The 72,089-nt window shown below is 37.6% G+C and overlaps 1 long non-coding RNA gene across 1 annotated transcript; it reads right to left on the reverse strand.

The window, feature by feature from the left end:
* Window positions 1-20,149: 20,149 nt before the first annotated feature.
* Window positions 20,150-52,231, reverse strand: LOC116583638. Its single transcript, XR_004282813.1, has 3 exons — window positions 52,069-52,231; window positions 38,842-39,004; window positions 20,150-20,187 (listed from the first exon to the last, which is right to left on the reverse strand). It is a non-coding gene; the product is annotated as an uncharacterized LOC116583638 (long non-coding RNA).
* Window positions 52,232-72,089: the final 19,858 nt, after the last annotated feature.

The raw sequence follows: 72,089 nt of genomic DNA on the forward strand, positions 1-72,089 counted from the left end.
TACCCAACCTGGGTTGAAATTATTATTCCTTCCTGGTGCGTAAGCCACCCATTCCTGGGGGAGCAGTGGTAAGAAGTGGAAAGAGTTCATATCCATCTTCCCAGACAATTTTGGTATAAACGATGCTCACCTGGTTCAGAGGGTATCACTGCTCTGTCAACTACTCTGATTCCATTCTCTTTTGGAATAAGGTACAGTTCTATTCTAGAGAAATTGCTTGAGAAGGATACAAGATCTGTGTTGACTACACCTGGCTCTCTCAAGACAGCAGTGGGCCTATCATATAGAAACTGTTCATTTGTTTGCATTCTAGCCTAAAGGAAAAATCATGAATGTTTCTGCAATCTGTGCAGCAAATCAAATGTTTGTGAAAAGTGAAACATGAAAGTCTTAATATCCTGCAGGTAGATGATCTTCTAGAAGATTAATTTTAGGGAAAGGAGAGAGGAAGATATACATACACCTCAGGAGAAGGCAGCTTTTCTGCATACCCCTCCTGTCACCTCATGTTTTCATGATAAGCAAAGAGGCCTAGAGTTTTGCCTATTTTGAAGTCAGTTTCACAGGTGGCAGTGAAATCAGCAGGACACAGCAAGTAGGCTCAAGTAAGGGCACATGGGAAGGAGGACACAAGGAAACTACTCCCAGCAAGGTCAATAAGCAGATGCTAAAAGTCTCACTCCTAAAGAGCATTTTTCCACTAGATCTCCAAAATTAAAGGACCAAATGGAGATCTGGGCTGAAGTTTGAGCTCATAATAAAGATTATATAAATGTGTGTGTGTGTGTAATTTCTCCAAGTTTATGTCCCTTAGAAAACTTAGAAGTTCATGTTAAGTGGCTGGTCAGAGATTTAGACTCTTGACCAAAAAACAAAACAAAACAAAACAAAAAAACAAAAACTCCATGAGCCTTATAGAAGATTTGTATTTCCTTTATTTCTCCATCTACTGGAAAGTCTTTTCCCCATCCCTGTAAGGGAAACTAATTATGGATTTTTGAGAACACCATTTCTCCATTTTGTCCCTGATTCCTCTTAGAATCCCCTATATAGAGAAACAGAAAAGCCATCAACTATTCTTCATAAACTGGAAAATGTGTGGTAGATCAAATTGTTGTCTAACTATGGCAGCTTAGACCCTCAAATGAGATCTGCCCTCATCTAAAACCTCACTAAAATGCCATTAAAAAAAAAAAAAAAAGTTTAAAAAAAAATAACGAAAGGGTGCCTGGGTGGCTCAGTGGGTTAAAGCCTCTGCCTTCGGCTCAGGTCATGATCCCAGGGTCCTGAGATTGAGCCCTGCAACGGGCTCTCTGCCTGCTTCCCTCCCTCTCTCTTTCTCTCTGTGTGCCTCTCTGACTACTTGTGATCTCTGTCTATCAAATAAATAAATAAAATCTTAAAAAAAAAAACCAAAAGAAAAAATTGAAAATAGAAATGTGTCTAAGTTCATGGTTCTTGGAAGAAAAGACTCTAAGATGGAGATCTTTGTGTGCCAGAGTTTATGAGGGAGTATCCTTGGATTCAAGACTTGTGAGGGGATAAGGATGGGCATAAGGAGAGACTGAACTGTGGTTTTAATTGCAAGTAAAAAAACTCAGTGGAAACATCTGGAACTAAGAAGGCACTATAAATTATCCCTAAGGGAGGCATGAGTAGGCAACCAAATATTTGCCCATGATTGGATGCAGGCTGCCACCAGCAAAAGGTATGAACTTGGTGAGCAGCTCCCCTAGACTGAGGGCAACCCACCTCTGAGCCATCTACATGACAGTTTGATTGTCAGAGGAAGTGAGTGTCTATATCCCACTATTAAATGATGCAGCAGACAAGAGTCATTAAGAATATTTTGTGGAGCACACCTGGGTGGCTCAGTGGGTTAAGCCGCTGCCTTCGGCTCAGGTCATGATCTCAGGGTCCTGGGATCGAGTCCCGCATCGGGCTCTCTGCTCAGCAGGGAGCCTGCTTCCCTATCTCTCTCTCTCTCTCTCTGGCTGCCTCTCCGTCTACTTGTGATTTCTCTCTGTCAAATTAATAAATAAAATCTTTAAAAAAAAAAAAAAGAATATTTTGTGGAGCACCTGGGTGGCTCAGTGGGTTAAAGCCTTTGCCTTTGGCTCAGGTTATGATCCCAGGGTCCTGGGATGGAGCCCCTCATCGGACTCTCTACGCAGTGAGGAGCCTGCTTCCTCCTCTCTCTCTCTACCTGCCTCTCTGCCTACTTGTGATCTCTGTCTGTCAAATGAATAAATAAAATCTTAAAAAAATAATATTTTGTAAAAAGAAAAGCTGATAGATACATCATAGCTGACTTTGAAGAGCAGAAAGGGCAATACCAACCCTTAACTGCCTATTGACCTAAGTACAACAGGTAAAATGAAGGACAGAACAAGTCAAGAAGCTAAAAATAAGGGAATTTTCTAAAAAGGCTTTACAATAAATAATAAGACCACGCTGCCAATTTGACCCATGTGAAAGGGGGAGGAGAGAAAATAGGTTTGGGTATGAAGAGCTTTCAGCCACAATGCAGATCTGACAAAGTCTAAGCAGACACAGTATGGAACTCCCCCAAAAGATTGCCCGTGAGAAGTCTGCCACACTGGGGAGAAAGAGTCAAGCCCTGATTTCATCCTGCTTGCTCACTAGCTGGAGCTCAAGTTCCTTCTGTCCCAAAGATCAAAGATGTACATCTCCATGATCACCACACATCAGAAGCTTGCATACAGTGGGGAAACTCCTTAATAATTCTTTCAGAAAGGTGGTTACAAACCAACATTCCATCCTCTAAATGTCAATCAAGAATGAGCACAAAAATAAAGGGGAGCCTGGATGGCAGAGTTGGTTAAGCCTCCCACTCTTGGTTTCCGCTCAGGTTGTGATCTCAGGGTTGAGAAATCGAACCCCATTTTGGGCTCTGCCCTCAACGAGGAGTCTGCTTAAAATTCCCTCTGTCCCTCTCCCTCTGCACATCCCCTCCCATTATCTCTCTCTAAAATCTCTCTCTCTGGAATAAATATATTTTTTCAAACAAGAATGCTCATAAAAATAAAGAAATTCTCAGATCTCTGATATATTTTCTAAAAAATAATAATTTTTCCCCCTACAACTGTGGAAGGTGATGTGAGAATAAAATCTCCCAAATAGGGGCATGAACCAAGAAAGAGAAATTCTAGTGATTCAGGAAATGAGGCATTTGACATAAAAACTACTGAAAGAAATTCACATTTAAACAGATGTACAGTAGAACTGAAGAGAAATTACTGCAAACTGAGAAAAACAGATGTATCCCTCCAAAACAAAAAGAGAAAGAACGTAGAAGAAAGCTTCACCTTGTTTGTCCCTATTTTAAAAAGTTCAAATTTCTGTTAGATCTTTGTAGGAACAATAGTTATGGATGAATACATAGAAAACCAAACCTCCAAAATCAAGGCAATTAATAAGTAACACACAAGGAAGCAAATGATTCATCATAATACAGAACTGTGTATAGCAAGGCTTAGCTTTGAATAATATTTATGTAGTCATAATTTTTCTATGTCACAAAATTACTTAATATGTAATTGATTTTTTTAAGATTTATTTATTTTAGAGAGGGGGCGGAGAAGAGGGAAAAGGAGAGAGTCCTTTTTCTTTATTTTATTTTCTCAGTGTTCTAAGACTCACTGTTCATGTATCACACACAGTATTTCATGCAATACGTGCCCTCCTTAATACCCATCAGCAGGCTCACCCAACTCCCCACCCCCTTAAGCAGACTCCACACTGAGTGTGGAGCTTTACCCTGAGATCATCACCTAAGTTGAAACCAAAAGTCAGATACTAAACCAACTGTACTACCCAGGTGCCCAAATAGATCATTGTTAAATAACTACTTTGGGTACATAGGGTGGCAAAATGTAAATGGAAAATGATGGGCGAAGGGAGCTAATGTTGTATATTTCATAACAAATCAATAAATAATGTCTCAAAGTAAAAAGAAACAGTCTAGATACATGACTTAGAGATACTAGAGGAATAATTATAATAATTGGAAGCAGTTGCCTTTGAGGAATGGGAGTTGGCAAGGCGGGTGTTTTAAGACTCTTATTGCTACATGACTCTTTCAAATTAAGTGGTATATTAACTTTGATAAGAATGCAATTTAGCAAAACAATACAGGCAGAAAACTGTGAAGACCAGACCACTAACTACACCATTTTCTTTGGAGGGACCAGAGCTGAGTTCTCTCAAATAAGTTCAGTGTGGTTTTAACAATAATACCACCTTACCGTGGAAACCACGACTGATGGCAGAGCCCTTGCATCCATGTCATGAAGTGCATGCTTCTCCGCATATACCTCTCCTCTGGGCAGCTTCTTGACTGATTGCTCTCCACCCTATACAATGTCCTTCAACTCTTCTTTCCCTGGCAAACTCCTATTCATTTCTCAAGATGATGCTAAAAAGTCATTCTTTCTGTAAAGTCTTCTCTCGTACTCCTCCCTCCCACCACAGAATTAATCATTCCCTCATTTAAGTCTCCGATAACATATAGCCTGTACCTTTATCATGGCATCCCCACCCTCTGGCTCCATTAGTTACTTACTTGTTTATCTTTCCTGATAGACTATGAGCTACTACTCTTAGAATAGAAACATGTTTTATTCATGTTCATGCTCTTGCTTCCTTTTACTGAATTGGGCACCAACAAAACAGAGCCTTGATTCATATCATCTAAATTAATTAGTTGGAGCATCACAGCATATCGGAGAAGAAGGTAGGGCAGCAATCATCAGCTTCCTTTGGCAGGTGAAGAAATTGAGTCTCAGAGTGACTGAGTACCCTGACCAAGGTCACAGTTAGCAGCTGTGAGGTACTTTTGGTCTTTGACAAAACATACACACATAATTCAGAAGAAAGTTACTACTTATTACAAAGATAATCATGATCTTTCTTCCAAGTCCTTTGGTATACCTATTATGCACAGAGGCAAGGTTTGGTTAAGAAATGCGACTGGACCTGGGTGTCTTTGGTCTGTTCTTGGTGATGAAGCAGCATAAAACCCCAATGGAGAAGTGGCCCTTGAGGAGCCTTGGGGCACCTCAGAGTTAGTGACTCTTACTTTCCTACTCCCAGGTCCCACTGGGCTCATAGCCTAACATAAGCTCTGCCTACTTTCGGAGGCCCCAGGCACAAGACTAACAAGTGAATGGTAATGTGATTCTCTGGCACTGAGTTCTCTGGAGAGGAAAACCACAAGAGCACAGAGTGGGGAATGTTAAGGAAAAAAAAATCACAGGTGTTAATATGGAACACATTATACATTATTATGTAGCAATAAGGACTCTACTCACAGATGATCTGGGTTTTGCATGTTCTCTTTTTAAGTGCATAAAGCTTATTTATAAAATGCAGTGCTTTAAATAGAGCAAATACTTTTAAAAATAAAGTATTCTAAGAGCAGGTGTGATTGCAGCTGCTCAAGCGCTGGCACTCCATAAATGTTAATGGAATGATTAGATGCTTAATAAGAGCAGCAATAAGAAGATTTTTCCCAATACCCATTTAAGTCTTAAGCTAGGTAAAGTGTGCCAAGTATCTCATGGCAATTAATCCCAAACAGCTTATTTTTATTTTTATCAATACTTTGACCACTCCTCAGAAACAGAAACTCAAGCATGTGTTTTCATAACAATGTTTTCCAAAAAGAGCTTTCTCTTAAGTCATTTCTCTATTGCCTGTCAACCCAACCAGAATGCAAAATTAAGGTTCCATTGATATTGTTATTTCCCTGTCCATTAACAGTGAAAGTGCTCGGTACCTTTTTCTTCATACATTAACCACCCAGAAAATTCCTGGGACAGTTTAATTGGAGAGGAGAATACTGACATAATGAACAATATGCAAAATGCCATACTAGGTTACTTGAAAATAAACTTAATTAAAGGCTTCTGTCCCTAGAGTATTCTGCAAGAGTGTGTGTGTGTGTGTATGTGTGTGTACATTATAATGACAATTTGCCTGTAAATTATTTAACATGTGTATCATATAACAATTACCCACATGTCTTCATGAAGTATATAAAATTTTGGAGCTAAGCAAGAAGTCAAGACCAGAGACATTAATGTAGGAGTCTTCAGCACATAGAGATCTATTAGCTCAGGTCATGATCTCATGGTCAAGAAATTGAGTCCTTCATCAGGCTCTGCAGTAGGGGTGGAGCCTACTTAAGATTCTTTCTCTCCCTCTCCTGCCCTTCCCCCTGCCTCTCTGTCTCTCTATCTAATAAAAAAAAATACTTATCTACATATTAGATTAGCTTTTTAGCATTGACTTGAAAAATTGGGGAAGGGCTTACCTCAGAGAGCAAAGCTCTTCAGACAGGATGAACTATTTTTTTTTAAAGATTTCATTTATTTATTTGACAGAGAAAGACAGATCACAAGTAGGCAGAGAGGTGGGCAGAGAGGGGGTGGGGGAAGCAGGCTCCCTGCTGAGCAGAAAGCCCAATGTGAGGCTTGATCTCAGGCCCCTGAGACCATGACCTGAGCTGAAGGTAGAAGCTTAACCCACTGAGCCACCCAGGCACCCCCAAGATGCACTAATTTATTTTTCTATTAAAAGTTATGTAAGTGGCCATTACCCTTATTTTTGTATCCATTGAATATCATCATTTTTATTTTTTTTATTTTTTTTAAAGATTTTATTATTTATTTGTCAGAGAGGGAGTGTGCACAAGCAGGCAGAGTGGCAGGCAGAGGCAGAGAGAGAAGCAGGCTCCCTGCTGAGCAAGGAGCCCAATGTGGGACTTGTTCCAGGGCTCTGGGATCATGACCTGAGCCGAAGGCAGACACTTAACCAACTGAGCCATGGAGGCATCCCGAATATCATCATTTTTAAATCAAATGAATTATTAATCAAATGATTAATAAAAGAAATTGCTTTTTGATAAAACACATCATTTTCATTAACTTTATTAGTGCCAGCACTTAACATTTGGGGGCGTATTAACCATCTGAATTTTTTTTTAATTTTCCAAACTAAAATTGTTAATACAAGGTATCTATTTTCCTTCATGTACTTTGTAATTGACCAGTTGCTTCCTACTATACCTCCACCCATGTCTAGGAATCTAGTACACTGCTTTCTGTCACTAGAGATTAGTTTACATTTTCTTAGAATTACATAAATAGAACCATACTGTATATTCTCTTTTGTTTTTATTGCTTCATTGACTTAGAGTTACTGAGATTCACCCATGTTGTAGCATATATCAGTAAGCCATTCCTTTTTGTTACTAGTTTTCCCATGTATGGGTACTGAGGGATACCATTCACCTATCATCTGCTAATGGATACTTGGGGTTGTTTCTAGTTCGGGGTTATAATGAAAAAATTGCTAGGACATTCATGTATAAATCTCACTCTTTATGTTTGATCTTTTTAATGTTAACCACTCTATTATGTGTGTGATTGTATCTCCTTGTAAGTTTAATTTGCATTTCCCAATAACTGATGATATTGAACATTTTTTGGATGCTTACTTACTATCTTTTCACTGAAAAAGTAATATGTATAAAGATTTACTTTATTAACATATAATGTATTATTTGCTTCAGGGGTATAGGTCTATGAATCATCAGTCTTACACAATTCACAGCAGTCACCATAGCACATACCTTCCCCAATGTCCATAACCCAACCACCTTATCTCTACTCCCCAGCCCCCCAGCAACACTCACTTTGTTTCCTGAGATTAAGAGTCTCTTATGATTTTTCCCCTCCCTGGTCCCATCTAGTTTCATTTTTTTCCCTCCCTACCCCAAACGACCTCCCACCCTGTCTCTCAAATTCTTCATATCAGAGGGATCATATGATAACTGTCTTTTCATGGATGACTTATTTTGCTTAGCATAATACCCTCTAGTTCCATCCATATGGTTGCAAATGGCAAGATTTGGGGGGTTATTTTTGATGGCTGCATAGTATTCCATTATATATATATACTGCATCTTCTTTATCCAGTCATCTGTTAGTGGACATCTAGGTTCTTTCCATAGTTTGGCTGTTGTGGACATTGCTGCTATAAACATTCAGGTGCATGTGCCCCTTCGGATCACTACATTTGTATCTTTAGGGTAAATACCTAGTAATGCAATTGCTGGGTCATTGGGCAGCTCTCTGAAAGACAGTATGGAGGTTCCTCAAAAAATATGTATAAAGATTCCCCCAGGTTTTTTTTTTAAAGATTTTATTAATTTACTTAATGGAGAGTGAGAGAGCATGAGACAGGGGTGAGGGACAGAGGGGTGAGGGACAATGGATAGAAAGCTAACCACTGAGCAGGAAGCCCAACACAGGACTGGATCCCAGGACTTCAGGATCATGACCTGAGCCCTTTAAGGCAGACGCTTAACCAACTGGGCCACCTGGGTGCCCAGAATCTGCCCAGTTTTAATGGATTGTTTAGTGGGTCATTTACTGAGTTCTAAGAATTATGTATAATTACGAATACTAGTCATTCAAAAGATGTACAGTTAACAAGTATGTTCTCCCAGTGTCTGGCTTGTCTTTCATCCTTTTAGCAATGTCTTTTGAAGTGCAGAATTTCATAATTTTGATTAAATCTAACTTATCAGTTTGTTCTTTTATTGACCATGTTTTTGATGTTGTGACTAAGAGATGGTTACCTATTCCAAAGTCACAACAGTGATCTCCTAAAAGATTAATAGCTCCAGGTTTTGCATTTGGGTATATGATACCTTGTATTTAATTTTTGTATAGAATACAAAGCACACATTGAAATTCAATTTTTATATATGAATATATAACCATTATAACACTATTTGTTGAAACAGTTGTTGAAAAATTCTCTACTGAATTACATTTATCTTTAACAAAAACCAGTAGCCCATGTATGTATGTATGCTTCTACTTCTGAATTCTCTAATATTCCACTAAACACGTACCACATTATCTTGATTGCTGTAACTTTATAATGCAATTTAAAATAGAATAGTATTAGGATTCCAACCTTAGTCTTCTTTTTCAAGGTTGTTTTGATCATTTGAGGGCTTTTGCATTTCCATACACATGTAAGCATTATCTTGTCAATTTGTAAAAAAAAAAAAAAAAAAAAAAAGATAGAAAAAAGTCCACCAAGATGGGCCATGGTTTCATTGAATCTATGCATCAATTTTGGGAGAACTGACATCTTAACAATAATAAATATTTTGACCAGTGAGCATGGTTCTTATTTATCTTTCCAACTATTTAAGTCTTCTTCAGTTTATCTCAGTAGCATCTTATTGTGGAGTGTTCAATAAATATTAATTAGACCAATTTATTTTATCATAATCTTCAAATCTTTGATACACTTACTAATGTGCTAATTTTTCCATCAATAATTGAGAGACAGCATTGATATCTCTGACTATAACAATGGATCTAACTATTTCTCCTTTAATTTTATTACCTTTAGCTTAGGTATTTTATGGTTCTATTATTAGGTAATTAAATATTTAAGATTGCTATCTTCTCCTGTTGAACTGACCCTATTATCATTATGAAATGTGCTTGTTTAAACCGGCATTATTCTTGGCTCTGCAATTCTCTTTCAGAGGAAAGAATATATATATATATATATATATATATATATACATATATATATATATTTATCCTTTGATTTTTAACTTGTCTGTTTCTTTATATTTAAAGTGTAGTTTTGTGGAGAGCATGTAGTTGGACTATCCTCTCTTATCAAAACTGAAATAAATTGAGCTAGTTGAAAAAATTATTTTGCTTAGACTGTTTACACTTAATGTGATTATTTTATCTGGTTAGCTTTAAAGATAATATTTTGGGGCACCTGGATGCCTCAGTCAGTTAAGTGTCTTTGGCTCAGGTTATGATCCCAGGGTCCTGGGATCAAGTTTCACATCAGGCTCCCTGCTCAGCAGTGAGTCTGCTTCTACCTCTGCTCCTTCCCCAAGCTGTGCACTATCTCTTTTTCTCAAAAATCAATAAATAAAGTCTTCAAAAATTATTTTGCTGTCTGTTTTCTGTTTATCCCATATTATCTTTGTTCATTTTGTCCTATTTATCTGTTTATTAATTAAATAATTTTTAGAATTCAATTTATTAGTGTCTTATTAACTGCTATTTTAGTGCTTTATTTAGGTTTGCATCTTTAATTTATTACTCTCTACCTTCAAGTGACATTATATTACTTCATATCTAGTATAAGAGCCTCAGAATAGTACATTTTAGTTCTTCTCAACATTCACCCTTCGTGTCATTACAACTATACAGTTTATTATCACATATGGTATAAACACAATGCTATAAAATTATAGTTATTTGTTTTAAGTGTTTTAAATAAAAACTATGTACTCATCAATGTAGTTATAATTTCCTTTTCTCCTTTTCCTTAATCTACATTATCATTTCCCTTCTTCCTAAAGAACTTCCTTTTCTGTAGGGTGGGTCTGCTGGTAATGAACATTTTTTTAGACATTGTTTATCTTTAAAAAGTTATGTTTATTTTACTCTATTTTAAAAGATATGTTATCAGGGCATAGAATTCTAGATTGTTTTTCTTTCAGAATTTAAAAGATACTGCTCTACTCTTCTGGCTTACACTGTTTGTTTTTTTTTTTTTTTTAATTTTTTATTTTTTATTTATTTATTTATTTTTTTTTATTTCCAGCATAACAGTATTCATTATTTTTGCACCACACCCCGTGCTCCATGCAATCCGTGCCCTCTATAATACCCACCACCTGGTACCCCAACCTCCCACCCCCCGTCCCTTCAAAACCCTCAGATTGTTTTTCAGAGTCCATAGTCTCTCATGGTTCACCTCCCCCTCCAGTTTCCCCCAACTCCCTTCTCCTCTCTAACACCCCTTGTCCTCCATGATATTTGTTATGCTTCACAAATAAGTGAAACCGTATGATAATTGACTCTCTCTGCTTGACTTATTTCACTCAGCATAATCTCGTATCAGTTTTTGATTGATTTTTTTCCTCATTGTAGTTTATATTTTTCATTTGTTTTTATGTTTGATACTTCGAATAGATGTCAGACATTGTGAATTTTACCTTGTTTGGTGTTGAGTATTTTTTGAGTTTCTAGGAAAACACTTGCGCATTGTTGTTGGACACAGTAAAGCTTGACTTAAGAGATTACACAACTTTTCCTTAACATTCTATCTTCTATAAAATAACAATCATTATAATCAATTTCAACTTCCATTATGCATTTTTTAACTAGCAAAAAAAAAAAAAAACTTAAGAAGGCAGAAGATGAAGTTAAAAGACATACATGGGGTCTAGAAAGGAATAACTATCTCTCCATAAATTCCACAAAGCAAATATCTTCATAAAGTACATTATATAGAAGATAGGTGCTCACCTTCCTTTAAGATAGTTAAAAAAATGAAAATCAACTTTTTTAAGTGCTTTCTATTATCCAGGCACTATTTTAAGATATTTGCTTGCCTTATGCTGTTTCATATTTACAATAAATTTATGAAGTGAAATAATATCATTACTATTTTGAAGATGATATCATTGAGACTCAATCTACTGAGAAGATGAGTTATGATTTAAATAAAAATTTGGGGGACTCCAACAAGCATGCACTTACTCAATAGTCAACACAAATTTCAATAATAACAATAGTAACAACAAAAAATATCAAACATCATTATCATGTTGAATGGAAACCAGACATTTTGTGTTTTCTATAAATATTTGATACATACATAATACACATAACATACCAAACATCAGAATATCATCCATGTTTCTCTAGTATACTTTCAGATCAACCTTCAAATTAACGATTTACTATTAAAAATAATTAGACATCCTTCCAGTAAGGAAAACTGTACTCAATAAAATGTTGAACTACGCTCACCTCATGATTTAAAAGACCTCTTTAGAATATTGTTGATAATATTCTTCATAATGGTTTCCCTTCCTTCTTTGTGTCTGACATAAAGAATCATAACTGTAAAAGAGGAGGAGTGGTTTGTACTTTTTTTTTTAAGGATTTTATTTATTTATTTGACAGACAGAGATCACAAGTAGGCAGAGGCAGGCAGAGAGAGGAAGAGAAGCAGGCTCACAGCTGAGCCGAGATCCTGACTCGGGGCTCGATTCTGGGGCCCTGCGATCATGACCTGAGCTGAAGGCAGAGGCTTCTGATCAAATGGAAGAGGACACTAAATATTTTGCAAAATGTAGTCAAAGGAGCCTGCTGTAGACTGTAACAGATTTTTCAACAACTTTGGTAAAATCTAAAACTGAATAACATAAATTACAACGAGGTATACTATTAACTTTGTGATTTTTGCAAAGTGAGTGTCACAATGAGTAGGATGAAATCTAATTCTCATTTTAATTCAGACCATGATTTTATTGGGACGCTAAGCTATTATTGCCAGCCTGGTGCCAGCAATCACAGATCTTTCCTATCAAATAGGTTTTGGCTGTTGCAGCTTTCATTTTCAAGGCATTTAAAGGTGTGATTCCCTTGGGAGCAGAGATTATGCTTTAGTCAATCCAGTGTACCCTGTACCTGGCAGGGTTCTTGGCATAGCGTGAGGACTCAGTGCATGCTTCATGAATAAATGACTGTGTCTGAGCTTGTGTCTCACAATGCACATTATGTAATTGGTCTTCAAGCCACTAATCCAGGCTAAAGAACAAAAATCAGAAGTTAAATGTGAAAGTTATGATGCTAGAAAGTTATGATGCTAGATACTGGAAGCCACCCAAAAATATGAAGGGAATATGGAAAATCTCATTATAAGAAAAGCAATCACAAATATAATAAAAAATAATTCAAGGCACAATACATGTGATTCCATACAAATATTGACTAAATTTCCTTTTCCATCTGTTTTACATTATTTTAACATTTACTGTAACCTCTTTGTGTTTAGAGATAAAAGCAATACATAATTGAGTTCCAGAATTGTATTGTACACAATATGATTCTCAACAAAGCTTAACACTGATGTTCTGAGTTTCTTTAGAAATTCAACAGTTAGTGATTTATGGCCCGGACACTCCATAAATAAAAATGTATTTCATCACAGATCATAACAAGAACCTTAAGAAAAGAGAACATGAAATTCCCAATTATTCTGTTGATACCTTTGGGAGTGGTATTTCTATTCTTTTACAAATCGCAACAGAAATATTATTAGCCCAGCAGTTTAAAACTGAAGATAAAATCCAAGATCTATTTCTATTTGACCATGTGAAATTGTCATAACCACTTTGAGTGTGAGTATCTGCTCCTATGTGTCCATTTCTTAAAAGTCAGTTAACCCCTGGCTTTATCCTAGGCCCATCACTTCCCAGGTCAGGTTGTATAACAGCTTGATCTGAATTATTGGTCTGTTGGCCAAGTGAGAAAGTAGAGGTAAATCCTAAGGGAGACACATGTTGTTCTGTAAATCAGAACACTGCACTCTCTAAGCAGGTAGGGAGGGCTAACCATTAATAGGAAGAAGCAGGTCATTTCTACAGGCCCATAAGGATCAGGAGAAAATTGGGTTTTAAAGTTCTTGAGTGGGTTGACTCAGAGTTCTCAGCTCTGGGTCTCTCTGTCTCTAATCTTGGTAGTGCACTTTCTGGGCTTGACAATTTGATCTTCTCTGGAACTCTGCAATCTTTATAAATCAGTTCCAGGTTGGATGCTCACTGATAGCTACCCTTTAGCTGCAGGAAATGGGTACTTATTAATATGTCACCAATGAGATCTCTCACTTCCACATTTTGTTTCAAGTTGGCTATTAACTCTCCTCAGCCGTCCATTGTCTTTCTGCAGTGCGTTGTTATATTCCACAAGGTACATTAGACCTCATTGTCTTTTAATTTCTCCAGAGCCTCTAGAAGGGATAAGAGTCAGGTGACCAGAGAGATGTGTTCCTTTCCCATTTCTTACAAGGAGAATGAGAACTATGTCACATTCACAAGGGATAAGAAAGAATACACACGTGTGTTCTTGCCCAACTATGTTAATTCTCCTTTGTTATGATAGCCTGAAGGGACCTGAAGAAACTGACATTCTGAAAAAAAAGGCATCATTCTATTAAGTTGGTGACATCATGCTAACTGAACTGGGTGAGTATGTACTTAAGAAGGTAGGGGGTAACCCCAACAAATATTCTGGATACTACCATATCAGTAAAGACAAAAAACAAATTGTTAAATCTTACATCTCTCACTACCATAAGAGACGACCAGTGCCTGAGAAGCTTCTTTGGGTTTCCAAGGCAGCATGTCCACACTTGGGAATGCTGTCCCAAAAACCCTGCCCTGTGACATGGAGGGCTTCCAGCTTTGTGTGGAACTCAGAACAGGAGAGACTCTGCAGGAGGCTCACTTTACAATATAAACAGGCCTGTCACTTGGGCCATATGACCCAGTAGACCCTGTCCTATTAGAGGCAGTTGTGATCAGAAAAGATGCCCTACACAGTTTTCAGCAAACCTCTATGGGAGAATCACAGTGGAGAGCTCTAGGGTTTAAGGCAAAGTTATGCCTTGTCAGAGGACTATCCACTATAGTCCAGCTACTGACATCCTACACACAATACCTGACTACAGAAGAGCAGAGTGACTGGACCAGCTGACATCAGCCAGGCAGTATAAGTCCACTCTTCCAATTCTGAGGGTTGGAATTAAAATGAGGGCACGGATTGCATGGAGCACTGGGTGTGGTGAAAAAATAATAATACTGTTATGCTGAAAATAAATAAATTAAAAAAAAAATCAGGGCACCTGGGTGGCACAGTCAGTTGAGACTCTGTTTCAGTTAAGGTCATGATCTCCGTCACCATGGAGCCTGTTTGAGATTCTCTCTCCCTCTTTCTCTGTGCGTTCCCTCCGCCCTCTTTCTCTAAAATCAATCAATCGATCTTTAAAAAAAAAATATGTATATGTGCATATATATATATAATCAATCTTTTAAAAATTATATATAATTTTGTATGATATATAAATTTTATATATAAAATTATATATATAAATTATATATATATTTGCTAATTTGATCAGCAAAATCATGGTAGCCATTTTTGTTTGGTAATTGAATTTTTTTCAATTTTTATTGATCTTGAAAATATGTATATATCTCTTATATAGCATACATATCTTATATAGGAATACTTGAGTTTCTTCTTTTGGAAACTTATGTTTAATCCTTGTAGTAATTTGTCTGTTTTACTGATTTGATATATTAAGAATGTTAACATAGTATATAATATGTATATAATTATATATTAATATAATTATATAGTTATACATATATTTGTCATAATAATTTATAATTATGTATAAACACATAATAAAATCTTAGTATATAATATACAATTACGTGTTTTATATGTTGAGAATATTTGCTTAATATTTAAAAATGTTTCAATATTAACAAAATTAATATCTATGTTCCCTTTCCCACCTCCAGTTTGCCCTTTGACTTCTACTTTTATTTATAATGAAGCATAGGAAATTGCCCTTGTCAATGTTCAGAAGGTAAATTTATTATTCTTTCCTTTGTGGTTTCTTCCTTTCATGTCAGTGTTTTAAAAAGTCAAGTCATTTAGTAAAATTTTCCATCTTAAGAATAATGCACACTTTTAAAGGTACAAGCTTTCAGTACGAAATAAATAAGTCCTGGGATGAATAGATAGCATGGTGATTATAATTCATTATACTGTATTATATATTTGAAAATTGCTAAAAGAGTAGAACTTAAAAGCTCTCACACAAAAAAAAAATATGTGCAGAGACAGATGTTAATTCGACTTCTTTTGGAGTTCATTTTACAGTATATACAAATGTTGAATCATTATGTTGTACACTTAAATCTAATATCATGTTATATGTCAATTATATCTTCATAAATTATATATATTTAGAAAAAGGAATAATTCTAGTCATTATAATAAATTTGGAAAATACATAATGATAAGGGTAAAAATCCCTTGAAGTCCCAAAGCCTTAGACCTTCACTAGACATGTGTTAGTGTATTTATGTCCCACATTTATACTATGTATATTTTTCTGCATCTGAAATAATACCAAGTGTCCAATTTCCCTTTAACTTTTTTCTTTTAACATTTTCTCATGGCATACTGGCTGTGTACTACCCAACTTGAGATACTTACTCACCATGACTATTCCTTTTATTTTTCCCTATTGTAAATAATGCTACAATAAGCAGTCTTGTATATATTCTGCCCTTCCTATAATCAAAATGGGTTATTTCCATCAGATAGACTCAGACAAAATGGAATTCCAAGTCATAGTACATACTTGGGAACCCATGTATATTGCCAAATTTCTAAGCAGTATTTCTTCCTACCACAATTATGAGTTGTCACATAGTTTCCAATGGAAGTCTTTACTGCTCTTGGTGGTCACAGTTTGCCCTTTGAGCCACACACACACATACATGCACAAACACAATCAACTCTTACCTATGTTTTAAGTGGAAATTATAGTGATGTTTGCCTCCTTTTGGTTATAGTTCAAGGTAAAGAAAAAGTAAATTGTGGCTTATGAGTTATTGATTGGAAGCAGAGTATCATTTGTCAAAGCAGTCATCGGCCTGATATATCAGCAACTGTACAAACACATATGCCCCCATCACAGATTTTCTGGTCATGTTCTGTTATAGAAACACAAAGGCTTATTGATTGCATTCTCAAATTAAAGCTCAGCTCGACGGTTGCAAACATACCATTGCCTATAATACATTTATTTTTGAGACTTGTTTAACTGTAGCAGCTAAGAAAATCAATGTGTGGGGCCCAGCTAGACTGACCTTTAACAAATAAAATAACCTTTTATTTCTTTCTTCCCCCCTCTACTCTTTTCCCAGCCACCCCCCTCCCCCACTCTTCATGTAATTTTAGTCTTTCTCTTCTATGGTCTCATGACCTCATGGTACTTAGAAAATTCTGCAAAAATAGTATTGGATATTTTGCGTGAAGACGACTTTGGCTGAGACAGAGGGAGAAAGGGACCTTTGTACAGACTGTAATTTTTTTTCTTTTTTTTTTCCTTTTTTCTTGAAGAGTTTTATTGAAGTCACTTCATGATAGTAGCAGTGTCATGGGTGTCTGCATTGTGTCCAAACTCACCAAATTGCAGTGCTTGTAATTAATGGCCCAGGGTAGGAAACCTCTATGAGCTGATGCATCTTGATGAATCTCTATTTTTCTTTCTCTCTCTCTCTCTCTCTCTCCTCCCTTTGATGGAGTTAAAAACAGTACCTTAGAAACTAATGTCAGATTAAAAAATGAAAAGGCTCTCAGGTGACATAAAAATGTATGCACATAGAGCTCATCAAAGAAGCTCAGGCTTCTTCAAGAAGAAACACATTCTGTATTGGTGACATAAGCAGCTCTCCAACATGGGATCTATATCTTGCGTGCCTCTGGAAAACATTTTAATCTCAGTAAAACGCTTGCTCCTTGACTGAGTCTCCCTAGTCAAGCCTGTTCAGAACGGAAGCAGATGAAAGAAAAAAGAGGGAGCCTGGAGAAAATGCCATGCTGGAGTTAAGAATACCAGTCTGGTGGGGATAAGGAATATGATGGCTAGAAGGAGCACACTTTGGCCTCATTCATTCATTTTTTTTTTTTAATTTCTGACAGCTTTATTGAATTATAATTGACATGCAAAGGACTGCACATATTTAATGCACACCGTTTGATGAGTTCGGATGTATGCAAACACTTAGGATACATTCACCAGAATCAGGACAATAGAGATATCGAATACCTTCCCTTCCCTGTATCAATTTCTGTGTGTGTGTGTGCATGTGCGTGCATGTGCGTGCATGTGTGTGTGTGTGTGTGTGTGTGTGTTAAGAACACTCAACAAGACATGTACCCTTAGAACAAATTTTTAAGGGCACAGTGCCATACTTTTAACTATAAGAACCATGCTGTACAGCAGATCTAGAACATATTCACTCATTCTCTCTTTAATTTATTTGTTTGCTTGTTTGTTTATTTTCTACATAGATACTGATCACTGATCTCAAGCCTGAGGCTCATTGTCATATGTTCAAAGCCCAGCTACAGCAGCAGACATAGGAATAAGTAGGAACAATCACTGAACCAAGTCTTGGGGTTCAGGGATGCCTATGGTGCTGCTGGAGCCCTTGGAAAAAAAAGTGACCAAGGCTAACAGTGCTAAAAAAGATCTTCTACCAGAAGAGTCAGGACTCACTGAGGTGAATCTTGACAGCTGTGTAGACATTGGATTTGCTGAGAAGATGAAGAAACTAGAGAGGGCAGAGGGAACACCAGTTTGGCAGGGTCTTCTTGGGGGGAGTTCATGGGTGTTGTGTTTGGAGAAAGGGCCACATGGAATGTATGGATGGAATCAGATGGTGGAAAGTCTGTTAGATCAGGGAGGAGTTTGGAACTTTTTGTTTTCCTTCCCTGGAACAGAACAGCATACCCTACATTTTTGCCTTAAGTTTCTTCTCAAATAGCAGCCAATTTGAGTCAGACCACTTGCTTTTGCAAAACCTGTAATGACTTCCATTTTACTCAAAATAAAATCTAACTAAAAATGGCTTCCAGGTCATTGCAAGCCTCCCCTGAATCGTTCTTTTTTCTAATTGGGCTACTCTCTCTTTCATTCTAATTCAGCCACATTTTCAAGCATAGATAGGCGCCTGCCCCAGGTGCCTTTCTCCAATACTTCCTGGCCTGGAAATCTCATTCCCTCAATCAGGGTCACCTGCTCACCCTTCTTTTGCTGAAGCACCTCCCTGCCTCTGTCCTATCATTCTGTTTAATTTTGAAAGGTACCTTTGACCCAGCAGCTCCTTCCTCCTTCCCAGCTTTACTTTTTATCATAGAACTTCATCACTATCAGACATACTACACATTTAATTCATTTATTTGTTAATTTCCTAATCCCCCTGTTTAAAATGTAAGCTCCATAAAAGCAGATGCTTTTGTTGGTTTTGCTTATTCTCATGCTTCTGTCTTCTGGTTATCACTTGATATCTGTGACATGAATAAACATTATTCTTCTCTAAAACTTTGGTGCATAAAAATAAAGGTAAGGCTTCACCGGAAATGCCTTTAGCCATAAAAATTTACCCCATATGTAAATTAAATTAGCCAATTAACTCTCATATAAAACACATTAGAATAGTATAGTTGGTAAGTATCTATAAAAAATGGAATTTGAAATTGTAAGCATCCTCTACCGTGTGGCAGGTTAGTGACTCTCTCAACCTCAGTTTCCGCATCTCTGACCTAAGGGAAGTTAGACTTCTGAATCTCCAGGCTTTCCACAGTTTTTATTTGCTGTGTACTCCCTGTTGTTGAGCAGATCAAGCCTGCTGATTCTTGGAACTCCACCAGTAGGGTGGAGAAAGTATAGGACAAAGATACAATGGAATTCTTGAGGTCAGTGGTGTCCTCAAGGAAAAGATTGACAATTTTGGTACATAAGGTAAAGGGGGGGGAGAGATAGAAATTATAAAAATTGTGAAACATTTATTTCCTTATTGTGGTTCTTATTTGTTACAGTCTTAACTCAATGCAGTTAAGCTACTAATACTTGAAGAAAAAAGAAAAAAACAAATAATGTGTGACAAGGAGGTTGAGACATGAAGTTACCCCTTAGGCATCATTCATTCTAAAATTTGGGCAAGAAAGAACAAAGTAAGAAACAGAGAAAAATGTTTTCAAACTGGCCTCAAATGTGAACCTTGGATATTCTATCCTTAATGACCACACATAGTCTAAAACTTTTCCTAAAAGTGAGAAGCTAACAGAAATAAAAGGTTGCATATTAGATAATAATAAAGAACATTATTAGTCCATGCACTTTAATGAGTTGTGAATTAAACACAAAGGTACAAAGATATCAAGCTCTCTAAGATTTAGGATTTAGAATTTAAGCCAACAATTCACACAATAACATTTGCTTTTATCATCTGGGTAGAGTCTTTATCTATAGGTAATAATAGTAATAACAATATTAATAATTATGGGGATCCCTGGGAGGCTCAATCAGTTAAGCATCGGCTTTCAGCTCAGGTCATGGTCCCAGGATCCTAGTCCCTCATCAGGCTCCCTGCTCGGCAGGGATCCTGCTTCTCCTTCTTCCTCTGGCCTTCCCCATGCTTGTGCTTTCTCTCTCTCTCTCTCTCTGTCAAATAAATAAATAAAATATTTTAAATATGTATATATTAATAATTGTTATTCAAAAGTGAGTACTGTTAATATCCGAGGATAATGGGTATTTTATTTAGTTTAGTGTACATAGTCTTGCTCAAGTGCTGGCAAATATTTTCTATAAAGAGCCAGAGAGTAAATATTTCAGTATTTGCAAGCTACAGGATCAATCTCCTTCACAACTACCCAATTCTGTTGTCATAGCCATAGATGACATGTAAACAAGTGTGCATAGCTGTATTCTAATAAAACTTTATTTACAAAAAAAGCAGTGACTAGATTTGGCCACGGGCTGTATGACCTCTGGTTGAATTCATCTGATAGCTGTAACAAACCAAAGAGGTAAAGGATCTGTACTCGAGGAACTATAGAACACTCATGAAAGAAATTGAAAAAGACACAAAAAGATGGAAGACCATTCCATGCTCTTGGATCGGAAGAATAAACATTGTTAAAATGTCTATACTGCCTAGAGCAATCTATACTCATAATGCCATTCCAATCAAAATTCCACCGGTATTTTTCAAAGAGCTGGAGCAAATAATCCAGAAATTTGTATGGAACCAGAAGAGACCCCAAATCACTAAGGAAATGTTGAAAAACAAAAATAAAACTGGGGTCATCACGTTACCTGATTTCAAGCTTTATTACAAAGCTGTGATCACCAAGACAGCATGGTACTGGCATAAAAACAGACACATAGACCAGTGGAACAGAGTAGAGATCCCAGATATGGACCCTCAACTCTATGGTCAAATAATCTTCGACAAAACAGGAAAAAATACACAGTGGAAAAAAGACAGTCTCTTCAATAAATGGTGCTGGGAAAACTGGACAGCTATATGTAGAAGAATGAAACTCGACCATCCTCTTAACACCGTACACAAAGATAAACTCAAAATGGATAAAAGACCTCAACATGAGACAGGAATCCATCAGAATCCTAGAGGAGAACATAGGCAGTAATCTCTTCAATATCAATCACAGCAACTTCTTTCAAGATATGTCTCTAAAGGTATTATTCTAAACACCAATTTATTGATTGAGAAACTGGGGATCAGTGAGAATCAAAAGTTTACTGGGATGTTGAAGGGCCAGTGTTCTAAAACTTGTCAATTTGATCACAATGTAAATGTTGTTTTCCTTGCATTTCATTTTTCCCTCATCTGTGACAGATGAAAGTGGCTTTCCTGACTTTTTTGGCCCCTTTCACAACAGGAACCACTGGACCTAAAGAAGACATGTTGGTTCCTTTAGTTCCTGTTCAGTTCTGAATTTCAGTAGAGAAAGTGTATGCTGTTTCTGAAGGACAGTTCCTATTCCGGTGCCCAGGGGTATTTGCTGACTCTGCATCTTCACTCCATCTCTATTGTTCTACGTACACTGAAAGCCTGATAGATGAGCCTTATTTTAGTGTCAAACTCAATTTGTCAACACTACCATCTTTCTTTGTGTAGCTCTGAAAAACAAGGGAGTGGGTTTGAAACCAAGGGCACACTCAACTAATCAACCATGGTGACATTCCTTGTTGTTGGGAAGGAAAGAAAAATCATGCTGGAAAGTTGAACTTTGGCCAAGTGTGGCAAAGGAAATAATAGGAAAGGCAATATTTTCTGGAAGGAATAGTGATGGGCCAAGAAGTCAAGATCTGCTGACTGAGTAGCTTTCACCTAAGCTGCATGGGCTTGAATATGCCACTTGAGTGTCATTTTAATTGACTATAAGCAACAAAATTTCAAGGTATGACCTTTTATAGTTCCCAGAGGTCACTTGCTATCTTCTGTACATTTATGGGGATATTATCAGAATCAGGAATCCTGGTGGGTGGACACATTAGAAGGCAACTTCCCAACCTCGCATCTCTTCTTCAACTTTAGCTCCATCCTAACACCTGTCCTTATTGTCCTTTTTCTGGTCATCATGCCAGAAATGTCACCTGATATTATGTCACATGACACAAAAGTCACCCCTACATAGAGCTCTTTGTTAGTTCTGGTTCCCACAATGAGAAACAAAGTTTCCTCCATGGACTGACATCAGGAGTGACTTATCATTCTTAGAAAACTCTGTACCCAACCAAGAGGAAAATAGCATTTTCCCACCTGCAATTTCAGTGGCATCTAACATAGTATTCACAGCATCACATAACAGGAACCAGGTATAAGTTGCAACTGTTCCCTCAAAGAGTATCAAGGTCTCTTGTCAAGTTCTACTTATAAAACAACCTTATGGAAAACTACAAGAAACACTCCCATCAGGTCCTGCCTTAAATAGAAGAGCAATTTTCTAACATTAACTTCAAAGAATCACATTAACATGCAAGCTTCACCTCACTCAATTTTAACATCCTGTTTTCTTTAAAACCAGGCAATCAGAGCACATTCTGAGGTTGGCACTAATACAAAAAAAGCAAATCTACAGTTGCATTGAGATTAATGTGTTTATTTGTACAACTAAAGGTGTGTGGCCAAATGTCACAACCTTCAGCGTGGACTGTCATGATTTTTTATAAAGTAAAATATAAATTTCATTTTTAATGGCAACAGTTTAAAGAAAGCATGCATTTTACCTACCTCCCCACCAAGGACTCTTTTGTAAATTTGGGGAATGAATTGTTCCACTGTCCCTTTCCACATTACTGTTTCAGTTTCCTGGAACTGCTTAGAGCCTGTTTTTCCACTGGCAGTCAAAAATGTTCAGGCTTGGTGCTCCCTTGAGTATGTAAAACTTCCAGCTTTGCAGGAGGCTGAGTGTTGGCTCAGGTAATGTGATGGCATATACAAGAGCTTGCTTTTTAGGGCCAGTTAATGTGAAATGCTTTCTGAAGAATGCTATTATCTGCCACTAATGAATGCCTTTTCCTTCACCAAATGGAGAAACCATCGTCCAAACACTTAGAGATTTTTTTTAAGGGTTCACTTTTTACATTCCTCCTACCCTGTCATCGGGTCCTTCAAATGTAGAGGGAAAAAGAAAGAAACATGAGGTATCCTAATTGAAATTTCAAATTACAAAATAGTGGAAGGTATACTGGGTAGCAGCATGCTCTTTCCAATTACAAAGACTTAATTTATGCTTTTTAATGAGGAACCTGACATTTTTCAGTACATACCATGTGTTCAGTGCTTTACATTTCACATTTGCTAACTTTCACAATCCTCGTAAGACACGTATTGCTACCCACCCCCCCCATTATCCCCTTACATGAGGACAAATCAGAGAAGCTAAGTTAGTTGCTTAGAGTCATATAGGGTTATAACAAGGGAATTGAGGGCAAAAAAATCCATAATTGGAAGACCGGGGTTCAAATTTCACCGCCATCACTTGCTGATAGGATTGAAATTTCAGTCATAGAGGTTTCACAATGGGGTTTATCTTTCCATATTAAACCAAAACAAAGCAAAGCAAACTACTGATATGTTATGGTAAGTGATCATCAAATGAAAACATAGTGCTCAAAATTATTAAAAAATAATTTAACATGTGGTAGAACAGTTTGATGAATAAGTTGCAGAAGAGCTTAAAATCTAGAACAGAAACAAATTTAAAAACAATTAAAATAGAATGCATAATTAGTCAATGGAATAATATAAATAAACAATGAGCATAATTGTTTTTTATCCCATTAGTTACCAATGTGAATTTTAAAAATGCAGTAAGAAGTTATCATGTTATTTTACTATAGTGGTGAAGAATAGTAAATGATATTTAACATTGGAAAACCAGATACTTTCATAAGCAAATGTATTAGAGTAACAGTTTAACTTTCTCATAGGGTAGATTTTCAATATTTTCTTACATATTCATACTAGTAAAACATGGAATATCTAAGTATTTATACTGAAGAAATAACAGTTGTAATGAACTGAATTTTGTCTACCGAAAGTTCATAACTTGAAGTCTTAATCATCAATATAATGGTATTTGGATGTGGAGCTTTTAGAAGATAAGTGTGTTTAGATGAGGTTATGACTTTAAGGAACTCATGGTGGAATTAGTATCTTTACAAAAAAAGGAAGAGACGCCACAGCTCTTCTCTGCCATGTAAGCACACACAAGAAGGTGGCCATCTGCAAGTCAGGAAGAGAGCTCTCTTCAGGAACCAAATCAGCTAGCACTTTGATCTTTGACTTCCAGCCTTCAGAGTTGTAAAAAATAGATGTCTCATGTTTAAACTATCCAGTGTCTGAGATGCCCAAAACAAGTGGCTAAAAATACCAGAATATAAGAATATGGACATTTACAGTACTCGCTTCGGCAGCACATATACTAAGAATATGGACATTTACAAAACATCATTCATACATTTTAAACTCTTAAAAACAATATAAATATATAATACGGAATTAATCAATTGATTTAGGTTAAATCCAAACAATGAACTTATCTTCATTCATGTGAAGATGCAGTTTGTTATTTTGTTTATTGGCTTGACAAATGATCTACATGTTCCTAAGTGGAAAAGAACATTATGAGAGACTGTATCTTGTATTCAGTAGAAAAAGGTATATCACCACCATTGCCAATGAAAGGGAGCCAGAGAGTATGCTGAGTAACATGTTTACATAGTCTTAACTATAAGACTGTAACTTAACTATGAGACTATAATGATAAGTAATCTCTCTCTGTTCGTGGTGTTTTATTATTTCTTATATAGAGATCAGAAAATAAGCATAAAATTTTAAGGGGTTGGCAAAACATTTCTCAATTACTATGTGGCAGAATCTTGATTTGAACCCAGTGCTCTCTGATCTCACAAGAATAATTGAAGTCGCTGGGTACCAACTTATTATAGTTGTAGACCCACCCAATACATATACATGAAAAATATACATATACACAGGTTGAATACAGATTCATAATCATTAGTTAACTCTTACCATGGTTTAAACAATAAACAGAATTCCCTGTTCGGAAATACGGGTAGCAATCATACTTTACTTAGTCTTTTTTAACACTCAAAATTTTCTTCACTTTTTATATAAAATTATATCATGATTTTAAATATGTCTTTCAGCTAAATATGAACTTGTGTTAGAAAGAAGAGAAATGTTACTCCTACCAGTTTCTTTGCTGAACTCTCTAAGACATTTATGCATCATTTGATTATTGGTTTACAGAAACAAGATCATATAAACTGAAAATCTACTGAACTAGACCAGCACAAACTTCCTAGTGTCACAATAAGCAGTATGAACATCAATAAGGAAGGAGACTTTTGCAAACTCTAGTTTTTAAAGTTTTTACTATTTCACTACTATGCCTAGTCTATTAAACTGACATTTAAGTTAGTCAGATCCAAGGGGATTTAATAAATAGAGTCTCCTTTTCTAGTCTGAATCAGGAAGAGAAATAGGACAAAGAAGTAAGACATCTGCTCTACTCCTTATCTTTGTTTCTCTGCATAAAATGTATCTCCACCTTCCCCGGATATTTTAAGATTTCCCTTTATCACTTAGGTTGATTATTGTTTCTTCAAAAATTTTCTTTCTTTTCTCTCTCTATATATTAACTGAATGCCTTACTGTATCACTTAATATTATCCCACAGGTCACAGCTACATATGTGTAATAACATACAATCATATAATTATCCAACTGTCTATACAATTATATACAATTATGTAACTGTCTATATATTTGATTGTGTCTGTACATTTATATATACAGTTGTGTATATATACATATACATATATACATACATACACACATACACATGTTACACATATGGGTGTATGCATATGTGTGTGTTATATATACACAGAGACAGCATGTTTATGTATTAATCAGGGTCTCCAAAAACAATAAAATTTATATCTCTGTATATAAATAGATGGATAAAGGGAAAGAGAGAGATTACTTGTAGGAAACTGGCTTAAATGACTATAGAGCCTAGGAAGTCCCAAGACCTTCTGTGGTTGGCACTCTGGAGACCCAGGAGGGTACATAGTATAACTTCCAGTCTGGACGCTGGCAGGCTTGAGACCCTAGAAGAGCTGATGTTTCAGTTTGCACCCAAAGGCAGGAAAAAACTGATATTCCATTGCAACCAGTCAGGCAAAAGTTGTTCAGGGAGGATTAGTCTTTTTGTTCCGTTCAGGCTTTCAACTGATGAGATGGTGGGGCATTAAAGAGGACAATCTTCTTTACTCAGTCTACTAACTTAGAAGTTAACTCAACCAAACCATCCTCAAAGACACACCCAGAATAGTGGGTGGCCAAGTGTCTGGCACACATAGCCCAGCTATGCTGATACATAAAATTAAAACTATATTACTTCAGAGTCACGACATAAAGCATTTATTTTCTCTGTTTTATTTTAGATTATTTCTATTGCTGTGTCTTTAAATTTGTTGATCTTTTCTTCATGAGCATCCAAATTATTATTAATCCTATTCGGTGTATTTTTTGTTTCAGGTATACGTTTTCACCTCTACAGCCCCCTTGGGTCTTTTTTAATATATTCCATTTTTCAAGTCACTATCATGATTCCCAACATCTATTGAAATACCTGGAGAATATTATAATATCTGTTTTAATATATTTTCCATTAATCTATCATCTCTGTTATTTCAATATCTGTTTCTACTGAAAAAAAAAATTCTCCCTGGGTCACATTTTCCCACTTTCTCATAATCTAGGGATTTTTAATTGAATGCCAGAGTTTGTGAATGCTGTATTCTTGATTGCTAGATTTTATTTTATGACTTTAAAGCGTATTGGGCTTTATCTGGCTAATAGTTTAGTTACTTTTTTGTTAGTTTAATAATTCAAGGATTTCTCAAACTGAGGGTTTTAGAGGGGAGGGGGTAGGGGGATGAGTGAGCCTGGTGGTGGGTATTAAGGAGGGCACGTATTGCATGCAGCACTGGGTATGGTACAAAAACAATGAATCTTGGAACACTGAAAAAATAAAATTAAATTTAAAAAAAAGAAAAAATAATGCAAGGAATTTTTTAAAGCAAAAGGGAATTGACTATTCATTATTTTGCAGAAAGATTCCCAAGTTAAAAAAAAATTACAAGTTTCTTTAAATTATCTGATTCTCTTGTGCTTTTAGAGCAAGATTTGTTTTAGTGTATTTATTCTCTAAAGTAAGATATAATGGTAATTTACTGAAAAATGCTTTACTGCATCCAACCAAAACTATTTTTATCATAGTCCTTGTCAAAGCTTCATAGAAGAATGTAAATGGAGATTTAATCTAATACTTAGTAAACTGGTCTTTTTAAGCAAACAAATTTTTTAAGTTTGCTATACAAATTTGCTATACAATTCCTAGAAAATAAAAATATATATATATATTTTATGCCTATGTCATGGTGGGCAATTCTATGATGAAATAGACATGGAGCACCATAATTAGTCAGAATAAACATTAGCTTTTAAAACCAATAAAGACAGTTTTTTTTTTTTGGGGGGGGTAAATTGAGGATAGCATTTATTATAGAAAAATATATATTTACTTTTACAGCACAGTTCCTCCTTTGTCTTTACTGATTATTCTATGTACTCAACAAGATATCTCCCAGAGAAATCTCTAATAGTGCCCAATTCTGTGTGATCTCAGAATTATTTGGATTATAGTTCTCTAGTAATTTTTTTTCCCCCTGGGGTTACTATCTGCTCCCTATACATGGGCAGGTTGGTATTCAGCTAAAGACTCAAGAAGACCCCAGTAAAGACATCTAGGACTAATATACAGCACCCTTCTCCTGAGCATTCTGCTCCACATATTCGAGGTGCTGTGGTTTTCCTTACTCTTCCTTCTCCTTCTTCCCTTCCACTCAGTGAAACTCCTGGTCTCTGCTTGGCTTCCCCAGACTTCATTTGCTAATTTCCTCCAGACAGAAAGCTGGAATGATCACAGGGTTCCTCGGTTGGTTTTGTTTTGTTTTCAGGCATCAGGTATTTTTTTTTTTTTTTTTGCTAAATGTTGTCCAACATGTTAAAATGTCATTTCCTATATATTGTATTTTTCTTTTTAGTTTATATTGCAGGACAGTAATTCCGCACTTTTTCATTCTATCATGGTAACAAACTGAAGTTAAAGATTCATCCCTATATCCTACTTTCCATCTTGAATAATGTCCAGCCATGTTGGACAGTATATCGCAGTACCACTTCTACAATGAGATTAAATGCCATTAAGACACTCAAAATGCCAACAATATGAAAATGTCCTTAGATTTAATTTAAACTGTGCCTCATAATTTCAGGAAGAAATTGAAGTCCAAAAATTAAAAATTAAATAAACTTACAAAATTAAAGTCCAAAGGAATTAATGCTTAAAATAAAATTCTTCTTTGTGAATTAAAGTTCAAGAAAATTCAAGTATAAAATCCATCCTTTGCACCTTCTTATCTGGCTCAGTTTCAGCAAGATCCTCTTAATGTCTGGTTGGGTCAGGATCCCTTTGGATGAAAACAGCAGCACTTCTGTTTCTCTGTCTCTGTGTTTCTATCTCTCTTTGTCTCTGCCTATCTTTCTCCCTCTCACTTTGTTTCAGTTCCATAGTAAACTGCATCTTTATGTCACCTCTTAGAGTCCAAAACTTCACTCTACCACAGCATTGATGATCAGAGAATGTCACATGAGTTATCACTGTCTTCTCAAAAGGTTTAGGAATGTGCAGTAGTAGTAGCCTCAGTCACCAGGTACTTAGAATAGGCTTGTCTGTCTAGAGTATACTTATAAATATATCTATATCCATATTTATAACTGTGTCTATATCTATCCCTTTTACTTTCCATTTCTCCTTTTATCCTTGAAAACAATTGCCAATGCACAGATTCTTTCCAGCAATATAATGTCCACTCTTTCCTGTTTAGCCCTTTTATGTCCTTTGACTCTGTGCCTGCTCCCACTGCTACTTTCTGTGGAATTTGTCCTAGCAAGGCTTTTACCCTCATGAGGAATTATTTATTCTGGAGCTAACCTGAGACCACCAAAAATGAACCTGTGGACAGGGTCAGATTCAGGTTTGTAAAGTTTACACAATTTGTGGTATTCTCTCACAAACAAAATAATATGGAATTTCAATTACAAAACCAGCTGTGCCCTCTGGTCATGTTCCTGTGTGTAGCACCTATGGTGCATCAACACAGAGTTGAAAGGGACATTCCTGGAATCATGGCCTATGCCATGATGGCTAACAATACTATGGCCCTTCAGGAAAGTGACCATGTTCCACAAACATATATCCTACTCCACTCAAGCTAAGTGTGTCTCCACTTTAATTTTCTTTTACTAGATCCCCAAACTGTCATGGCAACTCCCATCCTACCCATCAGTTGGGGAAGAGAGGTGAAGGGGAAGTTGGAGTTTAAATAACAATGTTCATAAGTGATTGTGGCTAAAATATCTTACTTTTGACAATTTTATAAAACATGTGACCTTATGGAGACATTGCTGGGAAGCCTCAGAGAGCTTTAGGCGGAAACTGTGCACAGGGGGACCTGGAAGCCTACATTTTATTGTCTTCATCATAAAGCCCCTTGGAAGAGGTGTGTTCATGAATCCAGGGCTAGCCCCTGACCCTAAAAGAACTGAATTCGGAGCCCCTAATTTAACACCACGTGACTACTCTGGGCACGAAAAATTTGAAATCGAAGCTGCACTACCTTTGTCTAGTTCATGGATACTCATGTGCCACTTGAAAGCAGAGACTATTGTCCTCTTCTCTAATATCAGAAAGGTCAAGAAGGCTCTTTTTCTTTTGGTAAAATGTGTGCCTTTGCCAACCATGCTCAAGAAGAGCTGCATTTCATAGCCTGAGATCAAGTCACAGAAATTTGGCTTACCCCTCTGCTGAGGTCACTTATAGCTTGACTGATTTGTGACAATGCTCCACAGCCAACCATCCGCTGGGACCATTACTGAGGGCAGTGTATGACTGGGGCTTCCAACAAAACCTACACTGGGTTACGGCCAAAGCTTTTGTAGTATGTGGTCAAGATTTAACAGCTATCCCATGCCTTCTACTATGGAGCCTACAATCCAAAGCTTTACTGATCTCTACCTTTTCTGAGGGTAATGTGTCTCATATTTGCTTACCAGATGTTATGGTATAGTATTGTTGAAGAACCAGAACATCTATTCCATTACTGAGTCCAGTGGCTGTCATTTGACTGGACCCTGTGGCCCACATCTTTGCTGAGGTTCACTTTGCATGAAACAAACAAGGCCTAATCCTCTATTACATAAGAATTTGTGTGTGTGTGTGTGTATACATATATATGTGTATATATATATGTTTTATATAGCATGTTTTACAGAATTGCCACCATATACATATATATATATATATGTATACATATATATATGAAGAGGTCAATTAAAATTCTAATATAAAATTCTAAAATAAGCTAATGGGCTCTAAGGCCTATGCTATGTGCTTGGATGGCAGTGGTTAAAATCCAACTGAAGAAAAGTAAGCTTGTGTCCCAGCATAAGCCTGCATGTATTATGAAACTTAAAATGCCATGTCCATATAATAGACCCAATAACAAGCATGTTGAATACAACAAAAGGTTTCCATATATTATTTTCTAATCTAAGTATCTATTGTAAAGATAAAGCTTAGTATTAAAAATATTTATATTAAAGACATAATATCAGCATTAGAATCCTTGCTCTGCCATTCACTAGGCATGTGACCTTAGGCAATTTGCTTCTTTTCTTTGTGCATCAAGTCCCTCATCATCATTTTTTTTTTTTTTACAGATTCATTTATTTATTTGAGGGAGAAAGAAAAAAAAAGAGAGAGAGAGAGAAGGAAGAGCAGAGGGAGAGGGATAGAATCCCAAGCAAACTCTGTATCCAGCTCAGAGCCCAAAGAGGGCCTCTATCCCACAAACAATCCTGAGACCCTGAGTTGGATGCTCAACCAGCTGAGCTACCCAGGTGCCCCTCTTATCATTATAAGAGGATTATGCTATAACCGTGCTATGGTATAGTGTTGCTATAAAGATTAAATGAGTTCATGTTTATAAAGTACACAAGGGCTCTATAAGTGTTCATTAAGCTTACACAGATATATTAATCAATCACAGCCTATTTCTCAAAGTCCACAGAGTAATGCACCCAATGAAGTGCACTCAGCCTCTAAACTCCAACTCTTTCACTGTCATCACCAACACCATGGAGGCTTGACTGTTAAGTTTAGTGCATGGAACATCTATCCCAGTCCATCTGGCCCGTGCTTCATAAGCTGGGATTTAAAGACACTCTATGATTGGCAGCCCTCTTTTTCTCCTTCTCTGAACAAATTGAGAAAAAAGAAAAGGAAGGAAGATGAGGCTAAAATACCAACTTTTTTTTTTTTTTAACTGATGAAGTTAATATTATTGAGGATGGCTTATTTTTGTGCCCCTATGAGCTTGCTGATACTGAACCTCAAGTTATTTAAGTGACTTACCCATTCAGCCTGACCATCTCAACCTGGAACAGGCCTTTCCACATGTGTTGTGTGTGTGTGGACATTTATTCCACTTTGTAAAACTTAAAACAAAAGGTATAGAGTCCTTCAGACTCCATGCACCCAAGAATAGTGGAAGGAGAAATGTGTTTCGAATTTCTTCTTCCAAACTCAACCATGAGGTTAATACCTAACTCAAATAGAAGAAGTAAGGGAATGGGAAGAGGTCAGAAGCATTAAGCTAACAGGTGGTCACTGGGCCATTGCCCCTGACAGAATGGGTCACAAAACACATCCAAACTCAGTCGTTAAAGGCAACAGTCATTTATCATTACTGATCTGAAACTCAGATAAACTGTGGAGGAGCTAAGCTAGATAGCACTGGGTGGCTGTGTCACAACCCACAGGTTTGCTGTACAGGCTGTGGTGATTCTGCTCTCTGTGCATTTATTCTGGGACAGCAGACACAAAGAACATTCTCCCTGAGGTGATGTCAAGAAAGTGGCGACTCAAGCCCTCTTCAGACCTAGACTCAGATCTGCAGGTTGTCACCACACCCACATACCATTCGACTAAGTAAGTTGCATAGCCAAGCTAGAGTCAAGAAGTATTGTACATTTCATCCACAAGGAGGTCATGGAAATGAAGGGAGGCAGAGAAAAGGGAAAGAGCAGGGCCAGAGATTCAATCTACTTCAAGTCCCTAATCAGTGTCCGGCATGTGAAACCAGATTCCTCGTGCCAAATCTCTATGTTTAATACTACTTACAGCACACACACCCACTTTGCAGACCATTGCTCCAGACAACCAAAGCACAACAAACACACAACCACTGGATGTCTGGTATAGGTAGATACTCAAGAACATTTTGATGAATGAAGAATGGATGAATGATGAATAGTTGTATGCCTTGTATGTTACTTAAACTCACTAAGTCCCATATTAGAAACACAGTTATGAATAATTCAGCTATTAAAAATGATCATGAATAAAATATTCTTGTTAAAATTAATTCATAGGTTTGTGCATTGATTTTTATAGGTGCTTTTGAAAGTGTGTGTGTGTGTGTGTGTGTGTGTGTGTGTGTGTTTTGTTTTGTTTTATTTCTCCAGTATCTCAATCTTTGCCTTTGTACTCCAGGTTTGTTTTTCTGTACTAAATTATCCAATTTGTCACTTTAAAAAATATTCTCTGTCCTTCTGTATCTTTAAAGCTTTCCTTTTATTCCTTGATCTTTTGTTTAGAACTTTAATATTTAACAATACAGCTCGGAAATCAGGATGAATGGTCGGAAAGAGAAGGCATTAGAGCTGTAGGTCCTTGCCTTCAAAGAGGCAGAGATCATACCTTGATTTCATGTTACTGTGGTTTATTTTTAAAATAAAAAAGATGAAAAACCTATTATAACCTAAAAGGATAAGATAAATATTGTGACAACATAAATGTCAACTGTGGCTGAAGATTGACTTCAAAGTCCCATATTTCTAATAAATTTGCATATATTTGATAAAACTACAAAGCAGTTTTGAGCAAACCTTAGAATATATGAATGTACATGAATGTAAATGACATAAAAATTCCTGGATTGGAAAATCAGAACAGTTTTAAATAGTTGGATCTCCTAAGTGTTTACTGAGCAGGTACTACATTCACAACATTGAGCTAATCCCTCAGGAATATAAAGATTGAACCATCATAGTACAGTGGACTTGGCAGAACTCTACCACTTACTCATTGGCCTATGGCATGAGCTCCTTTAATTTGCAAATACTTGCTCATTGTTCAAATTAACATTTGAAGAAACTGAGAGAGGAAGTACAAACCACACAGAAACATCATGAAAATAACACCCAAGAGGAAGAAGATCAGATGAATAAACTCAAGCTCTGGAGCCTGGCCAGGTACAAGTCAAGACTGTCACTTATTATATATGAGAAATAATTATTTGTTACTATTGTCTAGATGTTCTCATGGAAAACAGTACAACAGAATTTTCTACCATATGGAGATGTTGCAAGGAATGAGAAGGAGCCCAAGTAAATTGCTTAGGACAGTACCCACACGTGTCCTGAGCTCAGTATGATTTACTATGATTGGGGGTGAAATCCCTAATTGGCTTCCCCTGATCCCATAGTCCATGCTGCTTTGATATGATCAGGGTTTGATATTAACTTCATGCCACTTTGTTGTTGGGCTCCCCGCCGAGGGGAGGAGGCGCCCGGGCCAGCCAGAGGCCTCTCCTCTCGGCTGAGCGGGATGGCGAGTGTCGCGAACCCGGAACGCACCCACAGAAGACACCGGGCTCGGGAGGTCTGTCGAAGCAGGATCTCGCTTTATTGAGCAGGGCAGCGGCTTATATGGGGTGAGGGAAGGGAAGTGAGGTCAGCAAAGTGGGGGCCAATGGGGATGTGCCCTGTCGGCGGGAGTTGGGAGAGACATGCCCTGCAGGGGGTGGAGACTCGCGGGAAACGAAACTGATGGGAAACCGAAACCGCCACTTTGGCGCCTTTGTGGTCGGCCATGTGGGTTCCCGATCCGGAAGAGAAGGCCACCCGGCGCCATCTTAGCCTCTTGGGGCCCAACACTTTGTGATTAAATAAAATTACCCTTAGCATTTACTTTCATAGTGCCTGACAAGCAGTAAGTACTCAACGAACTCCTATTTATTTACTAAATAAATAGATGCAGCTCTTACTCTTTGGGAACTTAGTGGGGAAGTGCAAATATATATTTGCATCCACTCTTTTAATTCCTTCAAGTCACAGTGACATTGAGATTCAGTTTATGAGCAAACCAGGAAATGCCACCTTCCTGTTTTAGGATTTATCATTAGCTCATTAAAAACAGCATTTCCTAATTGGATCACATTTCTTGTTCACTAGCTTTGTCTCTTGTACTGTTTTTAAATTGACTGAAGAAAGATCAGGAAGACTTCTCTGAAACAAACTGTATAACAACTAGGCAATCACTAACTTAACAAATTGGGTGGCCAATACCCAAATCAGTTTTTTTTTTAAAGATTTTATTTATTTATTTGACAGACAGAGATCACAAGTAGGCAGAGAGGCAGGCAGAGAAAGAGGAAGGGAAGCAGGCTCCCCGCTGAGCAGAGAGCCAGACGCGGGGCTCGATCCCAGGACCCTGGGATGATGACCTGAGCCGAAGGCAGAGGCTTTAACTCACTGAGCCATCCAGGTGCCCCCCCAAATCAGTTTAAGGCAACAACTATTTTGTTTACTTTTCATCAGTCAGCATGGTAGGGGCTGGGCTCCAGCAAAATTAAGATTAGTGTCTTTCCTCTTGAGAAAAAGTAAGGTGGTGAGCTGGGGGAAAAAACAGACAAAGATTAAAAAAAAAAAAAAAGTATGGTCCATTTCATAGTGAGAAAAACTCCAGGTGTTCATTACCCAAACTTCTGATGAAGAACAAGTCTTCTTCACCTGATAAGAAGTAATATTTGGTCAGTTCATCAAAAATGTTGTATTAATGTGAGGAAGTGATTTAAATGATACACCTATAGCTTGCAAACACATTTTATTTTAACTTGAAACTGTAAATGTATGTGAATTCTCTGGTCTTGTGTTGTAGACCCAGATTTCTGCTGGAGTCCTGCTATCTGTTCCCTGGATAAGTCACAGCCACAGTGAATCATCTACAATTTCCAGTTGAAGTTTCTTTAAAATGGATCAGATTGCAAAGATGCTTTCCAAACAATATGTGTATAGTATCTAATCAAAATTTTAAACTATTTTTCCATACTTTACAGATGTATTTCACCTCATTATTACATAATTTGCCCCTTATATTTTTGTAGGCACTTCTCCTTTCATGAATTATTCTAAAATATTCAGGTTAGTTTTGTTTTGTTCTATTTTTTGTTTGTTTGTTTTTTAAATGATGACACTTAGGAGTTTGTTCATGTGATTATTTTATACTTTGCTGGTTGGTTGGTTGGTTGGTGGTTCATTTGTTTTCTGGAATTCTGCAAGATAAACTTAAAGAGTAAGAACATGTTAGCTAGACTTTTAGAAGCTCTGGGGAACTTAACACAGAAGCTCTAGAGAAACTGACCTAAAAAACAATAAGAGGCATGTGGTCTAGATGATATACTCTTGGATGTGCCTCTAGACTTTACCACAAGCTGAAGTGTTCCTGGTTTATGTATGTTAGAAAAGGTCTTGTTTTTTTCTCAGATGACCTGCTCTTTCATTCATGTGCTGCAACCAACAACTATCCATCCCCTTGTGGCAAACTTGGAGGCCAAAAGTTTGAACTTCCCCTTATCATCTATTTATATACTTTGTTGTTTTGTTCTCCTGATTACACTCACCTCTTTCTTTTATCCCTTAGACCAGAAAATCCAATATGATTTGACCACAACATTTTTCCACATGAGTTTCCAGTTCATTTTCAACTCTACTCATTCTTGTATGTATACAAGTACTTAAGTATATTCATACTCCATTAATTTCTGCAATGCTGAGCTGCATCATTACATAATTATAAGAACATGTAGAACTGGTAAAAACAAGTTGGGGGTAAACACAACTTAGGTTTGGTATGCACCCATATCAAATGTCCGGAGAAAAAGAGCCCGAGGACAACAAAGAGAGGCCAGTGGTGAAATAAAGTCAGGCCAATCTGTGGAGTGAGTATTGTGGAGGTTGGATTAGCTTCCTGGGGCTGCTGTAACAAATCACCAACTAATGGTGTTGCTTAAAACACCAGAAATTTATCCTCCCCATTCTGGAGGCCAGAAGTCTGAAACTGAGGTGTTAGTGGAGATCTACTAACCTTGAAGATGTAAAAAAGAATCCCTCCCGATGGGGTGGCTGGGTGATGGACACTGGGGAGGGTATGTGCTATGGTGAGTGCTGTGAATTGTGTAAGACTGATGATTCACAGACCTGTACCCCGGGGGCAAATAATATATTATATGTTAATAAAAAAGAAGAAGAAGAAGAAGGGGAGGAGGAAGAGGCGAAAGAAGAAGAAGAAGAAAAGGGGAGAGGGGGAGGAGGAGGAGAAGGAGAAGGAGTAGAACCCCTCCTTTCTTGCCTCTTACCACATCAGGTGCTGCGGGCAATCAATCCTTGGCTCCTGTGATTCTGATCTCCATTCCTGTCTTCATATCCTCCTCCCTCCCCTCCCCTCTGTGTGTCTCAAATTTCTCCCTGCCTTTTTCTTATAAGGACAATTGTCATTGGATTGAGTGCTCAACTTGAAAAGCAAGGATAATCTCATCTCAAGGTCTTTAATGTAGTTATACCTGCAAAGGGTCTTTTTCCAAAGAAGCTCACATTCATAGGTGTCAGGGGATCGATGTAGACATAGATTTTAGGGGGCCTTCGTTTAGCCAACAGCAAAGGTCTTCTACTATAAAAAGAACTCTTCAGGTTGTTTTACTCCTCCATTTAAAACTCTTCAAAGGTTTTAATCTTGTTTACTCCAGCAGATAAAAGTGCCACAACCTACTTTTCTGACCTCCTCCCACATTCTCTATCACTCAGCACACCAGTCACATTGACCCTCTTCCTACTCTTCAAATCTCCTATCTGTTCTTGTCTCCAGAAAAGCTTCCATTGCCCTTCTTCCTATTTGGAGCATTCTTCCAAATAGTTTCATCTAGCCCACTCCCCAGCATGCTGGTCTCAGCTGAATGTCACTCCTCATGGGGACTGTGATGGCTTTACATTAGTCAGATATCCGGAAACATGTAGTATACTCAAAGCAAGGTTATCTGAGGATTTCTTTTCAAGGAGACTATTCATAACCATGTGGGTATAGGGGAACTGCAAGGATAGATATTTCAAGATCCCTAAGTTGTAGAAGTTAATCAAAAGCCAGAATAAAATATTGCAGAGCCCTAGAACAGTAACCTTTGCATGAGGAAAAGAGCCAGCCCAAGATGACCTGCAGAGAGGGAGCAGAAGAAACAATATCTGACTTGATGTTCCTCCCTCTTCCAGTCTCTATTAGAGGTCAAACGGTCAAGAAAGCTGAGAACACCTATGATGTAATCTCCCAGAGTCAGCTTTCCTCCAAAGCAGAGGGTGGCATAGAGACAGGTGAAAGTGTAGAGGCCAAAAAAGAGCTTTCTGTTTCAGTATTTCATCCCTAGGCATTCTTTCTCATCCCTCCCTGTTTCCTTTCATTTACAATACTTGTCACTACATGAAAACATTTGTTGTGTGATTTGTGTCTGCTCCACACTAGTGTGTAAGTTTTGTGAGGTCAAGGATTTTCTCTATATCATGCATCAGTTTATCCCTGTTGCCTAGAATTGTTGCATGGTATATATTAAGCATTTGATAAATCTTTTACTGGAGCTTAAATAAATAAAATCATATATGCATTAATCAGTATCTTCCAGAGAAACAGAACCAAGAGAATGTGTGTAGACACATAGAGAGAGATAAGATTTAAGAAATTAACTCACATAAGTATAGAGGCTGGAAAGTCTAAAAGCCATAGTGTTCAAATCCACAGGTTATCTGGGGGTAGAATTCCTTCTTGCTTGGGGGAAGTCAGCCTTTTGTTCTATTTAGGACTTGGGTTGACTATGTAAGGCCCACCTACATCCTGGAGGGCAATCTGCTCTGCTCAAAGTCCACTGATGAAACTAGTGATTTCATCCCAAAACACCCTGAGACATCCATAATGTCATTCCTCCATATATCTGGGCACTATGGCCCAGCCAGGTTGACATAAAACTAAGTGTTCCAATACCACAATAGATTAACAAACTGTTCCATTCCAGTTGCTTTCTTTTCAGTCTCTGAGAACCATGTGGGCCACATTTTATAATCCCACTTTTTACATATTGAATGAAAGGCACATAAACAAATAGCTTAACTGGTAGCAACCAACTTAAAAAAAAAAAAAACTGATAACTTCAGAACCAAGATTGTACATTATTAGCATTCATAGGAACATTTTTGTGTATTTAGTCTCTCCTGGTCCATGTATATCATCTCATGGGTTGCTTCATCCCTTCCAGAAGGTACAATAAGCATCTTCTCTTTCCAGATGTGGGAAATAAGGCTTAGCACGATGAAGTAACCTATGAAGGATAAACTGGTTATTTACATCTTCTGCCTAAAAATCTGTGTTCTCTCTAGCAGTTATGGAACAAATTGCAACAGAGCCCCTAAAAATTAAAAAAAAAAATGCATTGAGGAAATGATAGAAAAAAGTAATGGAAATTTACCTTTTCCTCTGTTACTCTCTCCGGGTTGAACTGAAGACATGACCTGATGTCATAATTTTCAGCTTTCTCTATAAAAGAGATTTTACCAGGAAATTTCTCAGTAGGGTTATATTTTTGAAACACACATAGAAGAATACTGCTCTTCTGCCTCTTGATGGTGTCACTGAAATTCAGATTTTGCAAATGTCATTTGGGAAATGTCTGAGAGACCTCCAAGTATCAGTGCTTACTGATGGACATTTAGAAGCCAAACACTAATGCTAACAGTTAAGTGGCCATAAGGAAGTAGGTGCATCTACAAAGGGGTGACTTAGAGCCCAGCTGCTCGCTCAATTAAAATAAATTCTTGTTACAGTGGGTCTAGAGAGAGAGGTTTAATATTGTCAGAGGCAGAAAGAAAGCTAAAGACAGAGAAGCAGCAATCAATGAATATTCTTCTCCTTTGACTAAAAATGCTAATATATATATAAATTGCTGACTACTTGAGTTCAGGCCAGGAAAGCTTTATCATTATTTACCTATTTATAAATAACCTAATCATTCCCGAATGATATTTGAGGCACATTATAGGACAACGATATATGGGAGAGATGATTAACATCTCAAGAGCAAGGAATAGCAAGAGAGGAAGTTAAAAGAAGTGGATGAAAAAGAAGATGATTCAAGCTCAGCACAGATGAAGAAATTTTACTGAAGAAACTTTGATGAAGAAATCTCTTCTGTTTACACTGGCACTCGTGGGCTCTGGCTGCCGCGTCACAATGCCGCAGGGTGGCTGAACAGCAGAAATTTATTTCTCACAGTTGTGCAAGCTGCATGTCCCAGATCAAGGCCTGGAGGGGCTGGTGTCTGGTGAGAACTCCCTTCCTGACTTGCAAACAGCCACCTGTCCTCACATGGCCTTTCCTCCAACTAGCAAGCACAGAGAGAGCGCGTTCCCCCCTTTTCTTATAAGACCATCAGTTCTAGATGATTCAGGCCCCACCCTTGTCACCACATTTAATCTTAATTAACACCTAAAGGCCTTCATTCCCCATCTAGTCACACTGAGAAGTAAGGTTTTGATTTACAGATTTGGGGGAGGGAGGCACAATCCAGTCCATAGCAATACTTTTGACCTCAAACTGTGAAATGTATTCTTATCCTTTAGTCCTGTACTCCCAGAAAATCTAGGTCAGGTTCAGTCTTCTAAGGTCAATTTTGCATGGTCACCCCTGATTTCTCAGCTCTGGGTTCTGGGCCCCTTCACCTCTCAGACAATTAGCTTATTTTAGCCTTTCCTAGTAACTGAGTCTATGGTAGATTAGGAGGTTCTGATGTCAGAGACTATGACCTAAGTGTCTTGTATCCATTCTTTGGGGCAGTCAGTATGCATTGATTTCTATTTTGTCCTGGGAACTATCCCTCAATATCTCCATTACCAAATTTTTATACCCTGTGCCCTCATGGTGCTCTACAATTTAAGGAGCCATGGTGCAAGTGAATGCCAGTGAAAAACAAGCTGATAAAGAAGATAAGCATATTTGCTAGGTGAGTGTTTTCATGAAGCCATTAAACTAGTGACTCAGATACAAACAAATGGGAATTATTCACTGTCATTACAGAATACTTCTTGACTCTGAAATTGCATGTTAGCTGAAACCTAAAGATCCAAACACAGGGGCGCCTGGGTGACTCAGTCAGTTAAGTGTGGAACTCTTGATTTTGCCTCAGGTCATGATCTCAGCATCCTGAGATCCAGCCTGTGATCCGGTTCTGCACTGGGTGTGGAGCCTGCTTAAGATTCTCCCTCTTCCTCTTTCCCTCCCTGACTGCTTGTGCATGTCTCTCTCTCTCTTTGGAAAGAAAAAAAGAAAAGATGCAAAAACAACCATCCTGTGAGTTACTGTTAAAGATTTTATTTATTTATTTGACAGACAGAGATCACAAGTAAGCAAAGGCAGGCAGAGAGAGAGGAGGAAGCAGGCTCCTCTCAGCTGAGCTGAGAGCCCAATTTGGGGCTTGATCCCAGAACCCTGGGATCATGACCTGAGCCAAAGACAGAGGCTTTAACCCACTGAGCCACCCAGGCACCCCCTGCAAGTTACTGTTAATTGATTTTCCAAGATGACAGCATGTAGAGCATTCCAACAAGGGCAACAATCTGGAGAGGGCAGCGGAATACTTGGGTGGCTAATCACCTTATGAGGGGTGAAAGACATCAGAGTGAAGGTGAAAAAATAATCAAGGGCCAGGTCACAAAAAGTGTGCAACACAGAGCCTAGTATATAATAGGACCTTATAAACATGGCTAAATAAATAAAAAATGTCCAAAGTGAGGGGCAGTGTGGCCACACAAGTGATGTACCAGCCAAGGATGGAGACATAGTGCTGAGCTCAGCACCATTTACAGTATATACCATAGGAGACACTTGACAAATGGCCTTTTCTTCCATCCTCCTTACCTCGAGCTACATTTCTCCACTCCGCCATTCCTGCCTCTCAGAGTTGCATGGTTCCTCTCTCTCTAGAGGCATAGTTTTTGTCAGAGGACAAAAAGCAGTTTTCATTTTTCTAAGAAAGCATACATTTCCTTAAAAAAAAAAACAAAGGTTTAGGGGTGCCTGGGTGGCTCATAGGATTAAGCTTCTGCCTTCGACTCGGTCATGATCCCAGGGTCCTGGGATCAAGCCCCACATTGGGCTCTCTGCTCAGCAGGGAGCCTGCTTCCCCCTCTCTCTCTGCCTGCGTTTCTGCCTACTTGTGATCTCTCTCTGTCAAATAAATAAATAAAATCTTTAAAAAAAAATGTTTAAAATGTGGGCCCCATCAGACCCTCTTTGTTAATTTAAACTAGCAATCACTAGTTACCTATCTTGTATAAAAGATTTGACACTTTGCTACAGGAATTGCAAAGACAAACCAACCACAGTCCCTGTTTTCATGAAACTGACCACATAAACCCCTCCCTCGGCCAAAAATCTTTATTTCTAATAGATAGACAAATTCACGGGGTTCAATAAATGCCTGTTACATGGCAATTAAATGGAAGATGTATAGGGCGATTTGGAGATGTAATGAGATAATATGCACCTACTAAATATCCCAGAGCAGATCTCAATGTCTGACACAAGGAAGATTGTAATAACGTTATGTGAATGCTTCCCACACACACATTTCATAGGACCGTGTTAGCATAGCATGAGTGTGCAGATAACATCTGACCATTTAATTTTCAAATTCTGTGTCTAGGTCAATTCCTTTTACAAAAATGCATATGAGAAGAATTAGGTGGAGTAATAGGTCTGATCATTGAGGCTAATAGCAATTGATGTCATTTGATTTATCAAACAAGCAGTTAATCAAAACACACTGACCAGAAGCACAGTCTATTTGATGTCCTCATTGAAACTCAATAATCATGTTTACATGTGACAAATAATAGTACTTCTAGACATTTTCCTTAAATATATATAAAGAAAATTAGGATTTTTAAGATTCTCCTTCACAAGGTCTCTTTAATAGACAATATTATTAACACAGCTGTAATTTAGCCAACAACAGTTACAAGAGGTTTTTTTTGGGGGGGGGGTTGATTTTGGCACAGCTTGCTTCAGACTAAGCAAGTACTCTGTGATGTTTACACATTATAAAATAGGCATGTTTCTCAGGGACATAAGCCTGGGCTGCAAGATGTCATTTTGTATTTGTTGATAGAGACATCAACACTATAATTAATTAGATCTAGTAATGCCATCAGCTGGCTCACTTGCCCCCACAAAACTGGTTCCAAGAATCTCTCTCCTACTCAAAGTCCTGTTCTTGTTCATTATCTCCTTTCACTGAGCAAGGATAGAAGTCAACAGTCACTAACTTTCAACAGGTGGCCATACCAATATGGCAGCCAGGCTTTGGGTGGATACTCTAGAATGAAAGGGATCTACCTCCTGTATTTTGAAGTCCATAGGAGATCACAGCTCTATTTTCAATGTTTTCTTTTCTTTGAGCCTCGCCATAGCCACGTGAGTTGGGCTAAACACAAAATCCTATGCCAATTTACAGATGAGGATAAGGGTCTGAGTAGACCAGTCACCCATAACTAGCAGATTGGTCCAGACGGCTTACAGAAGAGATTCTGAGAACCTTGATTTTCACACACTTCACTCCTGACAACATCAATTCTTTATTCTCCCCAACTGCACAGTTTCATGCTGAGTCTTGCTTTCATTTCTTCTTAGGAGGGCCTCTCAGCCATCCCTTAATTACAAATCCTGCACGTGACCCATTTCAAAAGTCTGGCGAACTGTAGTCATTTTTAAATCCAGTGGCAGACATTACCTGAGAAACCTTCATGAATGATGGTGGAAAAAAACTATTAAAATGAGAAAATAGAGAGAAAAATTAAAGTGAAAGAAGGCTCTTATATCAGCTTTTCCCAGAAAAATGCTTCAGCTATTACATAAAAGAAGAGGCTGTCTGCTTGTTGGCACAGAAGAGTATGGGAGGGAAGCTAAGGAAATTGGTGAAAGGAAACATTAGAAATTCCAGAACAGTAGGCTACACATACCTTTAAATTATTAGCGGGGGGGGGAAATCTTTCACTTTTAAAAAAAGTAATGTCACTAAAATGTCTTTATTCATATATATATATATATATAGATATATATAGATATGTATATATATATATAATTTTGGTGTTTTTTCAATATAAATAAAACAATATCTCAAGATTGAATAAAATATTTTACACACAAGGTAAAAAGCAATCACTTATATTCTCATCTCACAAACAGAGTTGCTTTCACATCCATATTCTTTTTTTATCTTCGTATATGAATACACATTGTTTAGTAAAATATACTTCAAATTTGTCATAAAATATTCTTTGGTCTATGCTTTAGAAACTTCAGTTAAATAGAAGTAAGTTGTCTGTCTTGTCTCAATTAAATTCATGGATTTTACTACTGACCCAATATTTTATCCATGGTGGGGAAAAAAAAAAAAAAGTGAAGTTCCTTATATCGGTAAGAGGCAGGGGGATGAGTGGGGACTGGCTTTCTGTTAGAGTGGATGTGGGGTGATTGGCCCCTGGGCCTGGGAGGAAGCTAACCAATTCCAAATGTTTATCATGAGCCAGCAATTGAGCTAAGATAAAAGTTTGAGAAGGTATGCCTGTATGCATAATTTCACATACTGTTAGACAGATATGTATTATTAACCCTATTGAGTCATTTTAAATCAGATTTTTGAATAATATGTGATACTGATAAATATTTTCCTTACGAAGATATCCCTCATGAGAAAAATAAATTTCAAAAGGAACTTGTTTAAGTTTGATCTAGGGGAGCATGGGTCTCTGTTTCAGGAGGAAACACTCTTCTAAAACAAACGCAATGAATGGGTGACAATAACAACCTCATCATTGATGTTCTGTCTTGTGCTTGATTCCTAACCTCTATAGTTCTATCCCTAAATGGGACAATTTAGGGTGTTGGCTATTTCCCCCTGCCCAATCTAAAGGGCCTTTCTTGAAATTTACTATGTTCCCTTGACCTTCGAAGGATGACAGTGCCATGCCTGCCCTGAGCCCAGACCAGACCCTTGTGACGTTTCCTCTCCTCAGCGACCCTCTATGTGATCCTCTATGCTATGGACCAATGCACGTGGAACTCTAGCACTTGTGACTTTGAAGTTGCCCAAGGCTAGGGTTCTGATTCCGAGGGAGGTCATTACTGCCTCCAGGAAAGATAGATCAGCCCTTGCAAGGATTTTTAATGCCACCATATGTCACTGTGGCCATCACATCACCCACTTCCCCAACTGAGACAAAATGGGACACCATCCACCAAGAGTACCAAGTTGGAAGGCTGTATTTCCCTCATTGGGTCATACCAGAATACCAGAGTAGTTTTGACTCACTGACAATCTTCTTCCAATATAACTGAGAAGAAGTTCCAAAGAATTCACAGAAAGAAAAAAAAAAAAAAAGTCATATACAAAGTACCTGGAAAATTAAATGACATAATATCTAACAAATGCTTGGAACTGAATACAAGTTAAATGTAATATAAGAACAGAAAAGTTTTCTGCAAAATCAAATAAAAAAAAATCAGACAATTTATTTTTCTATAATAAATAAAACTCAAAGACAAAAAAAAAGCAAATAAATTTGCAACACTTATTTTAAACCTTTATGTTAAAGGTTATGATTCTTTTTCTTATGATGTTATTTATTTGAGAGAGAGAGAGAGTGGACAAAAGAGCATGGGGGAAGGGTAGGGGAAGAAGGAGTCTCCCAACCGAGCAGGATGCTAGACTCAATCTGAGGATCCTGGGATCATGACCTGAGCAAAAGGCAGACACTTAACCAACTGAACCACCCAGATGCCCAAGAGTTATTATTTTTTTTTATTTTTTTTTTTTTTTAGATTTTTATTTATTAATTTGACAGAGAGAAATCACAAGTAGACGGAGAGGCAGCCAGAGAGAGAGAGAGAGGGAAGCAGGCTCTCCGCTGAGCAGAGAGCCCGATGCGGGACTCGATCCCAGGACTCTGAGATCATGACCTGAGCTGAAGGCAGCGGCTTAACCCACTGAGCCACCCAGGCGCCCCGAGTTATTATTCTTAATAAACAAAAACTCCAAAGATCAAATATCAAGGAAAAAGAAAAAAACAGTGCCTACAGTAGGTATTTGGTATGAATCATAAATATCTCATAAAATAAATATCAATGATAATTGAGTTACACATACATAAAGCATTACACATTCATTTAAAGATAAGTTAAAATAATAGGGTTGTCTCTGGCAAATATGCCGCAAAAGTGTGTTTTAATACACTGTGGATACAGTTAGAATCACCGGAGTTAATCGATAAGAGTTCGATGTGAGAAAAAATTGTATGCTTCGAGAGATTCACACCAGTTTTATTTATAGAGCAAAAACCTGGAAGTATCTAACTGTTGAATAAATATGAAAAATGATTAAATTAGAGAATTTCCACATATTATATTATGCAGCCTTAAAATAGTGTTTACAGTGACTTGTCAGTCCTGGGATAATTTTTTTGGGCGATGTTAGGTGATAGACACAGGATCTAGTTGTGAGAAGCATGCATAGAAGACCCTAGATAGAAAGGATCCAAAATACATTTTTAAACAGATATTTTTACATCATGTGTTCTTAAACTTCAGTGCAGCTAAGAAATTTGTCTAAAGTGCAGACTCCTAGTCTACAGTCCTAAAATTTCTGAGCCGGTGGATTTGAAGAGGGACCCAGGAGGAATAAACAAGCCTTCTGGGTGCGTTTGATTCAGGTAAGTGCAGACTCCACCTTGGAAACAGGGTTCTAATTAGGATTATGGATGTTAAGTATATGCAAATACATGTAAAAACACACATCGCATGTATAAGCATACCAATCACAACTATATAATATATGACATTATTATATAATATGAACTATTTTATATATTTGTAATACAGGCCTGATTATACTTGTTTTTTTAAATATTAAAATAGATTTTGCGATATGTATGACCCGTTTTATGAATCTGCTTTTTTTTTTTTTTTTTTTTTTAATTTGGAAGGACTTGTGAGGACATCCAATTTACTGAAGATATTCTTGGTGTCTTCAGTCCGCTTCTTCCAGACGTTTCCACTCTAACTGGGAAATCACGTTTCTCTGCTGCTCATTTTAAATCTCCACCCTCAGCGGAAACAAAATGCAGTCTGAAGGGCGGATTCCAATTCCGCGAACTTCCTATCCCACTGATAAGAAAACAGAATGGAACCGACAGATGCCAAATGGCCTAAACGCCCATTTCGTGAAAACCGAGGCCAGTCTGGCTGGAAAGACTAGGAATGCAGAGTTGTGAAGTTGAGAGCCCTTGAGACAGGACGGTTGATTTCATTCAGCTCCAAGGACAGACGCTTGGAATGTGGAAAACAGGGTCCCCGCCAGAGAGGCAGTGGGAAGCAGCAGGCCTGTTGACCCTGATTCAGTTGAGAAAGAAGGATCGCGGTGATTTAAGAGAGGTCAGCTTCAGGATGGGCTCAAGTATCCCATCTAAACTAATTTCTTCTGCTCGGCAGACCTGCCTCGTACGCATTAGGCCCGCAGTCTTCAGATTCTCAAAACCTAAATGGACTTCTCTGCCTTGCTAGACCAGCTGTTTGCACTTGGCCATTAATTTACAAGTGTTGCTTTCCTCCTCTGTAAAATGCTTGATTGCAGACACAGACTTCTCAGGTATAGAATTTTCTCACCCGGTATTTGGCACAGGATTGTCACTGGTCCTAACGTGAACAATGGAATTTGTTCTTATTAATGAAGGCTGAGTGAGACCCACAGAGGGTGAGCTAGTGGGGTGGGAACTGGGGTGGGAGGAGAGGGGCGGAGCCTATGGTGGGCGGAGCCCCAAGCAGCCCAAACAAACAACTGTAGGAGAGAAGCGCAGCCCCTGGGAGGAATCCCAGAATCTACCTTCTTGACAAAGCAGAGAATCCAGGAGGCTGAAGGGTAGCCATGGCCGTACAGAGCTGAAAACTCATAACCAAAGTTGCTCAAAACAGGGCTTGTTTTCTCTGACGAAGGACAAAGGGGAAATGATGTAATGACATTGTTTTAAACTTGAATTTGAAAGTCATGTGTATGGAAGCCTGGTGTCCTTCAACTGTGTATTTCAGTGGATCTGGGTTTTGTTTTAACAATTTGTGAATCATTCTTGTGAGACAAAAAAAGGGACTGGGAAAGTGTCACAAATGTGATTTTTGCTGTGACTTCATAAATAAATAAATAAATAAATATACATAAATATATACAATCACTGTATTTTAAATTAAAAAGTTATAGATTAAAATCTAGTTTAACTTTAGCATGTGTTATTAATAAAAGTTATTTTAATATGAGAATGGTAGGAATTACATGCCCTTGGAATAAAAGATAGTCCTTGTGAACACATTTTGCTTTATAAAATATACCTAAACCTCTTTTAATAATTAATGACCACTTTATCACAGACCTGTGCCGGAACTTTGATGACAGTCGGGGACACATTTGTAAGTACAGAGGATAGTCATCGAAACAGGTGAAAGAGAGGTAAATTAAGGTTAAATTTGACTATAAAGAAAAAATATATATATATATTTTTTAAATAATGAGTACTTCTTTTTGGGAAGAGGGTTGATTATAAAAAAGTGGTGTCTTGCTGAAAAGTTGTCTCCATGTCACTGGAGGCTTCCACCAAAGGCTGTATAATTGGTTCTGAAATACCCAGAGGCACAGGAGAGAGAAGCAACACTCACTAAGTGCCCTCCAGGTCAGACTCAGTACAAAGCCCTGAATATTTATTATCCCCATCAATGTTAAGAGATGCTGATGAACTTGCCCAAGGCCACACAGCATGTAAGTGGGAAACCTGGAATTAAAACAGAATTAAAGGTCAGGCATAACAAAAAGCATGGAGGACATGGGGAGTTAGAGAGAAGGGGGTTGGGGTAAATTGGAAGGGGAGGTGAATCATGACAGACTATGGACTCTGAAACACAATCTGAGGTGTTTGAAGTGGCGGGAGGGAGGTCGGGGTACCAGGTGGTGGGTATTATAGAGGGCACGGATTGCATGGAGCACTGGGTGTGGTGAAAAAATAATGATACTGTTATGCTGAAAATAAATAAATGAAAAAAAATGTTTAAAAAAAAAAAAAAAAAAAGGTCAGGCTTGCCTGCCTTTGGTGTTGTTTTATTTACCTCCATGTATTGTACTGGAAATACATCTGGGGAGCCAAAGTCTTCACAAATATACTAAACAATAATGACAAAAAGTGACATTTCTAAATTCTTCTTTTCCCCTTGCATTTTAACATTAACTCATTGTTTAACTTAAATTTTCCATCCTTAAACAGTCTTGCAGGTAGAAATTTGCTAGAGCAGGTGTCAGTAGACTTTTCCTATAAAAGACCAGAAATTCAATATTTTTGGCTTTGCAGGCCACAGATTCTCTGCTTCAACTATTCAACTCCACCATTATTGCATGAAAGCAACCTTAGTCAATATGTAAATCAAGGAGTTTAACTGTGTTTGAGTAAAGCTTTATTCACAAAAGCAGGTGGCAGGCCCCTTTGGCCTGAGGGCTGTGTTTCACTGACACTGGTATTAATGACACTTAGGGTCTCTTTCCATTCAGTTTTCTGCTCCTATCCGTAAGATGAGGACTTTTATCTAATTGATTAGCTTAGAAGAGGAAAGTCTTTTTTGCCAGGCCACTTCCGTCAACCTGGCCCTCTCCTTTTCTTGTGCATTATTTTGGTCTATTCTCTGCTCTTAGGTGAGGATCCTTCCATGACAGAGGCCTGTGGTTATTCAACTCTACCTGTAACTAGGTGGGAGTGTTTAATTGCCAGGCATATATTTTAGGACTGTTTGTTACCCTCGTGTGACAACCAGCCTATCCTGAATGATTCATGAGGTAGAGCACAAGGAACTCCTTCCTGTGCCCATGTTTAAACACATCTTCCCATTCAGCATTTTAGCAGGAATAAAGCTGATATTTAGATTCCCATACATCTGAATCTTGTGGCTAAATCCCAGTTGGTTCCAGTATAGGGGGATCTTGTATGCATCCTTGCAAAGTCATGATTGATCTCCACACAAAGACTGGTTCTGAGATTGGGAATGACGATACTACTATTCACACAAGAAAGGCTATGAAAAGGTATGAAAAGCTATAAAGAGCTATGAAAAGACCGCATTTGAGGTCTCTGGACAGAGTAGGCCTCTCAAACGGGTTAGTTAACTGCATGAGAGAATCGGGACAAGAGATGAGGGTGTGCTTTGTTGTATGTAGAGAGTGTGGGCAGGGTGAGGATCCTCATGTGTGAGGAGGGCATTGCATGCTTTGAATCTCCCATGGGCACCAAAGGAAGGAGCACCGAGTTTTCATTTCAGCTTTCCCAGGTATGGGACACAAACAAAAGAGAGAGGAGTAAAATATAACATCAAAAATGAGTCAGCTTCTCTGATTTAGTAAAGATAAAGAAGTTTTACTTAACTAGGTACCCTATCCCCGGCCACCTGCATTTAAAAATATATACGGAAGTATTTCCTCTTGATTCTTCTGTGTACTCTTAGATAGACTATTTCTTGTCTTATCAGTTTATCTACACTCATAGTTCAACACATCTCAAGCAGAGTAAATGTCCTTATGTGCAAATGTTATTAGTTGTTCTTTTACCTAAATGATGCAACCTAATTAGCTAATGCATTTAGATAAACATACCCATGCAGACTCGAAGGGATTTGTTGTCAGATTAATATGATGCTGAGAATGTTGTGGCCCTCTCTTGTGTTAAAAATTGCAATTGTATCCAAGTTTTATTGCATTTCTCCAAGATAAAGTCAAATCTCCCAAAACCAGAATTAAGGAAGCTAATGAAAGGAGGCGCCACCAAGTTTCCCAAGTTATCACATTCCCTGAAGCATCTAAAGGTTAAGAGGCACGGAATTTTACACAAGTGAGAAGTAATGCTTTGTGGAGAAAGAAAGTCTACGTCAATATATTATGGAGTAATCTGGGAAAGTATCCAAATGGAGCCTCACACTCCTTACTGTATGATTGCGCCTTTTCACAAGGTCGAATAAGACATATGGAATATAAACTTTGGTTTTTAAGAATGAGTGCCAGAGTTGCTGAGACCTTTCCAAACATACAACAAAGTAGAAAACTTGTGATCTGAAACCCTCTTGTTTAAAGTATACTTGTTTTGAAATCTTGATTTTTTTAAAAATTTTGAATTATGGAATAATACACTCTTTAATGTCCCAAGCAAGGCAAAATAAGTTTATGCATTTATTGAAGATCCAAGATTTCCATTCTAGTAAAAAATGTTTACACGTTCCCTGACTAAATCATGCCAAGTCTCTCCATGGATTTGGTGTGGAAAGACCTTTTTATATTCTGTCTCCCAATCACTCTTGATCAATGGCATTTCTGTGTTCCAGGAACTATTAAGGATTTCTGTAATCAGATACCTGCTCAACTGGATAAAAATAGAGAATATGGAAACATCTAGATCCCAAAGGCATCATGCACCAGATGGTACTAAGATTTTCGTCACATTTGAGGATCTGAGTAATACTTATTGATGAAGGATATGGTCAAATGTTAGTGATTAGAGGATGTTTGAGCTTTTGGTTGGTTGTTTAAGGTCAAAGCAGTAAATAATCCAGAATACTAAGTATTTTAAAGAAAAGGCCCCCAAGTAAGTCAATAGCATGCAAATGAACTTTAACGCCGTATTTGGAACAGTACACTGTCTGTTCTATTTACTATTTCCTGAATGGACATTCTTCAATGCTTTAACTCTTCTAAGTATATGGGCAGGGGACACTGGAGATAGAAGGGTAGATATACAAGTTAGTTTATAAGTGATTTAGTAGAAAGAATTGTATGAGGAATAAAAATAGGTTCTTTTGGTTTAGATTTTGACAAGCTCCTTTTGATCATTTTTAATTATCTCAAGAAGAAATATTTCACAGAAATATGGATATGTTGCCTATTTAGGAACTGACATCTATTTTAATACAGGCCACTATAAATTAGATATAAAGGAAGGTCATCTTTAATAAAAAAGAGCTATCAATGTGAACAAAAATGTACTAATGTTTACTATTATAGCACAGGATATTAGAGTTATGTTAGAAACAATATCTAGGATTAAAAGATAGGTCCTTAAAGATCATTTAAGCTAACTCCCTACGTAAGGAAAAAAAAAGGAGGAGCAAACTTTGAGATATAATGGCTAAGGCTATTCCCCAAGACCACACAACTATTTGGTAGGTAAACTAAATTTTAAATACAAGGCTCCTGATTTCTAATGAAATGCTCTTTCAAAAAAAGCTGACATAGTGTGATTCCAAAGTTTAACTCATATTTCAAATTTGTTGTTCTTATACATGTGAGCTGTTTGTTTTTTCTTTCACCATTCTAAGCTACACATTTACATGTTGAAAGATCATTAAAAGAATCATTATCTAACATAGTACAAAACACAGGCAATTTGATTCTGTCATTATGTCTTATGTATTTTATCTTTAAATTATTACATAAAAATTTTTAGGCTCTCAGACAGCTTCTCTGTTCCCCTGCTTTCTGCCTTCAGCTACTTATTCTTGCTGGCCTTGTTTGCATTCACATTGCATTCAGTTTTGCAAGGTTTAGACATTATTGTCTAAATTCTCCTCCACCAACCTCTTATCTTTTCCCAGCTGCTGCTGCAAGGCCATCTCACCCTATCATAGCTCACTTCAAGGTAGGTCTGCCAGAGTCAGCTTGGTGGCCATGTCTCCCACTGTTTGACCACGCTCCAGGGCTAAGTTAACTTTGATATGACAGTGCCCTAGGATGGTACAAATTCTTGTACTCTCCTGTAATTTCAGAGAAATGTTTTGTTTGTTGCCTAGGACTAATTTGATAAGATTCTATGATTCTGGATTCCAATATTAGTACACATTAAGAAGTCTAACTGCTTAGACATATGAACTCTGTCATCAATCTAGCCTTTTCAGAGCAGAAAGAGTAATATCTTGTTCCTCATCTGCTGAATCCATTATCTTACTTCTAAGTTGGTTCAGAGTCCTGGTAAAAAAGATGAGTACCTTTATTTGTGATTTCTCCAGCCAAAACACAGTACCAAGAGTATACTTAGGATTTTCTTCTGTATTTCCAGATTATAATCATTTATTTTTTATCTTTTGTAACATAAACATACTGATAATAGAACACTATAACTATTCTGTTACCTCATGTTTTAAAAAACACTTTACTAATTTGATAGGAAAACTAATAAGCAATGTGCTTACAAATATTACATTACTTATCAATATTCTATGATGATTTGAATTCTAAGTTTTTTTTTTTTCATAATACAGTGGATGTGCCAGATATCTGTATCTAGTAAAAGGTCATGCTATCCATTGTATATTTCAAACAGAGATTCCCCAAATGGTAACCTGTACAAACTGGAACTCATGCATATTTTTGCATTACGTGCCTTCGGATTTCTCCCTTGCCAGTAGACATACTTTTTAAATCATTCATAAATCATGTTTATAATCTTTTGCCAATTAATAATGCAATAACTATAGCACAGAAATATTGTAAGTGGGTTTATTGGTGATGGGTTATTGTGAGAGAATTTGGTACATGCAAAATGCATATAGAAATCTTCTCAAACAAAAGAGCAGTCAAAGGAATGCGAATGTAAAATCCTATCTTTGGGGATTTTCTAATCTAAGATGTAAAGAGCAACCAAAAAAAAAAAAAAAAAGATACCTTACAGGCACATTTCAATTCCTAACCTCCACAGATATGTTGATATCTTATATTTGATAGCTACACTGTATTGAACATTTTCTCAGGACAAGTAAAACCAATTCCCATAGTCTGAGAATTGCTAAAAAAAAAAAAAAAAAAAAGAAAAACCTAGTTTTAGAGGGAGAGATATGGAAACAACCATATAATAGCCGTAAAACAATATTCAAGATCCACTTTTTCAAAACTAGATTCACAGCATAACCACAGAACGTTAGAGATTGTCATATCTTAGCCCCCATTAGAGCTTTTATCTCCCTATTTTGTTAAATGAGCCCTCAGATAATCTGAGTGGATTTTACATCTCGTACACAAAAACACTACTTGCCCATTCATAATTCCAGCCAGTAGATTTCATAACCGATGATAAAGGGTTATGTGGATATCAAGACAGGCTAAACGGAGATATGGTAGATAGTCTGTGACAGTTCATAATAGATTGCTTACAAAATAGCTGCAATTGTTCCCCTTCCTGTATCCATACCCTATCATAAAGCCGAACTAGTTCCACTCCCCAAAACCCAGGTTACCTCTGTGACTTGCTTTGGCAAGAGAATACAAGGGAAGGGGCAATGTGTCAGGTTTTTTTTTTGTTGTTGTTGTTTTAATTTTTTATTTTTTATAAACATATATTTTTATCCCCAGGGGTACAGGTCTGTGAATCGCCAGGTTTACACACTTCACAGCACTCACCAAAGCACATACCCTCCCCAATGTCCATAACCCCACCCTCCTTCTCCCAACCCGCCTCCCCCCAGCAACCCTGTTTGTTTTAAACCTTGGCTCTAGGGGAGTGGCATGCATCTACTCTCTTTCTCTCTTAGACTCTTGTCCCCACCACATGAAGAAGTCCAGTCTAGTGTGCCAGAGAATGCAATGTCACTTGCAACAGAGATGGGTCATTTCAGTTGAGATGCCACAACAAAACTGAGTCGATCACAGTCCATTTCTAGCCCAATGGACTAGAAAAATTGCCCAGCCAAACCCAGTCCAAATTGCCAATTTGCAATTGTAGACTAAAAAAAAATGGTTGTTTGGTTAAGCCATAACTTTTAAGGGAGTTTGTTATGTAGCAGGAGGTAGGAGATGCTCAGTCTTCTTCAGTACTATAAAAAATGTTCCTGTTTGGGTGCCTGGGTGGCTCAGTGGGTTAAAGTCTCTACCTTTGGCTCAGGTCATGATTCCAGGGTCACAGCACTGAGCTCTCTGCTCAGCAGCGGGTATGCTTCTCCCTCTCTCTCTGCCCCTCTGCCCACTTGTGATATCTATCAAATAAATAAATAAAACCTTAAAAAAATGTTCCTGTTTGCTAGGTTATTGACCACCATACTAACATGTGAGGCTCTGTCCAACCTAAAGCCTAAAAAGAAGAACAATGCAGTTCTAAGATGGCAGCTCCTACTTGGGTTGAAATCCTACATTAGTGCCACTCGAAATACAAAATATGCTACCCCCTGGTCACCAGCAAACGATGATCTGCTGCAGCCAGGTCATCTCAGTGGCAGCATTAAAGAATAGAGCCAATAATAATAAAATGCCCCTTTGCACCCAAAAGTAAACATCAGTGATTTAGGACAACAGAATTTCTTTAAATTAATTGCCAGAATGCCATTGTCCATTGGCCAATACCAACACAGAATATAAGATGAAGATGATTCTGATTACTTAAGTCAAGTGACCTCTTTGCCAGGAAGATGAGGGATATAGCAAATAGCATTGGACGCTTGCTTTGAGAAGCCCCTCCTGCCAGCAGCACAGGGAAAACAAGGATTACATTGAAAACAAACAGTCTGTGATAAGAGGTAAGAGAGAGAAAGCATTCATGGTTGGGCCAGGTGTGGACCCTGTGGAAGGGGGTAGACACTGTGGTCTTGAGGAGTTCACCTAAGAGGGCAGCCTGCAGGGGTAACATGCTCTCAACTATGGGAAGGGTGATGGAAGGTGAGGGTTTGAGTTAAATTGTCAGTGACTATGAACTGAGTTAATGCCTTAGATGAAAAACACTGGAACTGAGAGCAATGGGTTAGACTCTTCACATAGTCCCCGATAAGACACAGCATAAAAGAAGGGATTATCCACATATTTTGAACATTTGAGGCAAATTAAAAATCTTTAGAGCTTTTTTTTTGTTCTTTCTTTCTTTCCCTTAACTCTCCTCTCTTCACTTCCTCCTGCTCAGAAGGAACCCAAAACAGCAACTGATGATTAGAGAAGAAAAGTGAAAAAGACAGACACAAACTACAGACCTTTCCCCATTCCACACTTTCTGGTTTAAGTCAGGCCTAAGCTTTAGGAAGAAAACTTTAAAATTAGGGGAGTAATCTATGGTTTGATATTATGTTGAGAGGGACTGCTTTTAAATATAATGGAGAAAAAAGAGACTATTTTTCATTACTTGAAAGTAGCCAGAAAACTTTTTATTTTGCTTTAATATCATTCAAGGTTGGAGAATAGCAACTTCAGTAAATTGCTTTGGAAAGACACTGGTGAGAAAGAATAAACTGACACAGGACCAAGTCCAGCTTAAACAATATAAATTGTACATAAATAGAGTTTAAGTTCTAATTCCCTTTAGAAGACCCATGGTTAATAACAATAATGAAATTATCTTAAAGAAAGCAATGATTTTATTCAACAAAAAAAAAATCAATGAACTATTAAACGTCTAAGTGTTAGAAATTAAAAAAAAAAATGAAATCATAGAAGTTTCCTTCCATAATTCCTAGCTAGCTGGTATATTATTTTTTATTTTTTTCCAGGCACATGAAGATAACTTGTGGGAAATTACTATTATTATTTTTCCATTGCTGCAATATTTATACAAGAATGCATCCCATTTAGGCCTCCCTTCTTCATCTTGGCATTATTTTTTTTTAACCCATTTTATGGTTATCCATTTTTTTGATCAGCAACTATTTACTGTCCATCTACTTCTTAAAACCATGTACAAGAGATAAAAGAAGAAAGCCACAGCCCTTCTCCCCACTAAAAGTTCATTAAATGGTAAGGAAGATAAAATATCAGACAAATGCATCCATATAATTAAGTGAGATAAGTAGCTGGCACTATATATAGTGGAGGTTGCCTACCCAAGCCAAGATGAATTGGGAGGAGGGGTCTGTTCTGAGCTAAATTGTTAAGAACTAGGAGAAATGTATTCTAGGCAGAGAACTGGGAAAAGGGGGTCCTAAAAGAGAAGAACATTGTGGGTAAATACATAAAGACACAGAACCAATATGGTGCATTCAAGGAAAGACACATGTCTCCTCTGGCTGCAGAGAAGTACCTTTGGGTCCAAGATGGACATGAGAATAATAAGGAGTAAGAGCCAAATCTTGACTAGCCTTATCCTGAAGGTAATGAGGAACCCCACGGTAACAAGATTCACCTTTCATGTTTGCATTTTTTTTTAATTTTTTATTTTTTATAAACATATATTTTTATTTTTATCCCCAGGGGTACAGGTCTGTGAATCGCCAGGTTTACACACTTCACAGCACTCACCAAAGCACATACCCTCCCCAATGTCCATAACCCCACCCTCCTTCTCCCAACTCCCCTCCCCCCAGCAACCCTCAGTTTGTTTTGTGAGATTAAGAGTCACTTATGGTTTGTCTCCCTCCCAATCCCATCTTGTTTCATTTATTCTTCATGTTTGCATTTTCTTAAGTCAAAGTTGTATCGAATCTCTAAGGCATCCCCTACCTAGTTGCTGCACAGCTTTCTGCTGCATGCCCTGAGGGGTATGTTGTTTCTATAAGTCTCCCTTCTTCCCTAAGGTGTGGGCTGTCTGTCCTCATTGTCTAGTCCTTGGAAATACAGTCAGTAATTCTGCAGAAGAGAGCCAAGGAAGTAGCTCTACAAGATTGACAATCATCTTCCTTTTTTCCATTTCCCTCTGTTCTTTTATAAGTGCTCTAGGGACATTTTGTTACAAAAGGAAAAGAGATTTAGCAAGACAGGAGAGAAAGGAGACTCTAGTAGCCCCCACCCCTTATCCACAGTTGTGCTTTTTAGGGTTTGAGTTACTTGCTGTGATCCTTCCTCTGACCTATCATCAGGATGTCAAAAGTAGCACAACACTGCATCACAATGCCTGTGTCCTTTTCCTCACTGTGTCTCTTCACATAGGCATTTTGTCACCTCACATCAACACAAAAAGAAGGGTGAACACAGGACAATGAGATATTTTGAGAGGGAGAGAGAAAAAACCACAGTCACAGGACTTTTATTACAGTTATTGTTACAATTTTTTATCTTGTTATCAGCCATTGTTAATTTCCTACTGTGCCTAATTTATAAATTAAACTTGATCAAAGGTATGCATATAGAGGGAAGAAAACACTGTATATAGGGTTCAGTACTTTCTACACCATCAGACATCACTGGGGATCTTGGAATGAATCCCCCACAGATAAATGGGAGCTACTGTAATTAAAGAGGGGATAAAAGAGACACCAAAAAATATCAGCTTGAGATTAAGATAACAGAAGTTGAAACTGAGAAAAGAGAAGAAAAATCAAGTAGAAAGAAGTGAGGGATACTAACTGAGATTTGGCAGGTAATCAGTATAACATTTGTGGCCAGGTGGCTGGCAGAAAGAAAAGAATAAAGCAAGCCAGCAAAAGAAAGATTAATAAAGGGGTATAAATATAATGGTGGTAAAGAACATTTTATTACAATACATTATTAATTTATACTGCATTATTTAATACTTGGCCCATAGCACATATAGCACTTAGATACTGTTTCAGTGGATGTTATGGCTCCAACATAAAAGGGAAATCGGAGAATGTATATTTTGCCTTGTATCTACAAAGGTCAAATGAACACTGAGGTGAATAGTGTCGGCTAGTGCCTGAGTGCTCAGTGCTGATATGGAACACCCCTGTTTTCTCACCTCTTCTCTATAGTTACACACATGGGCTTCTCAGCAAATGTTCGTGGCTGGGGGTGAAATGATAAACGGGAAGCCACAAAGTAAATCAATGGTAAATATGTAAATAGAACTCTGGACTCATGACTTGCATTTTTAATCATGGCTACATAAAGTTGTTCTCGCATTTTTAATCATGGCTACATAAAGTTGTTTTCATATGCATGAAATGTGGTAAAATCACTTGGGGAGGGAACTTCTTCCTGCTTCCTCATGATTCAGTACTTTAATCCAGGGTACAGGTTCTCAACTATGGCACTGTAGACACTTAGGGCTAGGGATTTCTTTCTTTGAGGAGGGTTTCTGTGAATTTTAGGATAGTAACAGCATCTCTGAACCCTACCTACTAGATGCCAGCAGCACGACAACCAAAAATATCTCCAGATATTGCCAAATGTTCTCTGAGGGCTAAAATCACCCCCTACTGAAAATCAGCGGGCTTATAGGAATGGCAGTAGATCAGGCTGTCCCAGGAACCAGACCTAGTTCCAGAACTAGTGTGCAACTTGAGACAAGCCATTTTTCTTTCATGTCACTTCCTCATCCGTCTAGTGACAAACATTGTTTCACTGACCAAGCTCTACGCAAGTTCCCCAAACTCTTTTCCAACTACTCCTGACTTTTGGACACCTATGTTCCACTCTGCCTTGTCCAATTGCAGCAAGAATTCCAATGAGTCAGTTAAACCAGAGCTCACACCCTCAAGATCTGCTCACCTTCAGTGTCTGCTAGGGGTTCTTCACCCTCACTACTCCCGAGGCAACGTCTGATCACTCTGACATACTTCAGCAAGAATCCTGTTAGATCTCTTGAGCCAGAATCTCCCTACCCCTGAAATTTCCTCGTTAATTTTCCTTCACTCACCTCACCTTGCCACTTGACTATGAATTTCCCCTTGCATATGCTGCAAACTCATTGTAAAATTCCAACACAGATGTCCTCTTACCTACCGTGATGAATAAAGTCTTCTAAGTTATGTTTTAACAGGGGCCATTGAATAACTCTTGACATTAGTGTTTTACATAAGATGCATTAGATGTGAATCCTAACTAAAGGAGAAGCAAAGTTAAGAAGATTGTCAAAACAGCTCAAGTCTGGAAAGATGCTGATCTATAGCAGTCATTGATGTAGAGAGCTTGGTGGAGACCAGGATCATGAATAAGAAAAAAAGTTATAGCTCGGAGGGTTGGGGTCTTAGAGAAAATAGGGAATAGCCAAGTGAATATGGAAGAAGAAGAATGCGGAGGAAGACTGATGGCAGTGGAGCCAGTGCAGAGAGGAATCAGATTTAGAGAAGGAAGACGAGAGAGAGAATATGATTCAGGTAAAACTAAGGTCAGGGCACCACACATCGTGGCCAGAGCAGCTTGTTTATGCAGAGCCTCGCACCTGCTCTGAAGGTCGTCATGACAGGTGACAGAGGTACAGATTAGAGAATGCTCACCCCTAGTGTCTCAGAAGTCACACTTGCATTTTATGGTTGATTTCAAAAAGTATTTATTAAACTTAAGGCCCTGGCCTGGGCAATTGATTATCTCAGGTTTTTTGGTTTTGTTTTTGTTTTTTTCCTAACATCTGATTCCCTTATTTGCAAACATTGAGATAATTCCTTTTGAATACTCTAATATATCTGCAACAAGCTACAACAGATCTTGAATCATGGTAGGTTTCTAATAAAACCTATCTGATATCCTTTCTTACTCCTTTCTTGGGAAGCACAAATGTAAATAAAACATAATAGTTTCTTTTAGTAAAGAAGGAGGGGTTGTGGAATGAAAGGGTTGTTAAGTGCTTTCCTAGTACAACAAACATTCAGTCTTCACACACTTGTGTGAAGTATTATTATCCTATGTTAATGGATAAGAAAAGTTAGATTCGCAGGGAGAAAATAAGTTATCTAATATAAATGTGAAAAGTTACATGAGTTAAAAGTCACACTGCATAGGTGACCTCAGAGTCCACACAGTTTCACACACACAGCATGTCTCTACTCTTAACATCTACCCTGGTAAAATCAAGAGGGTGAATGTTATTTGTAAAAAAAATAAACACGTTATAAAAATACAAAATGCTATTATTACTTCAAAGTCAGGAAGAGGAAAACACAACTGACAGCTGGGAACAAAGTTGGCATCCCCAATATATCATATCTCAGAATTTTAGAGGAAGTTTTTGCTATTCTGTTAGCTATGGGAGTAGCCAAATGATTCCAAAAACATGAAATGAAACAGGTATCAAGTATTTGGAAAGCCTCCAAACTTGGCAAAGGGATTGGCAAGTATTTTTAAATTCAGACTTTCATTCCAACTTTGCTAACTGAAGAATGTGGACAAGATTGCAACGGATGAAAATATCACAATAGTTATTTTCTCTATTTAAAATGCACAGAGTAATTTCTGAATCCATGATACTTTCACAAAAATCCAAGTCAACTCTTTCTTCTAATAGATGGAAGCAATTACTTATTTCCTATGAATGAGAGAAATGCACTTGTATGAACAAGACAAAGTGCCCTATCAGGTGGTGAGAAGGAAAAAGAAATCTTTCTTCATCATAGCTACTATAATATAACATTCTCTGAAAATTTCTTTTTTCTTTACCCAGAACAATCATAAAAATAATAATATAAAAAATGAAAAAGATAATCAGTGAGCCCTTTTTGCATGGAAATATTTGAAGCTCATATATCATAAGTCAAATGTTTGGTAGCTTCTATTGTCTTTCTTGGGAAAGAGGAAAAGTTGAACGAATCTGCCGTTGCTTAAAATCATGCCACTTTAAATTGCCATATCTTAAGTCTTTGACATTTTATCAGTGCCATGCATTGGAGAAAAAAAAATGGTCCTTAATAGGATAGTATTTAAAATAAGAAGGCACAACCTTGTCATTATTACCAGCACAATGGAAAGGCTCACTGGAATCAGGCATCCAAGCTATGGAAGAGGGTTGAAGTTAATTACATCACCTTAGACAATAAGTTGGTCTTTGTGGTTCCAGTTATCTCTGCACACAGTTGGCTCTATTTTTTTGTTGTTGTGTAATGTCCCATTAATCACAGTTACATTTGTTCCCTGCTGTGTGATTCATCATCCTTTCCCCCTGAAAGGACTTCCTTTCTCCAGGACTCAAGATAAACCACTAATTTAAAGTGGCAGTGGCCAACCTTGCCTATCACAATGCGTTCTTTGAATGAGGAGGGTCAATGGCAACATGCACAGACTCTAGGAGCTTGAGTCGATTCAAATTATCCCCAGTGATTGGGTTCAGGCACTGGGACAGAGATCAGGTGTGACAATTACAGAATGAACTCTTGAAATGGAGCTGAAGGTGCATTTGCCTTTGGAACTTTTCCAAGCACGATTTATTTGAAAAAGATGACAAAGTGAAGTATGTGGAGAGGAAGCAAAGTGTAGTGGGGAAAACACTAGGCTCAATGTTGTATGCTCTAACTTTTGCTTTGAAAGAAAATATCTGTGTGACCTTGAGCAAGTCATTTCATTACCTTGGGTTTCATTGTCTTAATAAAAATAAAGAAACCAAGAACTTGGAACAGGTGACATGTCTCATTTGGTATTGAGAGGCTTCCTTTTGATAAGAATTTCAACGAAAGTATCATATAACACATTTTGAAATGTTTTTAAAGATTACAGATTATTATTTGGGGGATAAGTAGATTTTTTTTGTGAGTTACATCTCCTTCCGTTTGTAGAGACCAGAATTCGACTTTCAACAATCTGAGTCCCACAGGAGGAGGGAGTATCACTATGCAAGTCAGTGTTTATTTTATTTTCATCAGCTAGTTATCCTAACTTTGTCAAACAACTGCAAATCCTTCTTAAACTCTCTGGTTAATTATTTTATGCAATTTAGCAGCCAAAGGAAGAAACTGCTTGTCTGATTCCCTCCAAGGCATTCCTTGAGTTTGGGTACAAAGGGTCCTTTGCATAACACAAGTTGCTAATACAAAAAAAAAAAAAAAAAAAAGCTAGACACCTGGACTATTTTTTTTTTTTTAAAGATTTTATTTATTTATTTGACAGAGAGAAATCACAAGTAGATGGAGAGGCAGGCAGAGAGAGAGAGAGGGAAGCAGGCTCCCTGCTGAGCAGAGAGCCCGATGCGGGCCTCGATCCCAGGACCCTGAGATCATGACCTGAGCCGAAGGCAGCGGCTTAACCCACTGAGCCACCCAGGCGCCCACACCTGGACTATTGATGGGAAATTTGAAATTGCAAGATTGCAAGCCAATTATTATCTTAAGATTAATACTTTCACATAAATATGATTTATAGATAATCATTTTTGTCATATCAATTCTTCCACTCATGATGAGGCATTGCAAAAATATCACCCCTCTAATTCTGTCCCCTGTGCTGATCTAGTTCACTCATTTGTTATGGTACAGACCACCATTTTCACTATGTTTCTTTCTACCTTAGTGCACTTCTTAAAAACAGGGTCTGGACATTATACCTTTGTGCAATCTCAGTTCTAGTATGGTTCCTAGACAGGGCATTTAATAAATGTTCCTGGCAAAAATGTGTTGTCCAAGGCAGTGTTGATAGAGAAGTACATATTTTTGCAGCCTTCCAGCCTCTCCTTCAGGTCTTCAAAGAAGCTCCTAAATGTCACTTGTTTGATTTCAGGGAACTAATAATAGCTGCAATCATATATTGTCTAAGATGTGCTCTGGGCCAAACGAACCTCATTTATAACTTCATAACATGTGCACAATCTAGCCACTCCCACCTCCCTTTTATATCTGTGAACGCGGAGGCTTGGAGATGCTAAATCAAGTGAACAGAAACATATACCCACTAGACGGTGGGTTGAGAACCACACCCAGGTTATTGGTTCCCTATGCCTATGTACATTCCATTACTTAGTGCTTGCTAAACAATATTAACCGGTAGACTTATGATTACCTGGAATCGGAGACTTAATCTATGTGGATCTTTGAGGAAATCATTTGACACGACTCTTTCTTATAGCCAATATGTCAGGTACCATAAGTTTTTAAATTAAGAACTGATTAAGATGAAAGAGAACATGGGGAACATTTACACCAAACAACAATAGACTGCATGCGGCATTTAAAAGCAAATCTGCACCTTCAGAAAGATCACTGCTTCTCAATCGGGACAATTTTGTGCCTCACAAGACATTTGGCAATGTCTGGGAGCATTTTTTTTAGTTATGGCAACTGGGGGAATGAATGCTTCTGGCATCCAGGGTGTAAAGCCAAAGATGCTGCTAAAATATTCTGTAATGCACAAGGCAGTGGATTATCTGGCCCAAAATGTCAACTTGTGCCAAAATGGAAAAAACCTGTCATAGTCAGATAGTAATGAACTAGAAAAAATAATTGGAGAAAATTGGGCTTATATTAAGAATAACAATAAAAGCTGTATATACAGAGAAAAATATAAGAAAAATGCACACTTGGAGGAGCTGAGTGTCTCAGTCGGTTAAGCATCTGCCTTAGGCTCAGGTCATGATCCCAGAATCCGGGGATCGAGCCCCATACCAGGTTCTTTGCTCAGCAAGGAGTCTGCTTCTCTCTCTCCCTGTGCTGCTCCCCCTGCTTATGCTTGCTTACTCCCCCTCTCTCCCTCTCTCTCCGTCAAATTAATAAATAAAATCTTTAAAAAAAAAAAGAAAATGCATACTTCTTTTTGAAAAAAATATAATTTTTGCATAAGATGTAGTTATAAAAAAGAAATAAGGAAATGATGTATCTCATTCTAGGCTAGAGAAACTTAACATAATAGCCTCCTCTTATCTGTGGTTCCACTCCCCGTGGTTTCAGTGACCTGTGGTCAACTGCCCTCCAGAAGCAGATGATCCTCCTTCTGACATATAGTCAGAGAGTCAATAGTAGCCTAACATTACATCATAGTGCCTGCATTATTCCACTCACTTCATTGTCTCACACAGGCATTTTATCATATCATATCATTGCAAGAAGAAGGGTGAATACAGCATATTTTGAGAGAGATACCACATCATTTAACTTTTATTACAATATATTGTTATAATTATTCTATTTGATTAATTATTGCTAACGTCTTACTATGTCTAATTTATAAATAAAACTTTGTCATACGTATATACGTACAGAAAAAAAACAGTATTACAGGGATGGTACTCTCCTCGGCTTCAGGGATCCACTAGGGATCTTGGAACATACCTGCCATGAATAAAAGGGGACTACTGTAATGTAAATATGGCAATTCTTCATTGAGATCCCATAATATTTTTTGCTGAAATAGTAAAATAACTTAGGGCAGAAGTATGCGTGGTAGCAAGGTTATTGTGCTAGGGATAGAACTTCTGGGATCTTGCAGAACATTGTAAAAACTTAAACTTTTCCCTTAATGAGAAAACCCGACACAGAAAGATTTCAACGGGACTGATTATTTTCAAGTCTCTATTAGGCAACTATGTGGAAATTATTCGCGTGTCTACGTTGTGAAAGAAGCACTCAGGGTGGACCACAAGGATTTATTCGTGGGTGTATAAGCAGAATCTGTGAGAGATGGTGATCTTTATTCTCAGATAAGGACAATGAGGGTTTTATGGAAGAGAAGTCTGAGGTTAAAACTGTAGCAACATTCACTTTGTGATGGGTTCTCTCTCAAGGTGGGGAGAAAAATTAGTCAGGAGTGATTTTAAGGTGTTGGTCTGAACACCTGCTGCAGTTTTGATTTGTCATTTGGTGACATGGGCATAACTGAGATAAGAGCAGATTTGAGTGCAGGTGGAAAAGAAACATAGGTTTAGGGAACGTTATCTTTAAATGTATTAGACATTGGATAGATGTCATAGACATTTAGACCATAGGCATGAAGTTCACGGGAGAAAGCGGGATTTGAGACCTACTTGGCGTCATTAAGGAGAGGGTGGCACGTAAAATCATGCAATCAATGGGGTAATCTAGAAGAAATCTGATGACAAAGAGATCAAAGAGCTGAACCCTAAAACATTCTGCTGTTTAACGATCTGAGAAAAGAGAAAAATTTACTGAAAATTAGTGGCCCATGAGATTAGCAGACAAATTATTGAACCATAAAAATCAAAGTTTAAATAGTATATTTTATTACTTTCATTATAATTGATAAAACTCTTGCTAGCAATTAAACTACTTCCCAAGAGTAATAAAATATTTTAAATAAGCTTCAAAACTAAATACTATTTAAATAATTCACTATTTGGGCGGCTGGGTGGCTCAGTGGGTTAAGCCGCTGCCTTCAGCTCAGGTCATGATCTCAGGGTCCTGGGATCGAGTCCCGCATCAGGCTCTCTGCTCAGCAGGGAGCCTGCTTCCTCCTCTCTCTCTCTCTCTGCCCGCCTCTCTGCCTACTTGTGATCTCTCTCTGTCAAATAAATAAATAAATAAAAATCTTTAAATAATTCACTATTTTAAAATCATATATGTGAAACATTCCCTAAAATGATAACTATTTCTGCTTGCATGTATTAGCAAAATTAAAAGAAAAGAAGAAAAAAAAAACTGTAACCTGCAAAAGAGGAAATATTGAAAGTATGTTATTATACCAAGGTAATGATAACTGTCAAATAGTATTTTTCAAGAATATTAAATAATCCAGATGAATCCAAATAATATGGTAGTGGGGAGCAAAATAATGTACATAATATGACATAAATTTTATTAAATAAACTATAAATGCATATATATACATTTAAATTAAAATATACATATAATGTTTGGTTATAAAGAAAGGGAAATTTGAGATGAAAACAAGGAAAATTTAACAGTGAAATTATGAATGTGAGTGTCTTAAATTTTTCATATTTACATCTCTGGTATCTTACAAATATTTGATGATCCAAATAAAATTTTATAAGAATTTTAATGTAACAACATTATAAGATAATAACATATACTCAGTCATACAATGTATTACTTGTGGTTTATTTTAAGTCTGTAAAGATATTCATGCCATCAGCCTTAGATAATTCAAACTGTGTTCCAGTTAATGCCCCATCTTTGAATAATCTCCTTATATTTCTAGTGTGGCACTCTGCTTACTGCCACCAGAGTTATAAAAGTTTCATGCGTCTTACACATTTTATGAAGAAATATTTCCTTAAGGGAGTTATTGCCCACACTTTGAGAAATGCTTTGAATGATGAAGTCACCCTTAGGGAATAAATACATAATGAAAGAGTAGAAATTGGTTTTGTATGCTGGCCACCAATACTTGGCTACATCAACTACTCAAGTCCTTCCACTTTGTACTGCTGTAAAATTGTTTCATTGAAAAACAGTGGTCATTTTCCCACCCTTCCTTCCAAAAATAATTATTGTATTACTGATATGTGACAAGCACCAGTAGCTGTTGGTAATAAAACTGAATAAGATTTACTTTCTGCCTGCAGAAGAGAGACAAGCACACAGACAATTACAATATAGCATGGTAAGTGCTAGAATAGAGGCTTGGTATTAGAACATAGGTGCCTAAAGAGATTTAGGACAGAGGTGAGGGAGATCAAGAATACTTCTCTGAGGGTGTGATACCTCAGCAGAAACATGAAGGGCTGGTAGGAATTAGACAGAGATTATAATGAAGAGAATGGGCAGTGAGACAAGAGCAAGGAGAAAGTTTCAGGTGACAGACAACATGTCTGTATTATGCTCGTAAGAAGGAAAAGAAAGTGTGTATCGTGCACCAGGGCAAGATGGCAGAAGCAGTCCACCCCACATCCAGACAATAAAGTTATACATTCTGAACAATGTTAGTGCAAAGAATTGTTGCAGTTATTACTGAGTTTTTATAGCATATATGTGAGATTCCAATTGGTATATATTTGATATGTATCCTTTACTAAACATGCTATTCCTCATAGAGGTTAATTTGGATCATGCTAATTAATACCATCACCGGTATTTTTCAAAGAGCTGGAGCAAATAATCCAAAAATTTGTATGGAATCAGAAGAGACCCCGAATTGCTAAGGAAATGTTGAAAAACAAAAATAAAACTGATTTCAAGCTTTACTACAAAGCTGTGATCACCAAGACGGCATGGTACTGGCATAAAAACAGATACATAGACCATTGGAACAGAGTAGAGAGCCCAGATATGGACCCTCAACTCTACGGTCAAATAATCTTCGACAAAACAGGAAAAAATATACAGTGGAAAAAGAACAGTCTCTTCAATAAATGGTGCTGGGAAAACTGGAGAGCTATATGTAGAAGAATGAAACTCGACCATTCTCTTACACTGTACACAAAGATAAACTCAAAATGGATAAAAGACCTCAACGTGAGACAGGAATCCATCAGAATCCTAGAGGAGAACATAGGCAGTAACCTCTTCGATATCAGCCACAGCAACTTCTTTCAAGATATGTCTCCAAAGGCAAAGGAAACAAAAGTGAAAATGAACTTTTGGGACTTCATCAAGATCAAAAGCTTCTGCACAGCAAAGGAAACAGTCAACAAAACAAAGAGGTAACCCACGGAATGGGAGAAGATAATTGCAAATGACAGTACAGACAAAAGGTTGATATCCAGAATCTATAAAAACTTCTCAAACTCGAGACGAGTTTGAGCTCAGGTCGCTCAGTGGGTTAAAGCTTCTGCCTTCAGCTCAGGTCTTGATCCCAGGATCCTCGGATCAAGGCCTGCATCAGGCTCTCTGCTCAGCAGGGAGCCTGCTTTCCCCTCTCTCTCTTTCTGCCACTCTGCCTACTTCTGATCTCTGTCAAATTTAAAAAAAAAAAAAAAAACTTCTCAAACTCAACACACACAAAACAGACAACCATATTAAAAAACGGGCAGAAGATATGAACAGACACTTCTCCAATGAAGACATACTAATGACTATCAGACACATGAAAAAATGTTCATCATCACTAGCCATCAGGGAGATTCAAACTAAAACCACATTGAGATACCACCTTACACCAGTAAGAATGGCCAAAATTAGCAAGACAGGAAACAACATGTGTTGGAGAGGATGTGGAGAAAGGGTAACCCTCTTACACTGTTGGTGGGAATGCAAGTTGGTGCAGCCACTTTGGAGATCAGTGTGGAGATTCCTTAATAAATTAAAAATAGAGCTTCCCTATGACCCTGCAATTGCACTACCGGGTATTTACCCCGAAGATACAGATGTAGTGAAAAGAAGGGCCATCTGTACCCCAATGTTTATAGCAGTAATGGCCATGGTTGTCAAACTGTGGAAAGAACCAAGATGCCCTTCAACAGATGAATGGATAAGGAAGATGTGGTCCATATACACTATGGAGTATTATGCCTCCATCAGAAAGGATGAATACCCAACTTTTGTAGCAACATGGACAGGACTGGAAGAGATTATGCTGAGTGGAATAAGTCAAGCAGAGAGAGTCAATTATCATATGGTTTCACTTATTTGTGGAGCATAACAAATAACATGGAGGACCTAGGGAGATGGAGAGGAGAAAGCAGTTGAGGGAAATTGGAGGGGGACGTGAACCATGAGAGACTATGGACTCTGAAAAACAATCTGAGGGCTTTGAAGGGGCAGGGTGTGGGAGGTTGGGGGAGCCAGGTGGTGGGTATTAAGGAGGGCACATATTACATGGAGCACGGGGTGTGGTGCAAAAACAATGAATTCTGTTATGCTGAAAAGAAATTAAAAAATATATACCATCACCCCCTTGTCACACACACTTAGGTAAATGTATTCTATTTGAGAGTAAGTACAAAAATCATTTAACAAGGATATAGAATAGTTCAAGCTCACTTGGGAGACTGGATCCCCAGGGTCTCTGATACTTTAATTCTACACAAAAAGGTATATTCAAAATAAACAACAATAGCACACTGATTATAGAATGGCAGAAACACCACTTGAGTCACTTCAATCTGATCATTCCACATGAACATTTGGAATACCTACTTTTATTGAAAATAGTGAAACAATGTGAAGTGTAATATTTTTACTTGGTAAATCCAATTCTAGCACATATAGAAAATTATTGTGCTGAATGCAAATGAACAACTGAAATGAATTATTTTCAGATTGGCAATAATTTGTTTTAAAAGTGAAAAAAGATGGGCGCCTGGGTGGCTCAGTGGGTTAAGCCGCTGCCTTCGGCTCAGGTCATGATCTCAGGGTCCTGGGATCGAGTCCCGCATCGGGCTCTCTGCTCAGCAGGGAGCCTGCTTCCCTCTCTCTCTCTCTCTGCCTGCCTCTCCATCTACTTGTGATTTCTCTCTGTCAAATAAATAAATAAAATCTTTAAAAAAAAAAAAAAAAAAAAAAAAAAAAAAGTGAAAAAAGAGGGGCGCCTGGGTCATGCAATTGGTTAAATGTCCAACTCTTGGCTTAGGATCAGATCATGATCTCAGGGTCGTAAGACTGAACCCCATATCCAGCCCCATGCTGAGCTGGGAGTCTGCTTGAGATTTTCTCTCCCCCTCTCCCTTTACCCCTCCCTCTTGTGCTCTCTCTCTCTCTCTCTAAAATAAATAAATAAATCTTTAAAAAAGTTTAAAAAAATAGTGATTTTTAGTGGTCATTAACTTACTGAAAAAATTTAATTGTAAGGAGGAAATATGATGTTAAACTGAGGAAAAATGATTTCTGAGCGGTATCAGTGAAAATGGAAGATTTTGAAAATTCACTCCTTTGTAAAGGCAACACAAAGCTGGCATAAATTGTCATAATCAAAATTTTAAGGATTCTGGAAATTAACCAAAAGCTTTCAAGAATTTAAGATTGTCTATTCAAGAAAAATTGACTGATTCTTGGTATGAACTGTGAAACTTGTGGTGTCCTAACTTGACCTTGTCTTATTTCCTGCTGTCCAATTCTATGATGACCTTAAAAATCAACAACTTGCTATCACAGTGGTAGAATGGGGTTGGAGTTCCTTTAAATCTCATTCATGGAATTTTAACATTATTTCAACCGTCTAGTGTTTTGCTCAAAGTCCCCTTGTGAAATATCTTTATTTGACTGAACTCAGTGCTTATCCAGTGTGGGTGGGGGGGCTTTTCTCTGGGAGCTGTCAAAAACAATCACAGGAAATTGAATAACTTCCTAAGGAAGTGCTCCTAAGTTTAACTTTATGGCTTCCTAAGGCAGCGGATAACAGTTGAGAGAAACAATAAACTAGCCCAAAAGCTGAAGAGGAAAGACTGGTGAGTAAGATAGGCATGGAGCCTCGAAGAGCTTTGATATGTTCCTGGAAATGCCATGTGCATGTGTAGGTGTGTGTTCCTGCCCAGAGATTTCCACATACTCATTTTAAAGGGACACTCATCTGAAATGTCCCAGGTCTCATCCTTGCCCAAGTCTGAGACTCTGCACAAGCAGGAAGTTAATTATAAGGCAAATGTATCAATTGTCCATCAAGTGTTTAAGGTATGCGCAAGAACGCATACAGAGCCCCTTGGCAAAAATTGGGAGACTCACTGGTTACAGGCGTTTAAGGAAACTGTACAATCATTAGCTGACTATTCAATTAATAGAAGAGAAATTTCAGTGAAAATACAGACTTTAAAGAATTAATTCAGAAAAATCACTGAACAAACAAAAAGAACAAACAATAAAAAAACAAATCTTGGGTAGGGGAGGGTCAGATTTACAAAATTGCTAACTTATATTATTTTAGAAGCCTGTTTTTGTTTTGTTTTGTTTTGTTTTTGTTTTTGTTTAACCAACCAATTGTGAGCTATAAAAGAAGCAACAGCATATAGCCCATATACAAGGGAAAAAATCGATCCATAGAAACTGTACCTGAGGAGGTCCAGGCATTGGAGTCACTAGACAGACTTAAAATAGGGCTGTTTTAAATATTTTCCAAGAACCACATGTAACCTTATCTACAGAACGAGAGGAAAGTATGAGACAGATGTTTCACCAAACACAAACGTGAAACAAATGTTTCACACACACTCAAGAAAAAGAAAAAAAAAATAGGAAAAAAAAAATGGAACCAAACAGAAATCCTCAAATTGAAAACACAATAACTGAAATGAAATAATCACTAGAGGGAGTACACAGTATAGTGCAGCAGGCAAAAGAAAAGATCCACACATCTGAAGATGTTATATGGAGATTATCCAGTCTGAAGAACACAAAGGGAAAAGAATGAAAGAGAAAAGAAAAGACTGGAAACCTGTGTGACATCAGCAAGCACATCACATTCACACAAAGGAAATCTGGGGTCTCATAAGACATGGAAAGGAGAAAGAGAAACTAGAAGTATGTGAAGAAATTAAGTCTACTTTCTACTTTTTTTTTTTTTTTTTTGAGATTTTATTTTATTTACTTGACAGAGATCACAAGTAGGCAGAGAGGCAGGGAGAGAGAGAGAGGAGGAAGCAGGCTCGCTGCTGAGCAGAGAGCCCGATGTGGGGCTTGATCCCAGCACCCTGGGATCATGACCTGAGCCAAAGGCAGAGACTTTAACCCACTGAGCCACCCAGGTGCCCCCACTTTCTACTTTTGATGCTAACCGACACATCCACAAAGGTCAATGAAATTCAGCTCACAAATCTGCACTAGGCACATCATAATCAGACAGAGGAATCAAAGAAATTTCTCAAAGCAAGAGAGAAGTACTTATTCACAAGGGTTCCTCAATAAGATTAACAACTGATTTCTTCACAACAACAACCAAAAGATGAAGGGCAGAAGCCAATGTGATGTAATCAAAGTGCAGAAAAGAACATGTGAAATTCTTTACACAATAGACCCTATATTAGCCGTAAGAAAAAATCAATAACCTTAGGAGGATTAAAGTCATACAAAGTATATTTTCCTACTAAAATGACATGGAATTGGAATATAACAGATGGAAATTTAGGAAATTCACAAATATGTGAAAATTAAACAGTGCACTCCTACATAACCAATGGGTCAAAAAAGAAATCACTATGAATTTTGGAACACTGAAAAAAAAATTTAAAAAAGAAGAAACCACAAAGGATATGCAAA

Source organism: Mustela erminea, chromosome 2, assembly GCF_009829155.1.
Source record: "Mustela erminea isolate mMusErm1 chromosome 2, mMusErm1.Pri, whole genome shotgun sequence".
NCBI classification, from domain to species: domain Eukaryota; kingdom Metazoa; phylum Chordata; class Mammalia; order Carnivora; family Mustelidae; genus Mustela; species Mustela erminea.